At 38.3% G+C, this 72,089-nt stretch overlaps 2 protein-coding genes and 2 pseudogenes across 2 annotated transcripts; all 4 read right to left on the bottom strand.

The window, feature by feature from the left end:
- Positions 1–36,340: 36,340 nt before the first annotated feature.
- On the bottom strand, positions 36,341–36,990 carry LOC149158883 (anthocyanidin 5,3-O-glucosyltransferase pseudogene; annotated as a pseudogene).
- LOC149158882 (UDP-glycosyltransferase 72B1-like) lies at positions 36,982–38,308 on the bottom strand. Its single transcript, XM_089434123.1, has 3 exons — positions 38,221–38,308; positions 37,087–37,963; positions 36,982–37,018 (listed from the first exon to the last, which is right to left on the bottom strand). Exons 1-3 carry the CDS (start codon positions 38,306–38,308, stop codon positions 36,982–36,984), a joined length of 1,002 nt encoding a protein of 333 aa, XP_089290249.1.
- Positions 38,309–39,111: 803 nt separating this feature from the next.
- LOC149158881 (UDP-glycosyltransferase 88A1 pseudogene) lies at positions 39,112–39,645 on the bottom strand (annotated as a pseudogene).
- Positions 39,646–39,735: 90 nt separating this feature from the next.
- On the bottom strand, positions 39,736–40,296 carry LOC149158880 (hydroquinone glucosyltransferase-like). The gene has a single exon (XM_089434122.1). It carries the CDS (start codon positions 40,294–40,296, stop codon positions 39,736–39,738), a length of 561 nt encoding a protein of 186 aa, XP_089290248.1.
- Between the last annotated feature and the right edge of the window lie 31,793 nt (positions 40,297–72,089).

Below are 72,089 nucleotides of genomic sequence, written 5' to 3'. Positions count from 1 at the left end.
CTTGAGAGGAAGATTCATTTGCATGGAAAAGAGGAGATTTTAGCTCCTAAGGAAGAACCTCAGGATGATGTGGAGCAACCACATGTGGAGGAGTAGATAGTGGAAGAACCCACTCATGCAGAGATTTCTAGAGATGGAAGGAAGCGCACCAGAGAGGCTGACAGATTGATGCATGATGCTAGAGAGAATGTGGGAGCACCCACATCACGACACAGGCAGAGGAGGTCACTAGATTGGTACATTAGATACACGGCTCTGATGAGCGAGAGTGTAGAGGTTGAGCCATCCTCATTTGAGGAAGCAGTGCAAAAACCACTATGGGTTGATGCCATGGTTGAGAAGTATGACTCCATTATTAGAAACATGGAAGTGGTCCTAAGACCAATAGACAAGTCAGTGGTGAGTTCCATATGGATTTACTAGGTAAAGCATGCAACAGATGGGAGTGTGGAGAAACACAAGGCCGAATTTGTAGCTAGAAGGTTCTCTCAGGTGGAGGGAATTGATTAGAATGAGACATTTGCTCCAGTAGCAAGGTACTCTTCAATCCAATCTATTCTATCACTTTCAGTGCAAATGGGATGGAAGATACATTAGATGGATGTGAAGACAACATTCCTCAATGGTGTGATTGAGGAAGAGTTACTTATTGAGAATCCATAAGGATTTGATACCTTCAACAAAGAGTTGCAAGTGTGCAGACTCAAGCGAGCACTGTATGGACTAAAATAATCACCCCGTGCTTGGTACACCAGGATTGACAACTATTTCACCGGGTTGGGATTCACCAAAAGTGAAGAAAATGCGAACCTTTAACACATTGCAGTTTAAGGTAAATTGTTTATTATAGTATTATATGTTGATGACTTGATTCTAACAGGTGATGAGAAGTTGATAAAATCGTGCAAAGAGTATCTTGCAAGAGAATTCGAGATGAAGGACCTGGGACTCATGCATTATTTCCTTGGTATGGAAGTATGGCAAGGAGATGGGGAACAATTTGTCTCTCAGGGCAAGTATGCCAACGAGATACTGAAGAAGTTCCACTTGGAGAGAAAAAACCCATGGAGACTCCTCTAGCAAGTAATTGGAGGAAGGAAGATGCTACTTCAAGTGAAGTAGTGGAGGCTACTATTTACAGGCAGCTTATGTGTTCAATTATGTATTTGGTGAACACACAACCAAACATTTCTTTTGCAGTTAACCAACTTAGTCAAGCAATGGTTAAGACAATCAAACTCTATTGGAAGGAAGTGTTGGCATTATGGTTCAGGTGTTGTCCTTGATGGCAACCCATTCAGGTGGTAGATCACTGTTCTTCATGTCAGCAGCAAAGGTTGATGATCAACTCTCACTTTATGGAAAATTAATAAGGACGCAGGATATCAGTTCAGAAGGTGCGTACCCGCAGGTACACCATGCAGGGACCGCGTCCCCGGACGCAGGCCAACTGTTCAGGAGGTGCGTCCACCCAGTGCACACATTTCTAGGCAGAGAAAAGCTCACGTGGGGGTTTCTTGTGCTTTACTCTTGGTATCTAGCCGACGGTATTGTGTTATTATGGTGTCGGCTCGTGGTATTGTTCCATGATTTGAGGAAGAGCTTGCCTATATAAAGCAAAGGAGATCATTTGGCTTAGGTATGTCTTTGGTTGAATATCTTATGGGGTGAGATCTGGTCTAGATCTAAAAGGCGAATCTACTGAAAGACTGAGATCTCTTTGGCGCAAGATCAGATCTGTAGATCTAACTGTTTGGGTTACTCTTAAAGTCTTGAAATCATTCATACCCGAAGGGACGCAGGTACAGTGAAAGGAAAGTGCGCTAGGACGCAGTGTGCAGTAGGAGGAGACCTGCGTGGGGACGCAGGGTAGACGAAGTTCAGGTGCATCCGGGACGCAGTTCAGTAACTGGAGATCTGCGTGGGGACGCAGGGCGACCAAGGTTCAGGTGCGTCCCTGAAGCAACAGGACGCGGCGCGATAGTGTCTTTGGGTGCGTCCCTACAGCAACAGGACGCGGCGCGATAGTGTCTTTGGGTGCGTCCCTGAAGCAACAGGACACAGAGCAGTTGAAGGAACAGTTCGTGGGCACGCAGCGCAGCAGAAGGATATCTGCGGGTGGTCTCAGGAAAGCAGAAGGTGAACTGCGTCTATACGCAGGCCACAGAAGGGAAAACTGCGTCTCTGTCTTAAGATGTTCTGTTGATTGTATTTCTCTGTTGATAAGGTGTTTTGGGTTAATACTGTTATTGCTGATCTGATAACTGTAGTAGACAGTAACTGTTATGTACTTGATGATCATTTGATGCTTTATGAAAAGAAGTAGGGGGTTGTAGCTCCCTTCCAGGAGAGACTGGAAAACGAGAGAGAGAGAGAGTTGTAGCTCTCTGCAGGTTGCAGCCTGCGTACTGGTAAAGGACTGCACCAGTACAAAATCATTAGGAGTTTCTAATTTGAAAGAAGATAGAGACATATTACAGCAGGTGGTTTTCACCCACATTGGGTTTCCACCTTACATCTTGTGTTCTTTGGTGTGACTATCTGTTTTCCTTGTTCATGCTCATTATTTTATGGTACTGACATGCAAAAATAATTCAAAGATCAAATAAGGAAGATTTATTTAATTGCTAGATAATACTGATTCACCCCCCCCTCTCAGTATTATTTCCAACAATTGGTATCAGAGCAGGTCCTTCAGAGAAGCTTGATCGCTTGAAGGTAGATCGTTCATCATGAGCAACTACGAGAGAGAAGCATCAATCAGGCCACCGATTTTTGATGGGACAAACTTCAATTATTGGAAGGTAAGAGTTACTGCATATCTTCAATCTCTTGGTACAGAAGTTTGGGACATTGTAGAAACAGGCTACGCTTTTCCTTCAGCTACTCCTACAGATGCAGCTGAGAAGAAGAAGTATGAAACAAATGCAAAAGCAGTCAGTACTCTATTAGGAAGTATATCCCAAACAGAATTCATGAAGGTAATGCACTTCAAATCCGCAAAAGAGATATGGGACAAAATGGTCATGAGCTATGAAGGAGATGAACAGGTAAAGCGTGCTAAACTTCAAACTCTTAGGATCCAGTATGAGACTCTCAAGATGTATAATGATGAAAGTGTGGCTAATTATTTTCTTCGGGTAGATGAGATTGTTAATTGTATGAAAAATTTGGGTGAAGAAATAAAAGAGGCTATAGTAGTTGAAAAGGTTCTAAGATCATTGTCCCCCAAGTTTGAATCTAAAGTATCTGCAATAGAAGAAAAGGAAAATCTCCGAATTCTCACTATGTCTCAGCTACATGGAATTCTAACTGCTTATGAAATGAGAAAGGGAGGTCCATCAGACAGAAGGGAAGCTGCTTTCAAGGCATCAGGCAAAGAAGATTATTATGAAGCAAGCCATGTTCTAGAAGAAGAGGAAGAAGAATCAAATTTTGTCAGAAATCTTCAAAGGGGTTCTGGAAGGTTCAGAGGTAAGCTACCTTTCAAATGCTTTGCTTGTGGAAGAGTAGGTCATTATGCTGCAAAATGTCCTTATAAGGATAAAGGAAAGGAACCTGCTAGATGGAACAAGAAGCAAAGTGCAAATAAGAAAAGCTACTACACCCATGAAGATAGTGATGGTTTATCAAACAATGATGAAGATGAACAAGGTAATAAATATAAGTTGTTAATGGCATTTGAAGATGATGATTATATGGATGCTGTAGATGTGGATAACCTTTATGATGAAATTACTAGACTCAAGAGATGTATAGAAGAAAAGAATGTGATCATTGATACTCTACAATTTCAAATTGATGAAAAGGAAAAACATCTTGAAAAACTAGAAGGTGAAATTGTTGGTCTTAGAAAAGAGATTGAGAAAACAAAAGCTATTAATCTTAAGTTTGTCAAAGGATCTGAAACTTTGGATGAGATTATCAATGTGCAACGGTCTCCTCTAAACAAGACAGGTCTGGGTTATAATGGAGAAACCTCTCAAGCATCCACCTCAAAAAATTATCTTGATGCGGCAAGAAGAAATGAGCAAAAGAACAATGAAGATTATCAGGTAAAGCAGGGACGTATTACCAACAGAAACTATCAGGGGCAATCCATCTTAAGGGTGAACAAAAGCTACAACCAGCCACAGGTAAAATCTTCTCAGTTTGGTTCAAGAATAGATGAAAACAGAAATTACAATCAGTTGGCTGGTAGATTCAATAACCGCAGAAGCTTCTTCAATGGACAATGCTTTTCTTGCCATAACTTTGGTCACAAAGCAGCTCAATGTGTTGCATATAAAACAATCATGACTAGGGAAGCTCAAAAACAAAGAAGTATGACAGGGATTACAAAAAGGACCTATAACAACTTTTCGGTTCTTGAAAATGAAGTTGAATGTTCTATTTGCAATAATTTTGGTCATAAAGACTCTGAATGCAGGAGCAGGTTTCAGCAGAAAAAGGAACAAGAGCAGAAAAAGGAACAAGCCTCAAGCACCAAAACATGGAGAATAAAGGAACCTCAAACAGAAAGATGTGGGATAGCATTTTATGCAGAGGGACAGGAAAATCTATGGTACATTGACAGTGGATGTTCGAAGCATATGACAGGTGATAAAGAAAAACTTGAGTCTTATTCTACTTTAGAAAAGGGAAAGAAAGTCTCTTTTGGAAATGATACTCCTGCAACTATAAAAGGAAAAGGCATTGCTCAGTTAAAAGAAAAGGTCAAGGCTGGAAATGTTTTGTATGTTGATGGATTAAAGCATAATCTTCTAAGTGTCAGCCAGATGTGTGATCAAAGAACCGAGGTTATATTCAGATCAAATGGATGTCTTGTTCGTGATCTTGATACAGGTAAAACAGTGCTCAAAGGCAAAAGAACTCCAAATAATCTATACATATTTGAAGAAGGACAACAACAATGCTATCTGAGCAAGGATGAAGAGCACTGGTTATGGCATCGAAGGTTGGGACATCTAAGCTTCTCACAAATAAGGAAAGCATGCAAATATCAGGCAGTTCGCGATCTTCCAGATATCAAAATTCCTGACAACACCATATGCAAATCATGTCAGTTTGGAAAACAAACCAGAACTAACTTTCCAGAGAAAGAAGAATCAGCTAGCATGCCTCTTGAGCTAGTACATACAGATACATGTGGTCCCTTCAGAAAAAGGACACCTCGAGGAGAAGAATACTTGATATTATTCATTGACGATTTCTCTAGGTTTGTCTGGTTAGGACTTATGAAGCACAAAGATGAAGCTTTCGAAAAATTCAAATCTTTCAAAGCCTTGGTTGAAAATGAATCAGGTCACAAAATTAAGTGCCTCAGATCCGACAGAGGTGGGGAATTTACTTCGAATGAATTTTTCGATTTCTGTGAAGAACATGGGATAAGAAGAGAATTTTCTACAGCAAGAACTCCCCAGCAAAATGGAGTTGTGGAAAGAATGAACAGAACTATCTAACAAATGGCTCGTGCTATGCTTGATGAATCAGGAACTCCCGCAACTTTCTGGGGTGAAGCTGCACATGCTGCGGTTATTATTCTCAACAAAACAAATGTCCGGGTGAACAACGCTCAAACTCCTCATGAGCTCTGGAGTGGTAAAACTCCTTCGGTAAAGCACTTCAAAATCTTTGGGAGCAAATGCTATATCAAGAATACTGATGAGCAGCTTGGCAAACTTGAACCTAGAGCAGATGAAGGCATTCTTCTTGGTTACTCTCCATATAGCAAAGCATACAAATGCTACAATAAAAGACTTGGCAGAATTGTTGACAGCATTGATGTAGTCGTTGATGAGAAGGGATACATTCCTAGGCAAGTACATCGTGAAGACATCGAAGAAGATGAAGGCTACCCTCAAAGACAGAATGATGAAGAAGAAGAACTTCAAGAAGAACCTCAAGAAGAATCTCAAGAAGAACCAGAGGAGCAAACAAGAATAGAAGAAAAGACTCCATCCAGATATGTTCAGAAGAACCATCCAGAATCTCAGATTATGGGGCAGAAAGAAGCAGGTGTACAAACTCGAAGAACAGTTACAGAAGCTTCAAGCTATTTGGCATTACTCTCCTCAACTGAACCACAAAATGTGAAAGAGGCATGCAAAGATGAATGTTGGGTGAAAGCAATGGATGAAGAACTTGAGCAGATCGAAAAGAACAACACTTGGGAGCTGGTTCCTAGACCAAAAGATAAGAATGTTATCGGGACAAAATGGGTCTTCAAAAACAAGTTAAATGAAAATGGAGAAGTAATTAGAAACAAAGCCAGACTTGTTTGTAAAGGGTATGCGTAGCAAGAAGGAATAGACTTTGAAGAAACCTTTGCTCCTGTTGCAAGACTTGAGGCCATCCGAATGTTTCTTGCTCTCTCAAGTTTTCAAAACTTCAAAGTATTTCAAATGGACGTGAAATCAGCCTTTCTAAATGGAGACTTGGAAGAAGAAGTATACATTGAACAGCCAGATGGGTTCATTCTTGGAAATGATCCAAACCTTGTATGCAGATTGAAAAAGGCTCTCTATGGTCTGAAACAAGCTCCAAGGGCTTGGTACTACCGCTTGGACAAATATATTCATCAAAAAGGCTTTTCAAAAGGATCAGCAAATAGCAATCTTTATATAAAAGTTGAAAATGACAAATTGCTAATTCTTGTTGTGTATGTAGATGACATTATTTTTGGCAGCAATGAAGAAGCTATGAGTCAAAACTTTGCCTTGATCATGCAGGAAGAATTTGAAATGTCCTTGCTAGGAGAACTAACATATTTCCTTGGTTTGCAAATCCAACAAAAGGAAGGAGGAATCTTTTTATCTCAAACCAAGTATCTCAAACAGATTTTGAAGAAATATGGCATGGAAGATGCAAAACTAGTATGTACACCCATGGTCACAGGATGTAGTCTCAGTGCAAATGATGAATCTGCAGCAGTACAGCAACCAACTTACAGATCTATGATTGGAAGTTTACTTTATTTGACAGGTACCCGACCGGACATCATGCATGCAGTTGGAATAGTTGGAAGATTTCAGGAAAATCCAAAGGAGACTCATCTTCAGGCAGTGAAGAGAATCTTCAAATATCTTCAAGGGACTCAAAATTATGGCTTATGGTATCCTAGAGATACAGATCTTACACTTCATGCTTATACAGATGCAGATTGGGCCGGAAGCGTGGATGACAGGAAAAGCACAAGTGGTGGTGCGTTCTTTATGGGTTCCAGACTGGTATCTTGGTTCAGCAAGAAACATAGTTCGATTGCCTTGTCTACAGCTGAAGCAGAATATGTTGCTGCTGCATCTTGTTGCACCCAACTCCTTTGGATGATGCAGACTTTGCAGGATTTTTAAATCACTTGTACACCACCTATCCCCATCTTATGTGATAACACAAGTGCAATCAGCATCTCAAAGAATCCTGTTATGCATTCAAAAACCAAGCACATACCAATCAAGTATCATTTTCTCTGGGAACAAGTGCTTGAACAGAAGATCAAGTTGGAGTATGTTCCCTCTAAGGAACAAGTTGCTGATATTCTCACCAAACCATTGCCCAGGGACACCTTTGAATACCTCAGGCAAAAGCTGGGGGTTGTTGATGCATCATCTTATTGTTGAACCTTTTCTGATTGATGAGGTTCAGGGGGAGCATATAATGCATTGTTGGCATTATGGAGGATGTTCAAAAGGAGATCTTGGAAATAGCTGCAATATGTCTCTATCTCTTTCATGGTGGATTTTTGGTTATTTGTTGTAGATCTGGAGGAGCATGAGCTTAGGGGGAGCATACCCCTTTGCCCTTGATGTCAAAGGGGGAGAATGAAGCTGAAGATTATGAGGTTGCCATCAAGTCCAAAGGGGGAGATTGTTGGCATTATGGTTCAAGTGTTGTCCTTGATGGCAACCCATTCAGGTGGTAGATCACTGTTCTTCATGTCAGCAGCAAAGGTTGATGATCAGCTCTCACTTTATGGAAAATTAAGAAGGACGCAGGATATCAGTTCAGAAGGTGCGTACCCGCAGGTACACCATGCAGGGACCGCGTCCCCGGACGCAGGCCAGCTGTTCAGGAGGTGCGTCCACCCAGTGCACACATTTCTAGGCAGAGAAAAGCTCACGTGGGGGTTTCTTGTGCTTTACTCTTGGTATCTAGCCGACGGTATTGTGTTATTATGGTGTCGGCTCGTGGTATTGTTCCATGATTTGAGGAAGAGCTTGCCTATATAAAGCAAAGGAGATCATTTGGCTTAGGTATGTCTTTGGTTGAATATCTTATGAGGTGAGATCTGGTCTAGATCTAAAAGGCGAATCTACTGAAGGACTGAGATCTCTTTGGCGCAAGATCATATCTGTAGATCTAACTGTTTGGGTTACACTTAAAGTCTTGAAATCATTCATACCCGAAGGGACGCAGGTACAGTGAAAGGAAAGTGTGCCGGGACGCAGTGCAGTAGGAGGAGACCTGCGTGGGGACGCAGGGTAGACGAAGTTCAGGTGCGTCCGGGACGCAGTTCAGTAACTGGAGATCTGCGTGGGGACGCAGGGCGACCAGGGTTCAGGTGCGTCCCTGAAGCAACAGGACTCGGCGCGATAGTGTCTTTGGGTGCGTCCCTGCAGCAACAGGACGCGGCGCGATAGTGTTTTTGGGTGCGTCCCTGAAGCAACAGGACGCAAAGCAGTTGAAGGAACAGTGCATGGGCACGCAGCGTAGCAGAAGGATATCTGCGGGTGGTCTCAGGAAAGCAGAAGGTGAACTGCGTCTATACGCAGGCCACAGAAGGGAAAACTGCGTCTCTGTCTTAAGATGTTCTGTTGATTGTATTTCTCTGTTGATAAGGTGTTCTGGGTTAATACTGTTATTGCTAATCTGATAACTGTAGTAGACAGTAACTGTTATGTACTTGATGATCATTTGATGCTTTATGAAAAGAAGTAGGGGGTTGTAGCTCCCTTCCAGGAGAGACTGGAAAACGAGAGAGAGAGAGAGTTGTAGCTCTCTGCAGGTTGCAGCCTGCGTACTGGTAAAGGACTGCACCAGTACAAAATCATTAGGAGTTTCTAATTTGAAAGAAGATAGAGACATATTGCAGCAGGTGGTTTTCACCCACATTGGGTTTCCACCTTACATCTTGTGTTCTTTGGTGTGACTATCTGTTTTCCTTGTTCATGCTCATTATTTTATGGTACTGACATGCAAAAATAATTCAAAGATCAAATAAGGAAGATTTATTTAATTGCTAGATAATACTGATTCACCCCCCCCTCTCAGTATTATTTCCAACAGGTTGCTAAATATGTGTTGAGATACATCAGAGGCACCACTCAGTTTGGTCTTTGGTACAGACAGATAGAGGGAGTGAAGCTTCAAGGCTTCACAGATGTAGATTGGGTAGGGAGTTTATCCAATTAGAAGAGCACATCAGGGGGAATCTTTAGTATTGGGTCAACAAAAATTTATTGGTCCAACAGGAAGCATAGATCAGCTGCACTCAATTCAATAGAAGCAAAGTACATGGCTATTAGTCAAGAAAATTGTGAGACTATTTGGATGAGGAAGATCCTTGTTGGGTTATTTGGTCAGCAAAGGGACCCTAAAATGATTTATTGTGACAATCAGAGTTGTATAAAACTCTCTGAGAATCCATTTTTTCATGATCAGTCTAATCATATCGACATCCGATATCACCATCTATGAGATTGTGTGCAGAGGAGAATCATGTTGTTGAAATACATTCCTACAGAGGAACAAGATGCATATATTTTGACTAAGGCATTGTGAAAATGCAAATTCAAGTTTCACGGAGGTAGGATCAAGGTTGCAGATAATCCATTTCTTGTTGAGAGGGAGTATTGAAAATGAAACAAGAAAATCCTAATTTAATTTTGTCCTTGAATTAAATTGGGAATAAAATTGTAATTCCACATCTCATGACAACTTGTTTTAGTTAACTAAGTTAATTTGACTTAGTTGGCTCAGCTAATCCGAGTTGAGGGTTTAACCAGATTCATGTAGAGTGTCTCCAACAATTGGGAGCACTATTTGAGTTTATTTTGAGTTGTGATTAATTAATTTAGTCTAATTGATTTAAAGTAAATTAAACTAGTTCCAACTGATGGAGAAATTAATGTGAGGTATAGTAGTGTGGTGCTGCCTGCAGTTGAGTGTGGTGCTACTTGAAATATAGTGTGGTGTTGCCTAAAGTGCTGTGTGGTACTGATTAAAGTGCAATGTGGTGCTGCTTGTAGTGATAAACCAGTAAACTGAAGATTCACTCAGAGCAGAAAAAGGCCAAATCGATATTGGAGTTCAGGGACAATGTACTCTCAATTGTATAATCATCCGAATTGTAAAGATGGTGCATGCAGTGAGAGGAAGGCCTATGAGAATTACACAATTCATAATTGAGGAGTTTCCCAATTAAATAGGGGCTAATTCCTTGAGGAAAAATTCAAGAAAATAGGGACTTGGGTAAGCAAGAAATTGGTTAAGTAGTGGCCAAGGCTTGTCTAGGAAGTAGTGAGATAGATAGAGATAATGCAGAGGTTGCTCGGGCTTAGGAAAATCATTGTAATCTTCTCATATTTTCTGACTAATGCAATATACAGATAGCAAGGGTTTTTCGTTGTGGCTTTCCCCAAGAAATCATTGTGTTATGTGTTGATTGAATTCTTTCTCTTGCATGCTTTGTGATTTCACGATAGTTTAATTTTTTCTGCCGATGAGTAGAGTAGATTCAAGTAATTTTTTTTAGCATATTAAACTTAGCAGTTTGAATCTACAAGGAATTTCTACACCGTTGTGATGTGAGCTCAGTTAAAAAGAAGTTCTAACTCATGATTTGATCACCAGAGGTTGTTGGATGACATCTGGGTGACCTGGTATTCCTGAGAGGTATCAATAAGTTTATGGTTAGTATAGCCCACTTCGATAACTAGAACTTGGATGTTGGGTCATGTCATAGTAACTCTCAACTCATATTTGCTTGGAGAGCTTGTAAAAGCGTGTAATTGTGGGATGGGGCAGTTACAATAGGAAAATTTGTGCTCGACAGGGGTGGTGGTGGGGTTGGATGGGGTAGGGGTTGGCATAGAGTTATAGGAGAACAAATTAACGTGATTAAGGTTGGGGGTAAGGGAAGTTTTTCAAGTGGAGATCTGGTTATGCTGAGTTGGTATCTAAAACCAAATGATTGGTTTGAGTCTGGTTCATACGACAATTCACCATAATAAGGATGGGGATAAGGGTTAACGAAGTTTATCCAAATTGAGGCTGACACCTAGGAGGAAAAAGGGAGATGACATGAATAAGAAGAGAAATGAGAGGGCAAAGAGGCAAAGGTAGTGATTGGGATGGAGTTGGCTAAGCTCGAGTTTGAACACTAAGGGTAGGAAGAATCGAGGGCACAGGGCTTGACCAGGGAGGTTGAAGAAATTAAAAGGGATGAGGGTTTGACGATTCTTTGTGGAGGAATAATGTAAGAATATTGGGGAGGATAAAAATATCAACATTTAAAGTTAGAGGGGGGGAAAGGAGGTTGAGAGGAAATGGACTTGGAGGAATAGAAACAAGGAGCATGGTGAAGGTTAGAAGTAAGATTCATTTTTTTTTTCTTTTTCTTTTTTTTTTGGAGATGGAAGCATTGAATAAGATTTCTGCAAAAATAAATGATCTTCTATCGATCAGATTCCAAATATCAAAAGAAATACAAGAATAAAGTTTTAGATAAAGAGAGTAACTATTTAGGGAGAGATGAGATAACTCAAACCTCATGAAATTGAGCTCAACTTGTAGAATGGATTTGATGGTGTTTGTCAAAATTCGATTGAGAATGGGCATGCGATGATGATGATTGAACTGAGTAAAATGGGGAAGAACAAATGAATCTTGGCATTGCTTGAGGAAGGTTAGATCAACAACCCTTTTAGTAATCATGGCATGAAGCATCTCAAAATTCCTATTCTTTTAGCTTCTCAAAATTCCTTTTATTTTTTAAGACATACATTTGCATAAAAGTTTAGAATTTGCGAGTGTAAGCTTTCTAGTTTAAATTTACGTTGTATGTTGTTCTCTATAGAAATGCGTGAAACATATGATGTTTCGAGTACACATTCCAATCATCACGAGAAAAAAATAATTTTTTTTAAATGAATGTAAAGGGAACCGAACTATGTTAAAAATAAAATAAAAAATAAGAACTAAAAAAATGAAAAATGAAAAATTATTTTTATTACTAATAAACCATGAAAAAGGAGCAAAAGAATTAAAAAAAAGTTAAAAAAAACTTATTGTTCTGTAATAATTAAAAATTCTATGTAGTATTTCATGGGCCACTCTATTACTATGTTTTCTCCTACATTTCGGTTTTAATCCTATGTAGTGTTTCATGGGCCACCCTATTACTATGTTTTCTCCTGCATTTCAACATGTTTCTCCATGGCTGAAATGGAAGCTTGTCAAAAACTCCATATTCATTTGTTTTATATTTATGTATAAATATACATGAAAAACATCATTGATCATGGAAAGAAGAGAGGGGAGATATATCGAGCATCGGCAGGCCCTTCGCTGAATCGAACTCATCAACACAATTCAAGTGGGTGTGATATTGAACTGGAAGACACACCCTGTGTTTCCAAGAATTGTAGTCTGGTGTTTGCCAACAGAATAGCATCTAAACATATAGAACCACTGCTATAGCATAGAATACATAGGTTTTTTTGGATTGTATTATTTAATTTAAAAAGAAATGTTAAATTTTTACATTTCTAATTGAAGCATATAATACAATTTCTAGGAGTTTGGAGAATTTAATAAGTAAAATTAACACAACTAACAAAGTTAATTTAAAATGCACAAAATTTAATGAGTAAACATAATGAAAATGAAATTAATAATATTTTATAATATTTTTAATTAAAAGTAATCAAGTATATATATTTATTTAGTAAATATATATTTTTTTGAAAATATAAGAATTAACTGCATAGTGGAAAAATAAAAAATTACAGATTTTCTTTAAATGTAAAATATGATTCTCAACAAATGTATATATATAAAGAGTAAAAAATAATATGATACTATTCAAATTATAAATCAATTATTATAATAATTATACTTCAACAATGATTTTTTTAGATGATATAATAATTTTCTTTACCAAAAAAATATAAAATTCATGAAATCTCTGTGTAATCGTGTAGTGAATGCAAATTGAAAATCAACTTTGAAGGACTATTCATTTTTCACTATCATGCCATCCACCAAATTTGATTATATATTATGAATTCCATGACATATCTATTATTGAACATTATACACCATATTGTCAAATCATAACATGAAATGTAATCTATATCTACCAAATAGAGGTGGATACTTATGGAAATGAAATACTAAATCAAAGCTCAATGACAATGAAAAAATTAACATAATTTAAAACTCAATATAATTTTTTTAATCTCAAAAACTTAATATAATTTTTTTTAATCTCAAAAGAAAATTGAGGTCTTAAGATAATGTTTTAAAATAAATATATAAACGACAAAGTTCCCTCATTGTCTTAAATTAAACCTGTGGAAAAGCAATTTTGTTTATCACTTCACTACACCATTGTTTCTTACTATACTAATAAATTTTCATCTCAATCATATTTATAGATTTGGAATTCAAATAAATTTATGTTAATTTATATATTCAAGCCACGAAAATTGAAAATATTGTTTTTTTCTCATATATCACTATATAACATTGATTGATAATACTAAAGTACATTGAAATTTTAATAATATAATCCAAAATCAATCTAAATCTAATTAATTTTTGAACTCACTATAATACATATATAGCAACATGAAAATTTAAGCAAAAATATTATTATATACAATTAATCTTTTTAATAGCATGTGTTTTTATTATATTATCATTTTTTTTTACTAATATGTAATTGAAAAAAATAAAAAGAAAAACTACCCCATGGGACTTTGGATTGACTATGAATGGGTGCACTGTTAAGGCTCTCCTTGCGATAGGTCACTGGTTCAAATCCCCCGTGGGTGCTTACCTACCAAAAAAAAAAAAAATTAAAAAAAACTAAGTTACAAATTCAAATTCAAGTATACAAAAATATTATTATATATAATGAATCTTTTTATTAGCATGTGTTTTTATTTTTTTCCCGTGGAAAAAAGTCGTAATTTCCATTAATATGTTGAAAATTACATTTTGTAGATGTCGTAGCATATGCATATGTGAGGCGATAGCCTATTAGTATATATATGAAAAAAAATAAAAAACATTTGTTCCACGTAGGGAGCACTATTATATCAACCATAATATAAAAACCGTCTCTACGTAGAGAGAGCGATCATAGCACTGTTTGTGTGAAAATCCATAAAAAAAACTTAAATATTTACATATAATAAAAAATTTATACTGGGCTCGTGAGCCCATTATATAGCATGTAAATCTATGAACGGTGTAAATCTATGAAAGCACCATCCTTCTCCTCTTGTATTAACCAATTGTCATCCTGCCTGTGCGCTGCCTCCTTAGATAGGAAGTCTGCCCCTGTGTTGCGCTCCTTGAAAATGTGATGACATACAAAGGTGTCAAATAATGATATAAGCCTGTGAGCCTCAGCCAATATGTGCCTCAATGAGTATGCAGTGCAATTTGATGTTTTATTTAACCAGTTGCACACAATTTTTGAGTCCCTAAAGCGTTGTAGATGTCTGCAGTGTTTTTCTAGGGTGAATTGTATGAGATATTTGGTTGTGCAGAGTTTAGCAAAATTGTTTGTTCCCCTTCCCAAGCCCATTTCAATTTTAAAATAGTGAACACCAGATAAATGTAGAATAGCCCCTCCCCCACATCCCACATCCTAGGCTGATCCATCGAAATGGGCCCAAGGGATGGATTTATTGATGACTTCAGGTTGTATGACTCTAGGGGTAGGGATAGAGTCTCCTTCAGGTAGCAAGTCATAATCAACAATGATCCTAGGTAATATTGAGTTCCAGTGAGGGGCCTTATGATGAAAAATAGCATGATTCCTAGCAATCCAAATAGCCCAGCACATGATTAAGGGCATGCTCATTTCTTTTCCACTATGAGCAGTCCACCAAGAGCTCCAAGCCTCTGTGATATTCCTTCCCTGCCAAGATTTTAAAGAGGGATAGTATGATGTTATATGTCTCCATTTCTCTTTAGATACAGGACAATCCAGAAATAAATGTCCAATTTCCTCAGAATTCTCTTTGCATAAATGACACCAAAACGGTCCATGGAAAGCTCGCTTCATCAGGTTTGAGCCTATCAGAATCTTGTTGAAGAGGATTGTCCACATGAGAACCCGAGTTTTGGGTGCAAATTTAAGTTTCCATAAAGCTTTCCACCAAGGCTCAATAAGTTGTGGCTTGACTGATTCCATCAAGATCAAGTACCCCTCCTTAGGTGTGCATCTGCCATGCTTGGCATGAGCCCAAATAATCTCGTCTTCTCCTTCTGTGATCCGAATATGAGATTCAGTCAATGCATCAGTATAAAGCAGCTAGTTCTGTTGCCATTGTGTAGGTATGTTGAGGTCAAGTACAAATTTCCAGGCTTGTTGAAATATGGAGGAGTGCACCTCATCCACGATGTGACTGATATGGGTAATTCCTTGGCCTGAAAGATAATGCTTCAAATCCTCTAGCAGTCTATGTGCATTGCCACATCCTATCCAGGGGTCAGCCCTAATACGAACAAAAGTTCCATATTGTATTCTCCATGTAAGTCCATCTCGAATGAGGTTGATGGAATTTATGAAAACCTTCCATATGATCGATATATTAGTGCTAACTCTATGTTCTTGCCGAATCCAGTCCATGATATAGGAGGGGCAAATATATTTGGCAGTAGCAACTTTAGTCCATAGACTGTTTACATTAATAAGATGCCAACCCAGTTTTGCCGCCAGTGCTTTGGAGAAAATGTCCAGCCACTTAATTCCCCATCCTCCCCATATTTTAGTTCTAGCAATGGTATCCCATTTAACCCAAGCAAATATTCTTACTTGTTGGTTCCCTTTCCATAAAAGCGGCAGAAAATGTTTTACAATCTGGGTAAAATACCTCTGGGTATCCAAGCTAGCGTCATCCAATATACAGGTGTAGCTTCCAGGATTGCTTTGATGAGGACCAGTCTGCCAGCCCTTGAAAGGTACTTGTGATACCAAATGTTGAGGCGCTTTTCAATCTTGATGATGAGCCATATCCAATCAGAAATTTTTGTATCCTTGTGGCTTTAGTCTATAACCAAGGTATCTTAACCCCTCTACAATGGATAGAAAGGTAAAATGAAAGCGTTTGAGTACAAAATGAGTCGCATGTTGTGTACATCTCGTGGTTGTCAGAGTGAATTTGCTGACATTAATGGCCATACCAGTAGCTTTCTGAAAAAGTCCAAAGGCATTCTATAGTTCTGTAATATCCCCAATGCTCCCATTCAAAAAAATAAGCACATCATCCACAAATAAGAGGTGTTTAAGGATGCATGTGTCAATGATTTTAATGCCTTCTATCCTACCCCTTATGTGCTCAGCTCCAATAATCCTGCTCAAACCTTCCATGATGAGAAGAAATAGTAATGGGGAGAGTGGACAGCCTTGTCTGAGCCCACGCTTAGCATGAAAAAAGGGGGTAGTTGCTCCATTGATTAGTACACTAAAAGATACATTGGTAATACAACACATTATCCATTTAATATAAGCATAGGGAAAGCCCAAATGAGTTAATAACATCCTGATATAAAGCCAGTTGACTCTGTCAAAGGCTTTTGATAAATCAACTTTTAAAATCATGCCTTTCAATTTTCTCAGATGGACAGAATGAAGTAATTCCTGAGCTGTTCCAACGGCTTCATGAATTTGTCGGTTTTGGAGGAAGGCAAATTGCTCAGGGGATATGTGGGAAGATAGGATGGGTTTGAGTCAGTTAGCAATGATCTTGGCGATAATCTTATAGATGCAATTACAGAGAGATATAGGACGGAAGTCATTGAAAGTGGTGGGGTTATCCGATTTGGGGATAAGAGCAATGAATGTAGAATTGATGGCTGCAGACATTTTTCCATTCCTATGGCAATCCTCAATAACCTTTAGTAGATCTGTGCCAAGAATGTCAAAAAAAGCAATGTAGAACTCAATAGACCAACCATCCGGGCCTGGGTTCTTATCTTTCTTGAACCATTTTGATGTGGCCTCAAGTTCTCCCATAGTGACCTCCCTTGTAAGTTCTAGTGCCTCATCCTGGTCCACAAACCTAGGGAAAAGCTTAGCTGTGAGCTTAACTTCCACCAAGTTAGCAATATGAGGAACCTTGTAAATGTCTTTAAAGTGTGAGGTGGCTAGGTTAGCCAGATCGCTAGATGATTGAACTGTGTGCCCCTGTTCATTCTGTAGTTCCCATATAGTATTAATGGCCTTTAGCCAAATCACCCTACTTCTAAGTCTCCAACTTTCTTCCCTGTCCTTCAGTATTTGAGTCCTCTGCTAGATAAGGGAGGTGATCATATCTTTGTGGTCCTGAGAGTAAAATGTGCCTTTAGTGTTTTCCTCATATGTGGAGATTTCCTATTCAGCATTCCGAAGCGTGAGATCATCCTGTTTCCTTTTCTTGTGTGCACAATCTTTGGATAAGCACTTCAACTCCTTAAGGTTGCAAACAAACCCATCAGCAATATCCCCTCCTTCCCCAATCGGGTGATTAATCCAGTAATCTGATACAAGTTTCAAATATGTGGGGTCTCGTAACTAGGAAGAGTTAAACTTGAAGGGTGCCTTAATTCTGGGATCACCACCATCCAGTTCAAGAAAGATAGGTCTGTGATCAGATATGCCTCCTGATCCCACCCATTGTCTAATCTGTGGGACTTCATTGTATAAGGCCTCCTTGATGAGAAATCGATCCAGTCTCCTGGCTAGACTGTGTTCCCCAATTCTATTGTTCCTCCAAGTGTATTGAATCTTTGCAGAGGGGATGTCAATCTAGTTGTGATCCTCCAAGAGGTTTGAAAAAAAATCAGACAACCCATCTACCTGAGCCTGTTGACCCCAAGATTCCATGAAACCAATAGAGAAATTTAGGTCCCCTCCCAGGATGATATTGTCTTTCTGGATAATTGAGGAGCTAAGTAATTTCCTCCAGAAATCAGCCCTGTCATGACAAGGGCCATATACATTGATAATTCTGTATTCTGCCTCTAAGGTGGCAGAGTATATGTCAGCCCCCAAGTGTCCGATTCCCCCCCAAACCCTCTTCAATTCAATGGTGCGATTCTTAATTCCTAGAGCAATGCCTCCAGAATGACCTGAAACGTCCAGTGCATGGAATGACCAACTAGGCAACCATGATTCCAATAGAGGGATAATAGTGTTGGACATGCCTAGGGTTTCTTGTAGAAATATGATATCAACTGTAACCGATGAAAAAAGTCTTCTCAAAGCTAGTTTTTTACCAGGGCTAGCTAACCCTCAACAATTGAAGGATAGGATCTTCATGGGGTGGGGGGGGACTAGGGTATTCCTTACTCTAAGAACCTTGTCAATTATTTGCTGTTTACCTTGCGCCACCTCTTCACCTGCCAGGTGCTTGGCTTTGGAGAGGGATGATGGCCGTCCCCTGGGAGGTTTAAGAGGTATGGGGGTGACCTCCAGATCAAAACCCACAGCATCCAGATCTTGAAGTCTGCCCTTTGAACGCAGAGGATATCGGGTGATGGAGGCTACCGAATGGGATGGTGGGGGATGGAAGGGTGCCGAAGTAATGGATGGCTGGGTAAGTGAAAAGATCGGATGGGGGGCTTGAAAGGTGCATGCCACATTGATGGGATGAGTCGGCCTGATACCATGATTAATAAAATGACCCACAGAGGGGGAAATACAGTAAGATGTATGCGGATTAAGTGTAGATGAGATCAATGTGGGATTTGAAGTAATTGAACAATTTGTTACAACTAAAGATGAGGTGGGAGAGAAAGAAGAAGTAGACATACACGTGGGGAAGACATCTCCCTGAACCGCCCGAGATCTCGTCAGTGGAGGGGAGGGTGGCTAGTAAGGTGCCTTCCCACACTTCTTCATTGATCCTTTAGCAGTGTCCACCTCCGCATCTTCATTTGCCGTCTGCTGCTCCTCTATATCCTCCACCTCGGTCGGCTGCTGTGGATGAGGTTCTAGATTTTCAAAGGCCTTGTTCTGTGCCTCTTTCTTATCCTTGCAATTCAGCAGGAAATCCCTGAAAATGTGTCCAACCTTATGACATCTCCGGCATCGATAAGGTACTCCTTCATAATCCAGTATCTGCTTTCACAAGGAGGATCTCCATTGAATGGTGATGTGTTCCTGAGGATCTCCATTGAAAGGGGAAAACAACTTCTCCAAACCCCTTCCTATCTATATTGCATTAGTCAGAAAATAGAGAAAAAAATACAATGCTTGCTCAAGCCCAAGCAACCTCTGCACTAGTATAACCCATCTCACTGCTTCCTAGACAAGCTCTGTCAATACTTAACCAAATCCAAGCCTGCCCAAGTCCATATTTCCTTGTGTTGTTCCTCAAGGAATTAGCCAACTATTAATTAGGGAAATTCGATTGTGCAATCCATGTAGGCCCCTTGTTTGACTGAATGTGCCATCTGTATAATTTGGAATTGTCTACAATTGATAGTACACTTCCCTTGAACTCGAATCTCAACTGGGTAACTCGAATTCTTTGCATGCATGAGTTAATTAAGGTTGATTGATCAGTTAATTGGTTGAATACTAAAGCTGCACCCCACTGCTAGACCTCCTACTAATTCCTCCAACAGTTGGAACTAGTTTAACTTAACTTAACTCAATTTAACTGAATTAAACTGTTACAACTGAAATTAACTCAACCTAGGCTCCTAAAAATTAAGAATCATTGTAAACAACTCAAGTTAAGTCCTCAACTCGAATTAACTAAGTTAATTGAGTGATAACAACTCAGTTAACTCATTCAAGTTGTCTTGTGCTGTAGAATTTCGATTTTCTCCTAATTTAATTCAACGGAAAATTAAATTAGGAATTTCTTGTTGCATTTTCAACACTCCCTCTCAGCAAGAAAGAGATTATTTTCTACCCTGATCCTGCCGCTATGGAACTCAAATTTGCATTTTGACAATGCTTTTGTCAAGATACCTACATCTTGTTCCTCTGTAGGAATGTATTCCAAAAACATGATTCTCCTTTACACACAATCTCGTAGATGGTGATATCGAATGTCGATATGTTTGGACCGATCATGAAAAACTGAATTCTTAGAGAGTTTGATACAACTCTAGTTGTCACAGTAAATCACTGTAGGGTCCATCATCTGACCAAATAACCCAACAAGGATCTTTCTCATCCAGATAGCTTCACATGTTTCTTGGCTAACAACCATGTACTATGCCTATGCTGAGATGAGTGCAACAAATCGCTGCTTCTTACTGTACCAAGAAATCGCTGATGACCCAACACTAAAAATTCCTCCTGATGTGCTCTTCCTTTTTGATGGACTACCCACCCAATCTACATCCGTGAACCCTTACAACTTCACTCCCTTTATCCGCATGTACCAAAGACCAAACTGAGTGGTGCCTCTGACATATCTCAACACATGCTTTGCTGCCTTCCAATACAGTTTGGTTGGCTTAACCATAGGTTGACTAAGTTGGTTAATTGCATAACACATGCCTGGTCATGTGTTCACCAAATACATAAGTGAACCCACAAGCTTCTTTTAAATGGTATCCTCCACTACTTCACTTGAATTAGCATCTTCCTTCCTCCAATTCCCTACTAGAGGAGTTTCCATGGGTTTGTTGCTCTCCATGTGGAACTTCTTCAGTATCTTGTTGGCATACTTTCCCTGAGAGACAAACAATTCGCCATCTCCTTGCCATACTTCCATATTGAGGAAATAATGCATGAGCCCCAGGTCCTTCATCTCAAATTCTATTGAAAAATACTCTTTGCAAGACTTGATCAACTTCTCATCGCCAGTTAAAATTAAATCATTGACATATAATACTATAATCAATAATTTACCTTTAACAACAATATGGTAAAGTTTTGCATCTGCTTCACTTTTGGTGAAGCCCAACCCAGTGAGATAGTTGTCGATCCCGGTGTACCAAGCACAGGGTGCTTGTTTCAATCCATACAATGCTCGCTTGAGTCTACACACATGCAACTCTCTGTTGAAGGTATCAAATCTTTCTGCCTGTTCAATGCACACCTCCTCCTCAATCACCATTGAGGATTGATGTCTTCACATCCATATGATGTATCTTCCATCCCATCTGCACTGCAAGAGCTAGAATTGATTTGATTGAAGAGTACCTTGCAACTGGAGCAAAGGTCTCCTCATAGTCCATTCCCTCCACCTGAAAGAACCCCTTGACGACAAATCTGGTCTTGTGTTTCTCGATGCTTCCATCTGCTACTTGCTTCATCTCGTAGATCCACCTGGAACCCACTACTTACTTGTCTTTTGGTCTTGGGACCACTTCCCAAACACTATTTCTGATAATGGATTCATACTCCTCTACCATGGTATCAACCCATATTGGTTTCTGCACTATTTCCTCAAATGAGGATGGCTTAGTCTCTATAAGTTCACTCATCAGAGCCATGTAGTCAGTGTACCGATCTGGTGACCTCCTCTGCTTGCGTTGTGATGTGGGTTCTCCCACATTATCTCTAGCATCATGCAATAATTTTTCACCTTCTCTGGTGCACTTCCTTCCATCTCTGGATGTCTGTGCTTGAGTGGAAGTCTCCACTCTCTCTACCTCTACTTGTGGCTGCTCCACAAATTCCCGAGGTTCCTCCTTCAGAGCCAAAATATCCTACTATGAATGCAACTAAAGCTCCCTATCAAGGGAATACCTCATTTCCTTCTCCTCATCAAACTTCACATCGCTTCTGACAACTATCATCTTGAGATATGGAAAGTACACATGATAGTTGTGAGGTGTATCAGTGTACCCCACAAATATGCCCAACTCAGCTGTAGGCTCTAGCTTTTTCCTTGCATCCTTGGAAACATGATAGTAAACTAATGATCCAAAGATCCTGAAGTGTGACACATCTAGTTTCTTCCTTGAAAAATCTTCCTTTGGTGTACTCATGCCAAGAATCCTGTGAGGACTCTTGTTCTGCAAATAAACAGTTGTGTTGCATGCTTCAACCCACAAGTGCAATGGTAGGATCTGATCATGCAACATGGCTCGTGAAACTCCCACAATACTTCTGTTCTTCCTCTTAACCACCCCATTCTACTGTGGGTTATGAAATGTTGTCAACTCCCATCGAATGCCTTCTTTTGCACAAAAGTTCTTCAATTCATTCGACACATGTTATCCACTATTGTTGCTCTTGAGAGCCTTCACTTTCCTGCCAGTCTCTTTCTCAAAAAGTGCTTTAAATTCAACAAATTTGGATAATTTATGGTCTTTCTTTTTTAGGAAGAATATCCAACACTTATGTGAGAAATCATCTACAAATATCACATAATACATGTGCTTGGTCATGGAGGTTGTCAAGAAAGGTCCACACACATCCCGGTGAAATATTTCAGGGACTACTTGTGCTTTATTGTCCCACTCATTGAAGGTGTCTTTCATGTACTTCCCCATTGTACATCCTTTGCATGTATCTCTCTTCTCCAGTGCACCCTTGGGAAGTAATGTAGAAATATGTTGCATGATCTTCAAGGCTCGATGGTGCAAATGGCATAATTCACCGATGTCTTAGCTCTGCACCTTCTCTGCTTTTATGATCAATGTTGCACAATCTTCTACATCCAATTTGTAGAAGTTTTTTGGCGCAAAAATAGTAACAAGGTTGAGACCCTGGGTTCGAGCACAAGGGCCAACAAACCTCTATTGTAGTCTAGCACACTGCCGAAATTTTCACCTTACCCAAAATGGGTAAGGAGTCTCACCCAAGGAGTTCCACGACCTTAGTTAGGTGGGGATCAGAATCCAGTATCCGGAGAAATCATATTAAAGAGACAAGAATCAAGTAACGCTAAATCATGCCACACAGAAGCCGTATTGCAACAAATCATGCATACTTGTAAATAAAATACTACTTAGATACACACATATACAATTTTAAAGAATCATATTTTCATTTGACTAACACAAAGTTGTCCCAATAAGTATTCTTCATCATTAATCTATGCAACAACATCAATACGTCAGGCTCGAGAGCCTCTTTTCCATGGTACAGACTCATAAGACAGATCAATACATAATCATACAAAATAACAGACACAGAGCGACTCTACTAGCTCTGCAACAACATTATAGTATTATCCTCTTCTGCTTCTCACTCGTCCTTCCTTATATTTACATGCCAACCTAGACTGCGAGTTCTTTCTTGGGGCCTCTACCTTCTTCCTTGCTCAGTTATTCATATTGCTTGGATGTCATTGTTCTTTTCCCACTTGGTTATGGCTTCTTCTTTCCACCATTCCTCAATGAGTTAATTCCTCTTTCCTAGCTATCTCTCCCTCAACTTTCCGACTGCTATCTTCGCCTTCTAGCTTATCGCCAAAAATCCTTAGTTCCTAAAAAACGAAGGCCCCAATAGGCCCCGACCATAGTCCATTCACTTGTCACAGAGTCAATCCTTCACCGATGTTGTTTGTGTTGCTGACGCTCTTGATGCTTGTGCTTGTGCTCCTACTTCCTTCATTGCTTCCTCTTGTTTTGTTTCAAATGAAGGCCCCAACTTAGGGACAAAGGTGGTGGCCGCCTATCTAAACTGATTGTACGCATTATGTGTTTCCTTCTGTGTTACTGTGAGTGCAGTTGTTTGGCTGAGGAACTGAGTTGTAGTATTAGATGTAGGTTGGGTCAATCATGACATCAACAGAGAATTCCATTGCACGTTTGTGTCATCATTGAGCTACTACAGCGTTTCTAAATGTGCTTGCACTGGCGGACGGAGGTCCCAAAGTATTTTCTTGGTTTTGGCCGACTCATCTTCAATTTGCTGAATTTGGGCCTTGAGAGTGTTTACCTCTGCTAGGATCTCCTTCCGCAGGTTCTTGTCCTTGGTGCTCCTGGCCTCGTTGAATAGTTGGTTCACCCGACTGCAGAGGGGGTAGACAGGTTGGTTCTTTTTTGCTAGGCAACCCAACCATTTGTGAACCTATTACAGGAGGGTGTGGGCTTCCTCCTTAACATTGATGATGGAGTATTTGAGGGAAGATACGTCTGCCATTTTCTATTCAATATCAACTACATACACTGTGGTAGGGTATGGAAACACACTTTGTGTGGTAGTGAGGGTCTAATTGAGCTTGTGGTTGGAAAAAATTAAATCATGACATGTTTCCTGGATGTGGTCACATCATTCGACAAGTGTGTAAGCTGAGAAGTCCTCTAGGGGATTAGGCACGACATCAGAGACTGAAGGCCATAGTACCTAGAATTTTTCTGTGATCTGTTCTAGCTGACTTTGAAGATGTTGCTTTTCTTGGTGTAGTTGATCACATTCTACAGTAAGTGCAAGAATCTGTTGTTGCTTCTTTTCGTGCTCGACTGTCAAATCATTGTGCAATGCCTTTGCTCGGCATGTGACTAGCTAAATAAAACTAAACAATTGGGTTGAAGACCAGCCATGGAGATCATCTTGGCCCATGGTGGCGAGTTCCAGAAACCAACTTTGCAATGACTTCCAACTGGCGACGAACTTCTCTGAATGTTCGTGGGGTGATGTATCCTATTGTGAAGGTTTAACCGATGGTGGACTAGTGTGGATGAAAACATGGAGGGGTGGACTTGAAGGAGAAGGGTGAAGGGGACTTGATACTAGATGGATGGTAGTGGTGAGGTGATCCGAATAAAAAATGGCATCAATGCATGGTATTCATCCAGCCATGGAATTTACCCATGGTATTGTAAGTGGCATCCACCCATGGTATTTATCCACCCATGGTATTGTAAGTGACATCCACCCATGGTATTGTGACATCCACCCATGGTATTCATTCACCCATGGAATTGACCCGTGGTATTGTAACTGAAAAAAATATAAGTAACAAGTTGCATTTTGTAAAAGGACAGTTTGTCTGCCACAAGGTAGCTTTTACAGTTATTCTCCTTTTTAATAAAAAGTTTCTTTGTGGTTTTGTTTTCTGTGTGTTCTCTCATTTTCTTTCTGGCATTGCAATTTTTCAGATCTTGGCGGCCTCCCCCTAAGATCCATTTCAAATTTTTAGATCTTGGGGGCCTCCCCCCAAGATCCGGATCAGTGGTATCAGAGGAGATTATGATTCAATGAGAATGAGGGTTTGATGCATATTTAATTTTCAAATTTTGTAGAAATATTCAACAAAATTCAGGCATGTGCTACGTCCTCCATGGAGCATTTTATTGCACCAAGCGGGAAGGATTTTTTTTTTTTTTTTTTGCATGAATGTTTTTGGGAGGCTAGTTTGCAGATCAGATCTGAAAGTTTTGGTGTAAAATTTACAAAAACCAATAAAAGATCTGGATTCCTTGTGAAAAAATACCCAAATTCAAAAAAAAAAATCGACCAAATCGGAGTCCGGATGAGGGAGATATCGCTGATTTAAAATAAGCTATGTTGCAGAAAAATGTTTATGATGACAATTCATGGACTGCGGCTCTCCTATATTTTTTTTGCAATTTTGGTGCATAATTTTAGAAAAGTGGTTGACCACGATTGATTTTCATACTGAGACAATCCTTGTCGCAATGCGATGTTGGACCATGGTTGACCTTGGTTGAGCATGGTTGATTACAGTTAGTCATTGTTGACCATTGTTGATCATGTTTGACCATCATTGACCCTAGATGACCATCGATGAACGTGGTTGATCATGGATGGACATCAACGACCATGGTGGATTCTGGTTAACCATGGTTAATCATGGTTGACCATAGTCGACCATGGTCACTAATAGTCAATGCTTAATGCTTAAAAATATTTAATAATATTAATATTAATATGGTTTATAACATTACAGTTTATACCAACTATAAGTGAATAAGGTTAACTATTGGTAAACATAAGTTTAACCAAATTTATATTATAATATTATAAACTCAATATTTTAAACATTAATATTATAAACCACATATATTAAACCCTAATATGCTAAACCTTAATATAGATAAATATTAATATTATAAATACATATATTAAACAAAACTCTATATTAAAAACCCAATATTTAACTATAATATTAAACCTTATATTATAAATCTCAATATTAAAAATCTGTAATATTTTAAACCCAATATTATAAATTCTAATATTATAAACCACATTTTAAAATAGAACAATGTAAGATATAATCTCCGTTCAATGCATATTTACTTGATATTTTTCTTATTTATAACTGTTCAGAATTTATTATTGGAAATGAAGTTTTAGTGTTAAATTAATGTTAATAATTACATTAACATTATTATTCATAAAATTATTAAACCCTAATAGTTACCCTAATAAACTTATTAATTATAATAATAAAATAATAAAAATCTAATATTATTATAATAAACTTAATAATAAAAAATAATATTGTTAATAAGTTTAAAATAAAATCTAATATTTAACCCTAAAATTAATTATTATTATAAAACCTAATATTAAATTCTAAAAAAATTATATTATAAATTAATATCAAAAAAGTTATATTGGTTTAAAGCAATATTATATATCAATATAAAAAAAATTATATTATAAACCAATATAAAAATTTGTTATAGATCATGAGATTACCTATGCCTCTCAGAGGTTCCCCTTTGTCTCCTTGGAATTAAAAGATGGAATTAAGTATCTTGGTTTTCGTCTGAAACCATCTGGCTACAAAATTGCAGACTGGCTATGGCTTATATCCAAAGTCGAGAAAAGACTCCAAGTCTGGTACCACAAATACCTCTCGAGAGCGGGCAGACTTATTCTTATTAAAGCAGTCATTGAGGCCACACCGGTGTACTGGATGGCCCTTGCTTGGATTCCAAGGGGCATCCTGAATAGGTTGCAAAGCATATGCTGCAGATTCCTTTGGAAAGGACACCAGCCAGGGCGGCTCTTTGCATGGGTCAAATGGGAAACCATAACCAAGCCAAAAAGTTGGGGAGGATGGGGCATAAAGAGGTTGGCTATATTCTCCAAAGCACTGGCGGCAAAACTGGGATGGAGTCTACTCACCGCAGACAGTCTCTGGACCCGGGTGGCATACTCCAAATACATCAAGCCTCTATCCATTTTGGATTGGGTTTGTACTAGACATGGTCACAATCACCATTTCTCCAACATATGGAAGGCTGTCATTGACTCAATTCCCCTGCTTAGAGATGGCATCACATGGAGGATAAAAGAAGGTAATGCGGTACGTATTGGTGTCGACCCTTGGGTTGGATGTGGGAACACTCACAGACTACCAGCTGAATTAATACATCATCTCCATAACAGAGGTATCACGCATATCAAACATATTGGTGATCAAGCAAATTCTTCTTTCCTTCAGCAGGCTTGGCTATCCGCCAGAGCCCTTGGTCTGCCCAACCAATGGACAGATGTTTGGAAGGAATATACTTCTGCACTCATTCAAGCACAGATCAGACTTACGGAGGGACCAGATGAGATTATCTGGGCATATGCAAAACATGGTATATACACACCGAAGCTGGGTTATATCAGACTTATGGATCCGCATAAACCACCCGTCATTCAACCCACCTGGAAGTCGATATGGAAATTCAAAGCTGCACCCAGGACGAGACTTCTTATGTGGAACATTATCTTTGATAAAATTCCCACTGGTTCTAATCTTATGAAACGATCTTTCTACGGACCCTTCCGCTGTCATCTATGTCTTAATGCTGATGAAAGCACTGAGCATCTTTTCTTATCCTGTAGCTCGACCATAACCTTCTGGCAATCCATTTCAACACATATTCCGAATCTGAAGGACTGGCATGGTAGTACCTTACAGGAGGCTTGGTCTAACTGGTGCACAGAACATACGGGCAAAGCCAAGAACCTACCTCTGCTGATTTGTTGGGCCATTTGGATTGCCCGCAATCAATCGATCTTCCAACTTAAAATGCCTCACTGGCCATCGATCATTCTTCATACTATTGCTGATTATAATCTATTACCTGATGAGGACCTCTCTGCCCCACCGAGAACACTCTGTCCCATCCCCATAGATAAATCAAAGCCTTGGGCTTTTTTTGATGGCTCCGCCCAAGATGATGGATGCGGAGGGGGTGCTATACTTCACATCAATGACAGTCACTGTTATAAGATTCAAATTAATTTTGGCAGAGGAACTAACAATTTAGCAGAACTCAGCTCAGCAAAGCACATCATACATTTTGCTATCCTAAAACAATGCAGACATTTACAGATTTTTGGTGATTCCAAAGTTGTTTGCAATTGGCTCAATAATGTTTCTCATTGTCATGCATTTGCTTTGAGACACATTCTTGACGAAGCAAAGAGATTGATAACTACTTTTGAATCTTTTGTCTGTCATCATATTTACAGGGAACAGAACACCATTGCAGACCAACTCTCAAAAGAGGCAGCGCACAGAATAGGGGAGGAATGGTGGATACAAGAGGAAATCGACGGCACATATTATCAGTATTATCACCGTCCCTTTGATGATCAACTGGAATGATGGGCTATAAGCCTGTTTTCACATGCAGTTTTTTGCTCATTACAGTATGCAGTACCGCTCTCTTTTTGTTTATTACAGCAGTATATATTGCTCTCTGCGAAGAGCCAGTAAAAAACTTTGAACATAATTTCTGACTAATTTTTGATTGCTCCCTGCGAGGAGACTTTTTTGTATATAGCAGTCACAAACAAACTTGACAGGCTTAAGCCTGATTTCGAATATGCTATGGCATCTACAGAATGTAATTTTCCTATCTTAATGAAAATTACGACTTTTTCCCAGGGGAAAAAAAATAAAAAATTGTTATAGATCTTTAAAAACTAATATATTATAGTATCTTATATTAAACCTAAAAACATTAAACCTATATTATAAATTAATATCAAAAAGTTATATTGGTTTAATGTTATATTATAAATCAATATAAAAATGTTATATTATAAACCAATATAAAAATTTGATATATATATATATATATATATATTTGTTATAAATCTTTCAGAAAAATATATTATAGCATCTTATTTTAAACTTAAAAACATTAAACCTATATTATAAATTAATATCAAAAAGTTATATTGGTGTAAAGTTATATTATAGATCAATATAAAAAATTTATATTATAAATCAATATAAAAAATTGTTATAGATCTTTAAAAAACAATATATTATAGTATCTTATATTAAACCTAAAACATTAAAGCTTTAGAAAACACTGTATTATATATAAACTTAATTATATAAACTTAAAAATGTATAAAACCTAATATTAAATCTAAAAATATAATATTCTATAATTAATTTAAAAATATATTATATTATAATTTACTTATTTTTTTTTATTGTGGTTCATGGTCACTGAGTAGTTGCTACATCCACGAGTAAAAATATGGGTAGATCCGCTCGACGGTATCTACCTGCTGGCTTATCTGGTCAGGCCTAACCCCAAAAGTGTCTCATCTAGTCGGGCCTAAAGTGTTTTATCTGGTTGGGCCTAACCCCAAAAGTGTCTGCTGGCTTATCTGGTCAGGCCTAACCCCAAAAGTGTCTTATCTGGTCGGGCCTAAAGTGTTTTATCTGGTTGGGCCTAACCCCAAAAGTGTCTTATCTGGTCGGGCCTAAGCCCAAAAGTGTTGAAGAGCTTCAACCCCGTGACCTCCCAATTGGCAAGATACTTAGCAACAGAAACTCAACCAATTGAATTGTCCCTTGGAACTTATATTATATTATAATTATTAAACATAAATATAATATTAAACCTAAATCTAAAATGTTAAATTATAATTATTAATATTAGTATGTTAATTTTTTATTTTAGCACATTAAATTCAATACATTTTATTTATAGTATAAAACATTATATTATATTGTATATAAACCTAATATTCTAAACTTAAACTTTATACATATTATAAAACATAATATTAAACCTAAAATATTATATTAGTTATAAACCAAAACCTAATATTTAACCTAAACTTAAAAAGTCAGATTATAATTATTAATATCAATGTCTAGTTTCTAATTTTAGAAACTTATATTAAATTTGTGCTTATTACATTTAATATTTAAAGTTTAATGCAATTTGTCACATTACATTTAGTTCTAACTTATTACTTTTTGGCATGTGATATTTGAGTTTTAAGGTTTAATATAGTTACATTTTAGCTTACATTATGTTTAGATAACTTATTATATTTTGGTGTATGTTTAGTTATATATATTTTACATTTATTTAAATAAAATTATATTTAGTTTAAATTTAGATTGCTTATTACATTTCAACTTACATGATTAATTATATGCATTCGATTCATCCCTTATTACATTTGTGCGCACATAGACTTAGGTCAGTTTGTGCTCTCATGCAAGCCTTTATTTTCATTGTGACTTATATGCCAAATTTACTTTATTGTTCTTCCTTCATTTACTTACGCCAGTTTGTGCTCTCATGCAAGCCTTGATTTTCACTGTGACTTATATCCCAAATTTACTTTATTGTTCTTCCTTCAGTTTGTGCTCTCATGCAAGCCTTGATTTTCACTGTGACTTATATCCCAAATTTACTTTATTGTTCTTCCTTCACTTTATACAAAAGATAAATTATACACAACAATTTCAAAATAATAAACCATGCTCTAGAAAAAGTAACATTTTATGCAACTCTTTCAAATAATAAACAATTTTCATTAATGTAAGGCACCTAAATTTAATAATTATAATTATTATATTCTTTTAATTGAATATAAATGTAATATAATATTAAAAAAAAACCTGAACCACCACCTTATTAACCATAATTATAATTCTCAAAATCCTTCATTAACTATATTTATAATTCTTAAAATTTTTCAAAATCCGTACTCAAATAATGAATAAGCTTCTTAAAAAAACATAACTAAAAATTTTAAAAAATTAAATGTCAAGAAGCATCGATACCACTGTAATTGTGCTTTAACTATAATGTATATTCCATTCTTCATTTTGTACCGTAACCTTCCTTACATTACCTAGCTTATATATTAAATAAAAAACATAATATTAACATTTTAACAACATCGTATTAAGAACAATGTATTACTAGTCCCTGCCTTTGGTAGTGCAGGGACTATATCGATCGTTTCGTTTTGAATGAAAATTAAATCACTTTGAACCACCATCGCATTCGCTTGTTTCGGTTTTGACCTCTTATTGCAAGCAAACGAGTATGAGTATGATTTTCAGGGTTCTTACAAAAACTTAGGGTAAAGTACTTTGAATTTCAATTTCATGCTACTTTAATGCTCTTCTGGAGTTAAGATTAAGTCAGAAACATTTAATGTTTGTCTCAAATTCCCTTGGTTAAGTTTCATAATAGACTTATAACACAGTGCCTACACTTTTTACATGTATTTTTCCATTTTGCCACGACTCATTCTAGGCCTTGGTCTTATTTCTTTGGCAGTTTGCTCCTCCTTTGGTCCTCCTGTTTACTTGTTCTTAAATACGATAGAAATTCCACTGAAGCAACTGTGACAAATAAGATTTTTTTATTTTTCTACCTACCACAACAACTCATCCCTGAGGAAAATACAGAGGTCATGAACTCATCCTTGAGGAAAATACAAAAGTCACTGTTGAGGAAAACACAGGTTCTGTTCTTTCGACCATAGGAACTCATCTTGCATCCAACATAATAGACATATCTTGCATCCTGCAAAAAGGTTTTTGCAAGCAACATATTACGTATCTTACATCCTTCAAAAAGGCAACATATTGACATATCTTGCATCCTACAAAAAGGACATGCATAATGAGTGAACATAGCTACAAGGTAATTTTAGTCGTTAATACTGAGTTAGTCCCATGTTTTTTCTATTTATTAGAACGCCAATATTTTTTATTTTTCTATTGGCACTTTTAACATTTCAGTGAAATGTATGCTATTCAATAATGAGTTAATGAGTTCAGGCGTAATTTGTACAACTAGGTAATATCCTAGAAACTTTCAAAACTCTACTACAAAAATCTACTAAAGAAAATTACAGATAGGTTTGTGTACCCTTTTGCTTAGGGTGAAACAACTAGCGTAGGTAGAATCCATGGTTGTAGTACAATATTCTGTGGTCAGCCAACAATATGTTGGCTCTAGCCGAGTCTTTTGGGGTAAGCGCTTCCCCTTAGTCTGGTTGAATTGGATTGTCCGGAAGGCTAATAGTCGTTCATCGACAGACAACAAATGTAACCTAATTTGAAGGTTTACCGTTGCATTGGACACTGAAATACAATATACCAGCCATGATATATATATATATATATATATATATATATATATATATATATATATATATATATATATATATATATATTGCGCTGCCAAATAAAGTAATCAACATTCTGGATCATGATCCAATATGAATTCTGTCCATCAACATATAATAGCGTCTCATCCACCATAGACTAAGAGAGATCCATTTCTTTGAACAAAGCTATCTCTAAAGAAACTATACAGATATAAACTATACAGAAATATAACGCAGGGAGAAACATTGAATAGAAAATAGAAAATAGAGTCCTATAAGCCCCAGATTTTGAAAGAAAGGGCAAGCAGTCTAGCACCCTGCCTTCCTTGCCATGGCCTCAAACTGTGTTCTTTGTTTATAGTTTTAAATTCCCACAAAAATAAATGCAAACAATTGTTTTGATTATTGAATACGTGAGTTGTCCATCCTCTACTCTCTTTGATGGGAATTCATAGTTTTAAATCATAAAATCATTTATTACTTTACAATAATATCTGCTTTGCTTTTCTATAGCATATGCTTGTCTTCTTAATAGTATCTAGCATCTGTTTGTCTTTTGAATGAAAGTGAGAAGGGAGCCCACGGTGATACTTTTTTAGAAGAAAACACTCTACTGTTCTATTTTTTTTTGCCGTATATGTATTTCTCCAAATTTTTCTCTATCATGATCTGCAAAATTAGAAGTTTTTTGTAAGACTAGCAAGAAATCTCTTACCTTGAGTTTCTCCTTGAGCTTATCCATACCGACAAAATCAATCAAGCTTTGCCTATCTTTGAAATGCCTCTGAAATGTTTTTATGCTTGTGACATGAAATTTTTTGTGGGGATGTTGTTTGCAAGTAAATCAATACATTTATATAATTTTCTTAAGAAAGAAGCTTTGATTTATATAAACAGGGAAGTTAGACGTTGATCAAGGTTACCATGCCAATCTGGCTGAGAAAGTTGGGCCTTGTTGTACAAACATTTTGCCTCCCAGGCTCTTAACTTGGTAGCATGGAAATGTTACCCAAAATCCTTGGTATATTGATGAAAACCTTCCATATCAAAGTCATCTCAGGCTACTGTAAATAAAATTTTAAAAATTTTAATCACGTTCTCGACCTCAAATTAAATTAAAATAAGTAGCAGGAAACCAATTGTGTTGACCCAGTAAACCTAGAGCTCAAAGTGGACTTACCCCAGTTTAAAGCTTTAACCGTTTGCATAGAGGAAGATTAAGATAAAATAAGATAACGTCAATGACAATGGAAGGATTGCCTTAAGCATTGCATAGCTATTTCTTTCTCTGGTGTCTTCCAAGAGTTTCCTTGAGACAGAAAAGATGTGTCAACAATGTGGTTGATTATTATTAAAACTGTATTATTTAACAACAACGTGGTTATGATTAACAATGTAGTTGTTTATTAGAAACAATGTATTATTCAACAATGTGGTTGTCTATGCTTTTTAACAACAATGTATTATTTTTTCATTAATAAAGTATAAAATTTTTAAAATGTGATTATGTATTTTTTATCTCGTTGATATAAAAGTATATTTGGACTAACTACCTCACCAAGAGTAGCAGAATAATAGAAATCAGTGAAAATAGAAAATGCGATATTGTGAATATTTTGCTTATCCATCAAATAAATAACCAAGGGAGTAGTGAGAATAATCTTGTGAGCATTGATATTATTGTTTTTCCACTGCCGGGAGAGAGGTTTGTGAATTCACTGGTCATTGTATGCCTGCAAACAAGGACACCAAGGTGTATAAATTCATCAACCCCAAGATCCCCGCTTCACCGCTCAAACCCTAGTCATAATGTATCCCAAACTACTTTAATGTGTTTAGTGTTTTCTTATATATATATATTTTTAAGTAAATAATTTAAGCATAATAATATTATATTCTAATTTTAAAATTAATTAAATGAAACTACATTTAATTTTTTTTTTTTTTTTTTTTTTTTAAATTTATAAATATGTTAATTTGAAAATATTAACATTTTCTGAGTTTAGATTTATGTGATCCATAATGCTTAGAAGAGAATTTTTCGGAGAGATCACATCTAATATTTTCTTGGAGTCAACCTGCCAACGCCACTGTAGTTCATCATCAGGGCAAAGGTGAAGTATTTGATCTAACATTAACAATATATATGGAGGTGGAGATGCTTCAGAGGAAACAAGGAAAAACAAATTGATCCGTTAGAAAGTCAAAAAATCAAAATAAAATTAAAACTAAATTTTTTTGTAATATTATAAAGTCAAAGTAAAATGAAAATGAAATCAACAACTATAAACTTTCGAAAACATCTTCATAAATTTAAATAAAATTGGAAAGTAAGGAATATATAAAAAAATATATATATAAAAAAATAAATAATGTCAAAAACATAATTAATGAGTAATACAAATATAACCATCTTTAATAGTTCTATAAAAAAGAAAAAATTAAGAATTAAGAAATATACAATTTCCAGCAACATCTACCAATATATATATATATATATATATATATATATATAACCAAATAAAGGAACTTCAATGATCTAAAAAACTAATAAAAAATAAAAAAAAAACTAATTATAATAATATTTCAAGGAATCTTAATATAAAAACAAAAAATCAAAATACAAATAAAAATAGAAGATCATAACATAAATCAAAACTAGGAATGGAGAGCAAGGATCCAGTTGTTGCTAATTTTCGAACCTTTATCCCTCTTTAGATTGTTACCATGCTTCTCAATTTCTAAAGCCACTCTAAACTTCCTATGATGGAAGTGATCAATTTTGGCTAAAACCCAGGAATCTTCAATACATATGTGGTGTTTAGTATTAGACGCATTCTCAACTAAAGCAGAAGAGAAGAGCGAGATCTATTATGCCTAATATCTACAACATGCTCTTGGATCCTTTGCTTGATGAAATGACCAGTTTCTCCAATATAGGATTAGGGTGTTCCACATGAGCAACGGACTAAGTAAACACCTTTAATATCTTTGGGGTCAACATGATCCTTGAAATATTTTTATACTTAGTTTCTTTTAATTTTCTATGAATTTTTTAAATCTATATAATAGTTTATCAAATAGTTTATTTTATATATGTATATATACTAGTTATATATATATCTATATATATATATATATATGAGTGTTTTTTTTGTTTAAATCTATATACTAGTTTATCAAATAGTTTATTATATATATATATATTATTTTTATATTAAATATAAAAAAAATATACATCTTTCTCTTATTAAAATATATAATATATTTTTCCAAATGCAACATGATAAATCAAATGATTTTTTTTTTAATATATAATAGTTTATTTTTTATTATATATATATATATATATTTTTTTTTATATTAAATAGAAAAATAAATAGACATCTTTCTCGTATTAAAATATACGATATCTTTTCCAAATGAAACACAGCCAACCAAATAAAAACAGTATAATTAATTTTTTTTGTTTAAATCTATAGACTAGTTTATTAAATAATTTATTTTTTATTATATATATAGATATATATAATTTTTATATTAAATATAAAAATAAATATATATCTTTCTCTTACTAAGATATACAAAATACTTTTCAGCACAATTAATCTTTTCATTATATTAACAAATACGATAAATAAAATAACATAAATACGATAAATAAAATAAAATCAGTGTTAAAGTAAATAAAATTAGAGTTAAAAGTAATTTTTTTATGCTCATTCATATGTCAAATCCAAACTCGAACAACAGAAACTTAAAACTTCCCACGTAGATGATATACCGTTGACCCTTAACAAAATAATGGAACGTAAACCCACACTGATGGGATTGTAACTCCACTCCCAAATATGATCAGGTTATGAAAGCTTTCCACTCACAGTGATGCAATGCAAATAAACCTCAAAAACCGTCGTTCCGGAGCAAGCGAGACCTTTTAATTTTCAAGTAGCAGGTGGTGTTTTAGTGGCATGCATTTCCTTCCAAATAGAAGCCACGTTGGCCAGCGCGTTGTATGAACTCCCTCCCTCCGCCATTGCAAACCGGGCCTTCCCCATCAATTCTGCCATCCCCTTCTTCATTTCCATTCTCCCCTCTCCTTCCATTAATTCCCTCGCCGCTCTTTCCACTTCCTCTCTCTTCACCAATCCATCTGCCCCCTTCTTCGCTTCAATGGCCACCTTCATCTCCTTCACGAGAAGGAAGGCATTCGTTCTCTGTTCAGCAAAGAGAGGCCAAGCGATCATGGGCACTCCATGTAAAATGCTTTCGATCGTTGAATTCCAACCGCAATGAGAAAGGAAACGCAATGAGAAAGGAAACCTCCGGTGGATGGATGAGAGAGGACACCAATCTGAGGCGCCCATGAATCCACCACAAATCCACGGTCCTGGGTTCGAGTCGCAAAACCTTCAGGTAGAACTTCCCTCATGTCTGCTTCGGACGTCATCGTGGATTCAGTTGGAGGGGGAGGCCCCTTACGCAACACCCAAAGGAACCGCTGCCCGCTTGCTTCTAGCCCCAAAGCAAGTTCCCGAATCTGATTTTCCGACAGGGTGCCGCGGCTCCCGAAAGAAACGAACAGAACTGACGAGGCGGGCTGGCTGTCCAGCCATTTGAGGCAGCCCTCCTTCTCAAACTTCTCTTCAGATTCCGACTGAGACGAAGCTATTAGCGGCCCAACGGGATAAATGGAAGGGGTCATTTCAACAGCGCTCAGAACCTTTCCTTCCTTGAGAGCTTTTATTTGTTCTGGTTCCATTTCTTGGCATGTATTTATCAGAATTCCACGAGCTTCCTGAAGCCGAAGGAAATGTTGAATGAACCACTTGAATGAAATATCAGATCTGTCTAGAAGAGGGTCGGGCAAATCCATTCCGGGAATCGGCGGAAGTCCCGGCACTTCGATCGGGAAACCCACATCTTTGAAGGAAATTTCAATGTTGTGGACAAGTGTTGGAACGTAAAGCGTGATGCAGAGGATAGAAGCCGCAGCAGGGAAGAATATGTAGGAAGGTATTTTTAGTTTGGAGGCAACATCCAACATGGTGGTGCAGATCATATCAGTGATGAAAGCGCAGACAGGTAACGGAAAGGATGTGAGAGCATCTTCCACTAATATTTTTGCTTTCTCCAATAGTAAGGGTATGCGTACCAAAACCTTCATCCCGGCATGATCCCCTTTGATCTGAACATCAGGGAGCTCTATGAAGCGGATCATGTCCCCTGACGAAGACGGCAGGGTGTGGTGAGGAGAGGCTTCCATCCATTTGGCGGTGAAGAAAGTGACAGAAAAGCCATGGTCGACAGTCAGCCGCTTTGCAAATTCGAGCATTGGGATGTGATGGCCCGACCCAAACCCGGGGAATATTGCGACATGAGGCTTTTGGCTCTGCTCTTGCGACTCCATGAATGTCCCTGTATTCCAACCAGCAAATGCCAAGATTTGAAAGGTGGGTTCTGTAACCATGAAGCAGAATTTATACTTATAAAATAAATGTATGAGCGCGCTTGCGTCGCAATTTATAGTTATAAAATGAATGTATGAGCGCGCTTGCGTCGTAATCAATAATTTGGGAAGGCAGCCAAAACTAAAGTTTAAGCGGACTTAGCCAAAACTAAAGTTTAAACCCCTGAATTTGTTGTTCCGCGGACTTAGTAAAAGCTTACAGACAGTTTAGGGTGGATTTTTCATTCATTTGTTGAATTTGCAGTACCATGTTGGTAATTCAGGAGAGACGTCTGGAAAATGGCAGGACCCAGGGCTATATTAAACAGTTTAATTTGCAACGTCACTGCAGACATATGGACGATGCCACCACTATATTAAACAATTTAGTTTTGCTATAAGGTGGGTGGGGGAATGATTTTTAAAACAGTTTAATTTTGCTTGCAATGTCACCGTAGACATATGGACGATGCCACCACTATATTAAACAATTTAGTTTTGCTTGCAAGAGATTCGTAAGTGATTAATATATACAAGGTGGGTGGGGGAATGATTTTTAAAACAGTTTAATTTTGCTTGCAACGTCACTCCAGACATACGGACGATGCCACCACTATATTAAACAATTTAGTTTTGCTTGCAAGAGATTCGTAAGTGATTAATATATATAAGGTGGGTGGGGGAATGATTTTTAAAACAGTTTAATTTTGCTTGCAACGTCACTGCAGACATGGACGATGCCACCACTATATTAAACGTCACTGCAGACATGGACGATGCCACCACCTGGATATTAAGCTCGCCTTGTCCCTGGGATTCTGGAAAATTGCATGAATCCGACTTAATCTCAGGGCAGCGATGCACTTCAATTCAAAAACTGTCGGTCCCAAGCGAGCGAGACATTGCAATTCAAGTAGCGGAGGGTGTGTTAGTGGCATCCGTTTCCTTCCAAGCAGAAACCACGGCAGCCATGGCGTTGTATGAACTTCCTCCCTCCGCCATTGCATATCTGGCCTTCCCCATCAATTTTTCCATCCTCTCCTTCATTTCCATCCCCCATCTCCTTCCATTACTTCCCTCGCCGCTCTTTCCACTTCCTCTCTCTTCACCAATCCATCTGCCCCCTTCCTCGCTTCAATGCCCACCTTCATCTCCTTCACTAGAGAGCAGAGAAGAGAGGCCAAGCGATCATCGGCACTCCATGTAACATGCTTTCTATCATTGAATTCCAGCCGCAATGAGAAAGGAAACCGCCGGTGGATGGATGCGAGAGGACACCAATCTGAGGCGCCCATGAATCCACCATAAGTCCGCGGTCATCGGTTCGAGTCTCGAAACCCTCAGGTAGAACCTCCCTCATGTCTGCTTCGGCCGTCATCGTGGATTCAGTTGGTGGAGGAGGCTCCCTACGCAACACCCAAAGGAAGCGCTGCCCGCTGGCTTCTAGCTCCAAAGCAAGTTCCTGAATCTGATTCTCCGACAGGGTGCCGCGGCTCCCGAAAGAAACGAACAGAACTGACGAGGCGGGCTGGCGGTCTAGCCATTTCAAGCAGCCCTCCTCCTCAAACTTATCTTCAGATTCCGACAGAGACGAAGAAGATATGAGAGGCCCAACGGGATAAATGAAAGGGCACATTTCGGCAGCGCTCAGAACCTTTCCTTCCTTTAGAGCTTTTACTTGTTCCGGTTCCATTTCCTGGCATGTATTTATCAGAATTCCACGCGCTTCGTGAAGCCGAAGGGAATGCTGAACGAACCAGTTGAACGAAATATCAGATCTGTCTTAAAGATGGCTTGGCAAATCTATTCCCGGAATCGGCGGAAGGCCCGGCACTTCGATCGGGAAATCCACATCTTTGAAGGAGATTTCAATGTTGTGGACAAGTGTTGGAAGGTAGAGCATGATGCAGAAGAGAGAAGCCGGAGAAGTGAAAAATATGTAGGAAGGTATTGCTAATTTGGAGGCGACATCCAACATGGGTGTGCAGAAAAAGTCGATTATGAAAGCGCAGATGGGAATCGAAGAGGATCTGAGAGCTTCTTCCACTAATAGTTTAGCTTTCTCCAATAATAGGGGCATGCGTACCAAAAATTGCATCTCCGCATCATCCCCCTCGATCTGAACATCAGGGAGCTCTATGTAGCGGATCATGCCTGCAGACAAAGACGGCAAGTTTTGGTGAGGAGAGGCTCCCATCCATTTGGCGGTGAAGAAGATGACAGAAAAGCCATGGTCGACAGTCAGCCGCTTTGCAAACTCGAGCAGTAGTGGGATGTGATGGCCCGACCCAAATCCTGGGAATATTGCGACATAAGGCTTTTGGCTCTGCTCTTGCCACTCCATCAATGTCTCTGTAATTCAACTGGCAAATGCCCAGATTTGAAGGGCGGGTTCTGTTAAGAAAAAGCAGAAATTATAGTTATAAAATAAATTTACATGCTTGCGTTGTACACTAACTCGGGAAACGAGCCAAAACTAAACAATCCTAAACCAGCCAAGCCAAAAGAGCTACAGCCAATTAATGGTGATTTTTTTATTCATTTGTTGACTTTGCATTAGAAGATGCAGCTGCGAGGCCCCTCTTAAACAACTTAGTTTTTCTCGGAAAGATTCGTATGCGATATATATATATATATACACGTGGGGTTTGGTCGGGGGTGGTGCTTTGAAAAGGGCTATTTTTTAAAAATGTTTTGTTGTTGTTGTTTTTTTAGATCAATTTTTGGAGCTTTTGAGTAAGACGCAGAGTGTTATAAGATTGGTATTAGGTTTGAAGTATGGATTCAAATTAAATGGTTTTTTTTTTTAATTGAAACTTTTTATTTATGGAAAAGGATCCATATGGATTCAGATTAAATGTTTCTTTTTAACTGAAATTTTTCATTTATGGAAAATAAAAAATAGTTAAAATTTTATTGGTTTCATTTTTCCCTTAATAGATAGTTATGAAAAATGAGTATACATTGTCAAAAGTTTTAATTATTTAGAAATGGAAAGAGAATGATAACCAAAATACTAATAAATTAACAAATATTAAAGAGTCATTATGCATCTTATGAAGTTATTAGAGCAAGATTTTCTGCTTGTGAACCATGTAACTATGGAGGCTTGAACTTGCATTGACATGATTCTCCATACGAGCTATATGGCCCTCAAAACGGTCCAACTTTTTCTGTAGCCTCTATTGTCCCTTTTGCAAGTTTCCCAGTCTATCTTATATGTACCACTAGTAGTGTTGAAAATCATTTAGAAAGGAAATAATTGCATTTATGTCATCATGTCTATCCTTGGTGAGCTGAGTCACAATCACTTTGATTTTTCGGATTAGGTCTCCAATATTCTCCTGGCTAAGGTCATGTTTTGGACAAATAGGTAGCCTAGTTGGATGAAGGAAAATGTCCTCACTACGAGCATAATCGACCCCACACTACAAGAAAAAAGGTCATTGGTGAGGTTCATGCCTATGACGAAGTTTTAAGGTCCATCACCAATGTCACATATGGTGACGATTTAAAAAAAAACATTGTTATAAGTGTATATAGTGATGGTCCTTTAAAGTTTGTCACCAAAGCCATTTTCAATGACACTTTTGGTGAGGGTCGTTAAAGGTCCGTCACTAATTCTCTCTTTGGTGACACTTTTGGTGAGGGTCATTAAAGGTCCATCACTAATTCTCTTTTTGGTGACACTTTTAGTGATGATATTTTATTGATCCTCACCAATGCTCTTTTAGGTTATTTTTGGTGACGGTCAAAAAATATTCGTCATAATTGATCATTCCAATGAGTTTTTGATGACGCTATGTACTTGTTACTATATTTTTTGTCAAAAGATAACGATTTAAGTCCATTGTTATGGAGTCATTTTCATTATGTGTCCAAGGCCATAGTTGTTAGAGTAAATCAATTTGTTAAGAGGTAAATAGTGTGTATCATTTCCCTCAAGTAATAAGAATATAGTTTTCCTATGAGTCAACACACGATTCATCTCTATTAGGTTTATTATTCAACAATTCCCTTTAGATAAAATTCCACTAGTGTGTGTAGGAACTATATTATTTAATACATAATTAGGCTCTGTCAATTCTATTAATTAGATAGACCTATCACTCCTCAACACTCATGGCACACCTTAACATGCTTTGGCACACACTAACATTCTTTGGCACCTCGCATGTCTTGGAACATCTTTGTACCTAGAACATATTTCCATGATTAGGATGCCCAAGCATATGTTGGCATGCCGTGTAGTCCCTAGCATGCCTTGGAGCACCTTGGCATAATATTGCATTGACGTACATTAGCACTTGGCACACATTGGCACTTGGCATGTATTGGAACCTATTATTAGTGTGCCTAGCATGCCCCTTATGAAAAATATAAAGTCTCAAATTATTAACCCTCTTATGTGTTCATTTCCTTGCATTTTAGCTTGATTATTCCTTTTATTTCCTTGAAAATCCTTGATGCATATTGGCATACTTTGGCACCCTACACATACTAGCATGTCTTAGCACCTAGCATCTCTTGGCACGCCTTGGAACTATTTGGCACATGTTAGCACACCCAGAACTACCTAGCACACTCTAGCACTTCTTGACATGCCCTGATATTCCCTGGCATGCCTTACCAAAGCTTAGCATACCTTGTCACTCCCTCTTTGGCATGATAGTTAGCACTCATTGACACTCCTTAACACACCCTCATATTCATTCAAATCCATGCATTTTGATCTAGTGCTCCCTTGTGTTGTCCTATTACCCCCTAACACTCTTAGCATGCATTGGAACTCTCTAGCACACTTTAGCACTCTTCGACATGCTCTGCCACTTCATAGCATGCATCACACTCCATGAAACACATTGGCACTTGGCAAGTCTTAACATGTTTTGCATGCATTGAGATGACTTGGTATGCTTTGGCATGGTTTAGTATTAAAGCTATTTGAGATCAATTATTGTAAAGTAGATGAGAAGTAACAGAGGAAGATTTGGCACTTAGAATTTACTGACACTTGGCACTTGTCACCTATTGGAACCTAGTGTTTGTGTGCTTAGCATGCCCCTCGTGGAAAAGGTAAATTGATGACTTATTAACCCTATTATGTGTTCATTTCCTTGTAGTTTAACTTGTTTCTCCCTTTTGTTTCTTTGACAGTCCCTGACATGCATTGTCACACCCTTGCACATCTTGGCATGCCTTAGCACTTGGCACATCTTAGCATGTTTGACATGCCTTCACACTATTTGGCACATGTTAGCATGCCCTATCATTCCCTAACACACCTTGGCAGTCATGCCCTCACAATTAGCATTACATTTTTCCACAAATTGGGAACCTTACATTCCCTTGGCACTCCCTAGTTGTCATGCCCTCATAAATAGCCTTACTTTTTTTGCGACTTCGGAACCCAACCAATTCATTAGCAAAACAATATTGTGCCCAACCTAAAGTCTCCCTTTTTCTGAAATTGCTTTGTCCACACCTTATCACAACCATGAGCTTGCCTCCTGCAAGTCCTATTATGAAATTCTCTTGAAACACTTTATCCTTGGGACACTTGGAATTCACTGACACTCCTTGGCACACACTCTTATTCATTCATTTCCAAGCATTTTGATCTAGTTCTCCCTTGTGTTCCCCTGACACTCCCTAACACTCCTCAACATCCATTGACACTGTCTGCCATGTGTTAGCACGCCTTTTCATTCCTTGTCATGCCTCGACACTCCTTAGCCATCATGCCCTCACAACTACCCTTAATTTTTTTTAGGCTTGGTAACCCAACCAAGTCTTGCTTTGGCTACAACAACTTAACCAAGTTATAGTTACTACAAATAGACTATGCCTTGTTCACCTAAGAATTGCTTGTAACAAATCTTAGGCTACTCATGTCCAATTTCAACTCATCCCACTTAACAAGTTACCAAGTCAAGGCTCACGTCAAACCATGGGCATAAAACAACTAAGCAACACAATTTACATCTTGACATGCCACAACACCTGGCATGCTTAATAATCCCTTAGCACTATGTGGCGCGTGTTAGCATCCCCTGCATTTCTTGGCATTCTTTGCACACCCTATCACTCCCTGGCATGGCTTGGCACTCTAACATGCCTTGGCACTGCCTAACATATAACCTTGTCACTCCCTCCTTAGAACACTTGGAACTCACTGACATTCGCTATCACACACTCTTATCAGTTCATTTCCATGCATGTTGAACTAGTTCTCTCGTGTGTTTCTGTGGCACTCCCTAACATTCGATGGCACACATTGGCACACCCTTGCACCTAGCACATCTTGGCATGTTTCCTTGGCACTCTAGCATTCCTTGGCACTACCTAACATATCTTGTCACTCCCTCCTTACCACACTTAGAACTCACTAACACTCCATGTCACACACTCTTATTCATTCATTTCCATGTATTTGAAACTAGTGATCCCTTTTGTTTCTTTGGCACTCCATAACACTCCCTGGCATGCATTGGCACACCCTAGCACCTGGCACATCTTGGCATGTTGCCCTGGCCTCTAGCATGCCTTAGCACTACCTACCATACCTTGTTACTCCCTCAACACATCTGTAACTCACTGACACTTCCCATCACAAACTCTTATTTGTTCATTTTCATGCATTAATTTTACCTAGTGCTCCCTTGTGTTTCCCTGGCACTCCCTAACACTTCCTAGCACATGTTGATACACCCTGGCACCTGGCACATCTTGGCTGCATGTCACCCTAGCAATCTAGCATGACTTAGCGCAACCTAACATACCATGTCACTCTCTCCTTAGCACACTTGGAACTCGCTAACACTCCCTGTCACACACTCTTATTCATTCATTTCCATGCATTTTGACCTAGTGCTCCCTTATGTTTCCCTGGCACTCCCTAACACTCCTTAGCACACATTGGCACACCTTGGTGCTTGGCACATCTTGGTATACTTCCCTAACACTCTAGCATGCCTTGGCACTGCATAACATACCTTGTCACTCCCTCCTTAGCACACTTGGAACTCGATGACACTTCATTTCCATTCATTTGAAACTAGTGTTCCCTTATGTTTCCTTGGCACTTGGCCCTAACACTCTGTAGCACACATTCACACCACACCCTGGCACCTAGAACATCTTGTCATGCCTTAGCAGTTGGCTTGCCTTAGCATGCTTAACATGCCTTGGAATTGTCTAGCATGTGTTAGTACTTCCTGACATTCCCTGGCACACCTTGGCACTCCCTAATTGTCATGCCCTCATATATAACTTTACTATTTTTGTGACTTGGGAACCCAACCAAGTCATTGGAAAAACAATGTTGTGCCCAACCCAAAGTCTCCCTTTGTCTGAAACTGCTTTGACCAACCCCTTATAATTATAACCATAGGCTTGCCTCCTATAATTCCTATTCTGACCTTCTCCTAACACACATTGTCCTCGACACACTTGGAACTCATTGACACTCCTTGACACACACTCCCTAGCATGCATTCATGCCACACCTTGGCACCTGACACATCCTGGCATGCCTTGGAACTATCTAGCATGTGTTAGTACTTCCTGGAATTCCCTGACACAGCTTGGTACTCCCTAATTGTCATGCCCTTGTAGATAACCTTACTTGTTTTGTGACTTGGAAACCCAACCAAGTCATTGGAAAAACAATGTTGTGCCCAACCCAATGTCTCCCTTTGTCGAATGAATTTAAAAATTTCGGTGCGAAAGAAGGCATTCGATGAGAGTTAACATCACACTCCACAACCCACAACAAAATGGGGTGGCTGAGAGAAAGAACCATAGCATTGTGGGAGAAACGAGGATGATGTTGCATGACTAAGGCCTACCTCGAAATTTGTGGGTTGAGGCATGCAACACATCAGTCTATTTGAAGAACTAGAGTCCTCATCGGATTCTTGGCATGATTACACCAGAGGAGGCTTTCTCGAGGAGAAATCTGGATGTGTCGCACTTCAGGATTTTTGGAGCCTCTATTTACTACCATGTCTCCAAAGAATCAAGGAATAATCTTGAGTCAACCGCAGAATTGGGGGTATTTGTGGGTTACACAGAAACTCCCCACAACTACTGTGTGTACTTGCCATCTCTCAGAATGACAGTTGTGCGAAGGGATGTAAAGTTTGATGAGGAGAAAGTGATGTGGTGCTCTCTTGAGAGGGAGCTTTAGATCCCACTAGAAGAGGAGCTTTAGATCCCACATAATATTAAGTAATATAATAATAATAAAATAATATATAAACAAATTTCAAAGTAGAATAGAAAGGAAATAAAAAATGATGATGATGATGATGACGACGATGACGACTTATGTAATAAGAGAGAAAACATTAATAGTAATGTAGGTTTATGTGAAAGGAAAATGTTAAGACAAAGGAAGAATTATATAATGATAGGTGGAACATAGGGGTTGCGTTCCTTATCATCGATGTATTATTTATAAGGAAGGAGAAGAAGGATAAGATGACATCACTTTTGCTTGTGTAATTGAGGAGAATGTTAATAAGAGACAACATAGTAATGGATTAATGGCTCATGCGTGACTTGCTATTGAAATATTTGGAGCAACAAGGTTTATGGCTAGGTGAAGAGTAGAACTCCAAATATTTTTTGCAATAATCAATATTGAGTGAATAGAATGTCATATCTACATAGACCTTTGTGAGAGTACTCTATTCTAGGTGACGATAGAATAAATTATTTCTTATTGGAAATAATTAAACTTTTACTGTGATATAATTTAAATATAAATATTTAAAATATTAGATGTTTACAATCAATTTTATAAAGGGTTATGGCCTTCTTAATTTTTTTGCTGGAATTTTAAATATTGAGATAGAAATTTGTAACGAGAATATAATGACCTCAATTCCTAGTGAATGCTATAAGTATCTTCTATGTGTATTTTTTTCAAATCTAATAGAAATATGATTAACTTTGTTTTTGCTAACAAAAAACACACAAACATATTCTATTATATAAGATATAATTTTTTTTTGTTATTGTTAACAAAATTATTATCAACCATGGTTTATTTAGAAAATAACATACCTTAAACTATATAATGAATTATTAAATTGATAACTATTTAATATGGGTTGAATTTTAGTGATGTTTCTATGGATCATCTTATGATGTTGCGGACTATTCAAAAGACCCGTCACTAGTAAGTCAAGTTTTTATGTCTCCTTCTCATGTTTATACAAAATAAAGTAGAGAATGGATGGGAATCTTTAATTCATGGTACTAAAGATGGGATCACAAATTATCTTAAGTTTACACACAATATCTTCACAATGTATCCATGTGAGAAGTACTAGAGTAGAGGGATTGGATCAACCAAGCCTTTTCAATATATGAAAATATTAGGCTTCAAGAGTTCATGTGTTGTAGTAATAGATGCATTAACGAGAGACAATCAAATTAACTCAAATTACTAGAATGGGATAATGATGGGTGGAGGTTAAGTTGTACTTATTATGGGAGCCTCATCTTTAGTATCTCCTTGGTCTGTATGTTCTCCTTAGGTGATGGAACTTTTTCACAAAACTATTTGAGCATTAACATCTGTTGATTACATAGTCGTCTTGTTTCATTAATAGAATTATATTTCTTGATAAAACAAGTAGCAAAAATCCTATTGGTGTGTTAGGATTCAAAGTAATTTTTCCTTCCCCTAATATTATTTTTTAATTTGAGGAGGTGGAGGATTTTGAGGATGGCATATTATGTTCTTCTAAGCAATGTGAGTAGGTCTTTTCAACTGTGCGCTTTGCAGGACACACCGGCCTTATGTGCATTGTACAGTGTGGGTCGAACTGTATCTCAGACATGCTAAGATGAGTAGCTGACTTGGTCTGGCTATTGGACAATACGTTAGCCTTATGTGCATTGTACAGTGTGGGTCTTGGGAACTGTATCTCAGACATGCCTAAGATGAGTAGCTGTTTTACTTGGTCTGGCTATTGGACAATACCAAGTTAGTAATTTTATCTTTTTGGTTTTTTTTATACTTCTTAAGGATGGTGTTAATTTTTTCATATCACAATTGTATCTAAATTGATCCCTTTGTGTGTTCTGAATTGAGCATGAAAGAGAGAAGACATGAAAGTACAATTTTGTTGGGTGTTACCCTACTTGTCCCATCATTGATCAACGTTTGTCCCTGAAAAATTGCTTGTCCAGTTCCTGCATTCCTCCATGTCGCTAGATGTTTTCAGTATTTCATCCTATTTGCAGTATTGTTAAAATGTTTGTTAATCAAGATCAACTGACGTATGGTGCTGATATATGACTATAGCAGCTTAAGATATCCCTTGATTCAGTAGAATCTCACGTGTTTTTGACAATTCAAACTTTGTCCAAGAAAGGAGTCTTAAATTCTTTTGGTTTTCCTACTGCCACGAAAAGCATATTTGAGATTATGGTTTTACGCAAAATTAAAAGGTATTTATACTAATAGTTTCCTCAACGGGGATTGTAAATTTCCTATTTCCAAAATTCTGTGACAAAATGATGGATTTGAACATTTGGATCTCAGGAATATCTTATTTGAATGGAACCTGTTTATATAGTGACCAGGCTAGAATTGTTCCCAATTGGACAAAATTGATTGAACTAGCATATTTATTTTTTCATCCGATCTGGTTGCGTAAGGCATGAAATAACATCAAATTATTATTATTATTTGAGATGCTGCTTATATTACTTAATGGAACAAATAATTAATTCATCGGTCAGAGAATTATGTCATATGAACAGCGTTGTCAGTAAAATTCTGCTCTAAAAAGGCCAAAATGACAAGCACATGTTCCTCTATACCAAGATAAAGGGACTTCATTCATTCCATGGGGCTTCGGGGAAGGTTTTGGCATGTTACATATAAACGTTTCAATGAGTACTCTAATTTCTATCGAGGAAACATTGTTGGGCATCCATCCATAACTTCGGCTTAACATCAAAGGATTTCCCAAAATATTGTTATCTAACATGTTTTCACCACATATCCATCTGCAATTTGGGCTTTTGGCACGACAGAAGCAATGCTCCAATACATAGTCATTACTTGTTTCTACAACATTTATGAGGGGCTCATGATCATGACATTATAGGTATTGATGCTCAATTTCTTATTATTTTGCATGTTAATTGTTAGAAGTGAATCATGACAACTGTTGTTTTTATTGTAAAATCTTTATTAATACGAGTGTCAGTACTTGTATAGTTTAGCAATTCCATTTTCAACAATTATATTGTCTCGCTAGTATTTCAAACCAGATGTTAAGTGGATATAAATGGTTCCAAGACACCTTCTCGATCCTTTTGTTTTCTAGGTTCTTCATACCAAAGGTAGACTTGTATTTCTCTAGCCTATGTGAAGTAGGACTAGTCTTTTTGCAACTTATTATCCTGTATGTGTGGTTACATTCTTTTAATGGATAAACACAAAAACATCAAAGGATTATATATTTGGTGATGGGGCATTAAAAGTGTTTCGGATAAATCTTGAAGATCTGTGTAAAATGCTGGTCTCATTATGGATGTTACACACATATACATATAAGATGTCACGTTTCTGAACCCATCCGTAGAGGATATTGGTGTTGAGGATATTGGTGTTGGAGAAAGCACAACAGTTTGTATCCAATTTCTCTCACGAGGTAATGCATTTGGATTTGTGCTTACTCTTTATGCAAATGTCAATTTATAAACATGAAGAAGCTTGTTTTATGCAAATGTCAATTTATAAACATGAAGAAGCTTGTTTTGACCATAGCCAAAATTCCCCGATGAGCTATTTTCAGGGTATGATTAAGGTTTGGATTAGAAGTTCTTTGGAGCCCTATGGTTGGCATATTACATGATAAGCTATTTTCAGGATATGATTAAGGTTTAGATTAGAGGTTCACGGGAGCCCTATGGTTGGCATATTAAGAATATTTGTGATATGACCAAAGGTTTCTTCACGCTCATGATGTAGCACATGGGAGCCCTATGGTTGGCATATTAAGAGTATTTTTGATATGACCAAAGGTTTCTTCATGCCTAGGGTCTTTTGGAATATGCTACTTATCTTTTCTTTTTACATTGAAAAATGTTCAACAAATTTTTTTGTTGAGCTTCGTTCTCTAGTGTTGGTAGAAATACCCAGGTTGCCATTACAATTGTAGTGTTTCATTGAAAGGGCAGCATAACCCAAAGGTGAATTTGTGTGTCTCTTAAAGCTCAGGTTGCTATTACAATTGTAGTGTTTCATTGAAAGGGCAGCATAACCCATAGGTGAATTTGTGTGCCATGAAGAAGAGGTAGTCTTTTACCCAAGATCCAATGGCACATTTGGGTAAAAGTTAATTTGTTGACGTAAAGGAATTCATTGATATTCAGTTCAAAGATATGGTCATTCATCCAAGTGTGCGGTATATCGATTTCTCAAGTACTTGTGTCCATTGCCAAAATCTTGATCACTACATCAAACACTAATTTCTATATCGATTTTTCAAGTACTTGTGTCCATTGCCAAAATCTTGATCACTACATCAAGCACTAATTTCTTATGGCTAAGAGCCCACTATCCACTATCAAAACCCTAGGGCCGTCAAGAGAGTTAAGCTCCATGCCTAGGCGCCAATAAAGAGGATTGGATCTTGGTTGCAAGGAAAGGCTTATGTTCTAATGAACAAACGTAGCACCAGGCCACCCTTGTGTAAGTGTCCCCATTAGGCACCAAAAACTGCACACAATTGATAAAACCAATTGCACCAGAGTGAGTCTTGTTTATAGAGCACCGCAATACAAAGCGGAAGACTTTGAATGAGTTTCACCTTGTGTTTAAACATTTGGACACCATAGATACAAGAGACGGTGGTGATAGTGGGGTCGGCAAAAGGTCAATAGTTGGGCTTTTGTGTACGACTTAATTTTATTTGACTAATTGGCAGTGCTTATACCTGTAAGCATGGGGTATACCTCTAAGCATGGGGTAGGAGTTGTTGTCACCCAAAGCTTGCTACCTATGGTATGAATAGGGGCATATGCATCCAACCAAAGGTTTGTTAGGGTTCCTTTTGGCCTTGGTATACATAGGCAGTTGCTAATATTCACACTTGAAATGATTCTTCTAAACGTGCAACCTTTTGGCATTTGATGGTTTAAGAATTGTTGGTGGCCAACTCGTTGATTTGTAGGGACTTCGACATGGTTGAGTCACATGATGTATTGAGTTTAGCTAGCGTGCACTATTTGTTTAATGCTACCAATAATTAACCAAAATCTTAATGCTTATTTTAGTGTGTCCGTTTCTAGTTGGTGCTAGACATATCATCTCTCCAAGCATAACTGAAGTGGGTGTGTGGATTTGGTTAGCGACAATGTGACAACTGATACATTATGTGATAATTTCACTTTGGATCAATCGACTCGACCATGCACTTGATAGATCTATTGACACGGGAGTTCAAACTCTATCAACTCACCACCATAGATTTGGCCCAATTAGTAAGAGTTAATGCTCATGCATGTTGGGGTTGCTGAACTTGGTGCTCTCATCGAATATTTCTCGGCTTTTGAATTTATGTAACCATGTGAGAGCATACATGATTTGTGGTTATTTATTAATATAATCATTGTTTATTGCTCTCCGAGCACCAAATTTTGTATAAACGCCGAAGTCATGGTGAGAGAAATGAACGAGCTTTTAACTATCACGTGTTTCAATTGAGCTTGCGTGTCGTGCTTGAAATGTTTTATGTATTGTCTTAATTTCAATTAATATTATGTTCTTAATTTTTTTTTTTTGTTTTTTCCACTCAACTAGGTCTTAATTAGGTTTTTTTTTGTTGTTTTTTCCGCCCAACTAGGTCTTAATTAGGTTTTTTTTGGTTGTTTTTTCCACCCAACTAGGTCTTAATTAGGTTTTCTTTTGTTTTTTCCGCGAGCTAGGTCTTAATTAGGTTTTTTTTTGTTTTCTCCACGAAGTCTTAATTAGGTATTTTTTTTTTGTTTTTTCCACCCAACTAGGTTAATTTTAACATTTTTATAATCGTTTTATATTGTACATTAAATGAATCAACAGTGAGGGCCTTAAGAAAGTGAATATTTCATTAGGTTTTTTTGTTGTATTTTCCACCCAACTAGGTTAATTTTAACATTTTTATAATCGTTGTATATTGCACATTAAATGAGTCGACATGAAGGCCTTAAGAAAGTGAAGATTGCCATAGTTATTTTTTTAAGAGGGTTTCTAGATGAACTATGTAAGAGGATTTCTAGATGAACTATGTATAGGATTTTTAATCTTTTAATCTTGCATGATGTTTGGGTGGACATTCCAACTATCATGACTAGAAAGAAGAATGATAACAAATGAGTGCTAATAAGCCTTAAATAAAAGTATAATTGATAATCTTGCATGATGTTTCAGGTGGACATTCCACCCATCATGATCAGAAAGAAGAATGATATCAAATAAATACTAATAAGCCTTAAATAAAGGATAATTGATAATATCTATTAGCTTTTAGGGTTAAAGGAATAAATTAATCAAAATATCTGTTAAAGAAGGGTATGTCAAAAGTTTTGAATTAAAATATGATAATTCATTAATTAAAAAAAGTCAATTAGTAATTAAGGGTTAAAAAATAAAGAATGAGGACGACGGAAAAAAGGGCTAGATTGAATAAATCATTAATTTAAGAAATAAACAATTTAAAAACTTTTTATTGAATTAAGTAAATAAAATGAAGAAAATAAAAGCAAGAGGTGGAATTAGGGTAATTTAGAAAAAGGGAACAGGAGCTGAAATATAATAGATATCTAGATTAATAAATTAGGTAAGAGGTTTAACTGTAAATATATAAATAAGTGTAAATTCAAACAAGAATAAAGATGAGGGCTAGATTGAATAATTCATTAATTAAAGAAATAAATAATTAAATTTTTATTGAATTAAATAAATTAAATGAAGAAAATAAAAGCACGAGGTGGAATTAGGGTAACTAAGAAAAAGTAAACAAGAGATGAAATATAATAGATATCTAGATTAATAAATTAACAATTTAAAAACTTTTTTATTGAATTAAATAAATTAAACGAAGAAATAGATATCTAGATTAATAAATTAGGTAAGAGGTTTAGTTGTAAATATATAAATAAGTGTAAATTCAAACAAGAATAAAGACGAGAATAGATATAGTGAGGAAAAGGGGAATAAGATTAATGAGAAGTTAAAAAGAAATAAAAAGAGAAGAAAATAAGGGAAAATAAGATTCAAGAGAAAGAGGAAAATCAAAAATTGGAAGATTAGAAAATGGTAAAGAGTAAGAGAAGAAAATAAATTGAAAAGATGACAAGAATGAAAAGGCAAGAATGCCTTCCTATTATAGGAATTTGTTGGCTGCCCAATAACCCCCTTTTATTTTCTCTAAATGAATGGCCTCCCATTTGTTTGTATCGGCTTCCTAGGTTATTTGATTGCTTGGTTGATTTTGAACATCAATTTCATATTCTTTCAAAGCGTTAATTTTTTCTATAAATGACAAAGGTCTTCAAATTTTATGGCTATTGGAATGTGCCTTGGAATGTGTTTGCAACAAGTTTCTTTACATAGACTCCATGACTCATTTTAGTATTTTCAAAGTCTTGGATTTTATCGTGATTCGTAACGCTGATTTTTTACTATATGCTACTTGGGGTTTGATTTATGCTTTCTTAAGACTTGGGATACACTTTTTGTTTACATATTTTTTACAAACACCATTATTCATAATCTCAATATCCTCATTAGGGATCTATTTATGTTAGTAACTTGTAATAATTCAAATTAGGTTCAAACTATATGGCATGTGGTATTTCAGGTTTTTGAATTTCATATAATCTCGATTTTTTTAACCAAGGATTGAAACTAGTGATTAATGGCTTATGCAATCTGAATGTGGTTTATTTGATTTTGATGTTTGATTTTCATCAACCTCCTATGCATTTGAACTTAACCACTGATAGCCATATCATATTACGAAACATTCATGTTTGAAAGGGTTGGTAATAAATGCTTAATAGGTCATTGCGATTATGTGGCAACATTGGTTTTAGTGGTGCGTTGTGCGTCCAACATTTGGCCTATAGCTATGAGTGAATAGTTTGGAGGGAATATTTTCTCATTGTTTAGGTCGAACATTACTCCACTCAGTGTTGCCAGTACTCGACCCTCTGTGTCATTTCAAACCTATCAATGCCCGGAACTTAATTTTGTAGGCGACTATTGTTTCACCCTAATTCGAACTATGTTTTGACCATTTTGCATAAGTATTTGATATGTTGGTCTATCGAATTTTGTTTTGTCATAACCTAGCTGAATGCTCTGCCATTTTTCTGTGAATAACCTGTTGGGCAGCGGAGCCCCCATAGCGAGTTTTTGGGGCTTAAAGCCTGAGTTTTGGGTCCATGTAATATAAAGATCCCGCGAAATGCGGGCGCGGAGAGTAAGAGTCTAGGGTTGTTCGCCCTGAAATAAGGTAAATTTAATATAGTGTGTGGGCCTGGATTGTATAAATAGAGTGAGGCTCTAGCGGTAAAAACAAGTTTTTGAGTTTTGAGTCTGGAATCTTTTGGGATGTAATAGTGAGATGCGAAGATCTGAATAGAGAATAGGAGTAGATCTGAAGGTATTGGGTCATAGTAGTAGGGTAGAGGCTCTGCAGCTGAGTGCGCAGAGGCCTAGTAGAGTCCGCAGCGGAGTGCACCCTACAGCTGAGTGCGTAGGAAGGAGTCGAGTCTGTATTGGATCAAGCTAAGAAGACATTATTAATAAAGATCAGATTTGACATATTGTGCCTTTGGTTTATGGATCTGTGACTGCATGTTATTTTTATCTGCTTATTTATCTGCGCGCACTTATATGTATGTTTATGATTGAGAATTCGCCTAATAATTAAACAGGACCTAATTAAGGAAGAACCTATTGAGAAGTGCTAATCGCACTACAACGGAAGCTGTGCGAAGGCAGAAAACCAGACGCTGTTGGGTACGCGTAATCTAATAAGTGCAAAGGCTGGATCGACCACCGATCCTCCACATCCAGACATCCTTAGGGTGTGAAAATCTGATTCCAACACCCTCCCATACTACCTCGGGTGAGACCTCAGTCTGCGCTCCGGCAGACTATTGCCGAAAGGGCCGGTAGTACCGAGATTTGCTTGGCTAAACTCACTGCTGAACCTGGGTCAGGCCCCAAGTAGCCAACAAATGGTTCCGTTGCTGCGACTAGGATCTGCCTAAGGGATGTCTAATGTCGGAACACTGGAACCCAACGAAGAAGGAAATTGAAGAGTGGTTAGATCTCAAGATTCACGAGTTCGTGACACAGGGAAACCGAACTCCGCAGCTGTCTGAGAAAAGGTGGCTGGATCGCTACATATATACGAAAATCCACGAGATTTTCTTCATATCCTTTCCAACAGAACTGTATGATTGGATCGCGAGATTAGCTGACAGTCAGGGAAGATATAAGCTTGACCAACGAATAGTGTGGACTCCAGAGTTGGTGCACAGGTTAGAGGCATCAGAAGATAAGATCGCGAGAGTCGTGGACCACTGGTTCGACCGGATAATAGGGGGATTTATCACTGAGTTCGTGATAGACACCACCGTGAGTTACAGCGAAGCAGAACGACGGTTTCTCAAAGGACCGCGGGGTAAGTACATCAAATCTTTGAACACCCGGATTAAGATGCTGTTATGTGAAAAGCGGGTTATGTGAATTCATTAATGTTTGGAATGACACGGAGCGGAAAGATTTACAAAGGAAGCAAGGAATTAGAAAACAATCCCCTAATTTCACTGTTGCAAGAAAGCGAGGAAGAGCGTGCTCGATTCTCTCCAAGGAGTGCGCTCAGGTTGATAAAGCAGCGAATTCTGCAGCTACCACCTCCACTCACGCCATCACCCACTTCACCTCCCTCACCTCCATCTCCTCCCACTCCACCTTTGTCATTCCCACTGTTGAGCATGGCAAACGCGATTAAGCTACCCGTGTTCAGAGGAGTAGGAAATGAGGACCCATATCAGTTCTGGTTCGTGGTAAGAGCAGTGTGGGAAGCACAAGGGGTAACAGATGATAACATCAAGAAGGCTTCCTTGGTGAGTGCGTTGCAGGATTGCGCGTTGACTTGGTATATCAAGCACTATAACGATCACCCAAACGCGGGGATAGCCGAGATCCAGAATGCGCTGAACAGAAAATTTAGTTGACCAAATTCTGAGACACAGTCAATCATTGGGTTTAAAAAGATTGCGATGCCCCCGGGCGAGGCCCCCTGGGATCTGGATCAGCGACTGAAGAGTACGATCCGCGAGGCTAATATGATGCTCACAGATGCGCAACACCGCACATGGTTTGTGGCATCTTTGACACCGCCCTGAGGACGATGCTGTCATAGCAAAAACTTTCAACCCAGGCTGAAGCATTGGAAATGGCGATGAGGTTGCATGAGACTTCGATACAAGATTCTGGGTTGGGAGTTCAACAAATCCACGCGTAACTACATAATCTATGCTTGGAAATGCAGAGTTTGAAGCATGACAAGGCACCGCGGCCAGAGGCGTTGTTGGGTCCCTATAATACTAGCGATTGCCCCATTACTATTGTAGTTATACCCCTTATTTATATTGTTGTGCCCCTATTACCCCCATGTTGTTATTTTTGTGCCCCATGGAATCCCTCTATTGTTATTTTTGTGGCTTTATATTATTATTGTTAGGTCGGCTGGATTATATTGTGACTCCTTAGACTCCTATATATAGAAAGAAGGTTTTGTCATTTGAATCATCCAAGAATTGTTCATTTATGTAATGTAAAGGAGGTTGCGCCCTCGAAGAGGCTGAATTCTAAGGCATTGATCTATCTTTTCTTGAGCTGGTTTCATAACATTTGGTATCAGAGCTTTGGATTCTAGGGTTTCGCTGCTCCAAACAGGTCATCGTGGCATTTTCGCTATAACTTTTTTTTTGTGACGTTTCAGAAGTCACAAAAAAACACATTTGAGAAGAAATCGCGCTGAACCTTGGGTCCGAATTTCAGAGCTTTTCGTGCGATATTTGCGGAGATATGATCTGAGGAAGTTGGTCTTTTTGCAGACTCCTGAATTACATTCAAAACAGGTGACCTGGAGAAAATCATCATAACTTTCTCTCTGGGGATCGGATTGAAATTTCGAAAGAAGGTACAGAAAGAGGACGGACTGTAGTTTCTTGTATGCATGTTTCAGATCCAAAGGTTGAAACAGTGACTCGTGGCACGTCGTACAAGTTCGCTCTACTGAACTAGTCTAGAAGCAAGTCAATGTGGGAGATTTCACATAACTCTTCCTTGGAGAATCCAATTTGGGTCAGACTTGTGGCATTGGAAAGAGGACGCAGAAGGCTACTATAGGTCGCAATTTCAGAACTGGATGATCCGAAATTACAGAGATACATCAGACTCAATATCAGGCTTCTACAAAGTGAAAAAAGGTGTGTAGTTTTTTTTTAAATTTTTGCGTAAGCTTGGTTTAACGGAATTCAAAGGGCATAGTAAAGCATTATTATCAGAAACTGGTACCCCGAGGAAAGAAAATGCAAACACCTAGTAAGGAACCTGAAAGCTCTAGCATGACTCATGAAGAAGAGGAAGAAATGCTACATGATATATCAAAATTACAAGAACAAGTGCAACAAATGTCACACTCACAAAAGCTAACAGAAGCTAAGATAAATGGCGTGGAATCTAAGATAAATGGTGTGGAATCTAAGATAAAGGGCATGGAAGCTAAGATGGATGATTCGAAGACAGATTTGAAGAGAGACATGGCAGATTTGAAGACAAACATGGCAGATTTGAAGACAGATTTGACAAATTTTCTACAAGAAATACTTACTAATGGTGAAAAGGTTGTAAAGGAAACTCATGATGTGAACAAAAGTAATGTTAATCATGATTCCATAGACTCTAATGTTGGATCAAAGACCCACCATATTCCAAAAATCGATATGAGGAAGTTTGATGGCAAGGATCCCGCCACATGGATATTACAGATGGAGCAGTTCTTCGATCTCAATAATGTGCAAAACACACAAAAGGTACGTATGGAAACTGTATATTTGGAACCAAATCAGTTTGTATGGTATCAATGGCTTTGCTCTCGTAAACAATTTATTACTTGGGCAATTTTTACGGAAGAATTGATAGCACATTATGAAGATACAAAAAGCAACACTTTTTTTAGCCAATTGATAAGTCTCAAACAAAAGGGTTCAGTAATGGAGCACATTGAGGAGTTCCAAAAATTGAACATAAGGGTAAAAGATATTCCAGAGGAGCATAGGATTGATGTGTTCATAGGGTCTTTAAAGGATAATATCCAACATGATGTTCGCCTTTGGGAACCTGATTTATTAGAGAAGGCATTCAGGTTAGCAAGAAAAATGGAAAGCAAAATTATGGCAACCAGGAAGCATACCACTCACAACTATAAAGACGGAAGTGTTGTTGCCCCTAGTCTTCCACAACCTATAAGGTTGACACCACAACAATTGGAAGAAAAAAGAGCAAAAGGGCTTTGTTACAGTTGTGATAGCAAATACACTAAAGGTCATAAGTGTGCTGAGAAGAAATTATTCTACATAAGTTGTGAAGAGGAAGAAGAAAAGGAGCAAGGAAGGTCAAAAGAAGAAGATATACTCCAGGAACAAAGTCTAGATGAAGAACAAATAAATCCGACCATATCTTGTAATGCATTGGCGGGAATTACCACTCCTCAAACCATCAAGATAGAAGGACAAATCAAGAAGAAAAAGGTAATAGTGTTGATTGATTCAGGAAGCACCCACAATTTTATTCATTTTAGGGTAGCAAAAGAATTGAATTGCTTCCTATATCCAGCACCAGAGTGTCAAGTGATGATTGCAAATGGAGGAACAATAAATTGCTCTGGAAGGTGCCATAATATCAAGCTATCCATGGGAGAATATGTATTGACTAGCCCAATGCTTTCCATTCCAATGGGAGGTGCTGATGTTGTACTAGGAGTCCAATGGCTACAATAGCTTTTAATTTTCAAGAACTTTTCATCAAATTTTCTACGGAAGGAAAGGAAGTTGAATTAAGGGGTATTGCAGGGAAACCAGGAAAGATAATCAGCTCTAATGGTATGACAAAGCTTCTAAAAAAGGAGCAAAGAGGTGTAATTGCACAATTATGTTCGCTAGATGTTTCCACATCGGAATCATCTATTTCTCCAGATCTCCAAAAAGTCCTGGACAATCATTCCAAGGTATTTGAGACTCCCAAAGGTCTCCCACCTATGCGTGATCATGATCATGCTATCCATCTGATTCCAGGAAGTGTTCCTCCAAACATCAGGCCGTACAGATATCCCTATGTCCAAAAAAGTGAAATTGAACGTATGGTTGCAGAAATGCTAGAGGCTGGTATAATTCAACCAAGTCAAAGTTCTTTCTCTGCTCCAGTACTATTGGTGCACAAGAAGGATGGATCATGGCGCATGTGTCCGGATTATAGGGAGCTCAACAAGCTCACTATTAAAGATAAGTTCCCCATTCCTGTCATTGATGAATTACTGGATGAATTGCATGGATCAATTTACTTCACCAAGTTGGATCTTCGTTCGGGATATCATCAAATCAGAATGAAGATTGAAGACATTCCGAAAACGGCATTTAGAACTCATGAGGGTCATTATGAATTTTTGGTCATGCCTTTTGGCCTTACCAATGCACCTTCAACATTTCAAGGTTTGATGAATTCAATTTTCAAACCATTCCTTAGAAAATTTGTGTTAGCATTTTTTGATGATATACTAATCTACAGCAAGTCTTGGAAGGATCATGTTGAACATGTTGACAAGGTGCTACAACTATTGGAGGAGAAACAATTATATGCAAGAAGATCCAAATGTTTCTTTGGAGTCCAGGAGGTGGAATATTTGGGTCATATTGTATCTCATGAAGGAGTTAAGGTAGACCCTAGCAAAATTAAAGCCATTAAGGAATGGAAAATCCCCACATCCATAAAGCATCTGCGAGGATTTCTTGGGTTGACAGGGTATTATCGCAAATTTGTTAAGAATTATGGGAGAATAGCAGCACCTCTAACAACATTATTGAAGAAAGATGCATTTTCATGGACTCCGGAAGCAACAAAGGCCTTTGAACATCTTAAAGAGGCAATGTGCCAAGCACCGGTCTTAGCTACACCGGACTTCACAAAAACCTTTATTGTGAAATGTGATGCTTCAGGAAATGGAATTGGTGCTGTTCTAATGCAAGATGAAAGACCCATTGCTTTTGAAAGTCGTCCAATCAAGGGAAAGTTTTTAAGCAAAGCTATTTATGAGAAGGAAATGTTGGCAATACTCCATGCACTTAAGAAATGGCGACCCTACCTAATGGGAAGACACTTCAAGGTAAAAACGGATCATGATAGCCTTAAATACTTTTTAGAACAAAGATTATCCTCTGAAGAGCAACAAAAGTGGGTCACAAAGATGTTGGGTTATGACTTTGAAATCATCTACAAAAAAGGGAAGCAAAATGTGGTGGCAGATGCACTCTCAAGAAAGGATGAGGATGTGGAAGCATTGTTGTGTGCCATTTCTATTATCCAACCAGATTGGATAAACGAAGCAAGGGAGGAATGGAAGAATGATGAAGAAGTGTGGGCACTTATTCGAAAGCTACAACAAGATTCCAGTATGTCTGATACATTTAGCTGGAAAAATGATTCGTTATGGTACAAAGATCGCTTATACCTCTGTAAGAATTCCCAGCTAAAACAAAAGATTCTTATGGAATTGCACACTTCTCCCTTAGGAGGGCACTCAGGATTTTTAAAAACTTACCACAGGGTTAAGAAAGAATTTTTTTGAGATGGCCTTAAATCAGATATTCAAAAGTTTGTGGCGGAATGTTTGGTTTGCCAACAAAATAAAGTTGAAACAATTAAGACACCGGGTCTATTACAACCTTTATCCATTCCAAGCCAACGTTGGGAGGAGGTTTCAATGGATTTTATCACAGGTTTACCCAAGTCTGAGGGAAAGAGTGTAATCATGGTGGTAGTTGACAGACTTACCAAGTATGCACACTTTTGTGCATTATCACATCCATTTAAAGCCAGTACAGTTTCTACTGCATTTATGGAAACAATTCAAAAGCTACATGGAAACCCAAAGATTATTGTAAGTGATAGAGATCCCATTTTCACTGGAAATTTTTGGACAGAATTATTTTCTTGTCTTGGTACTCAGTTAGCTCATAGCTCATCTTATCATCCTCAATCTGATGGGCAAACTGAGATAGTAAACAAATGTTTGGAAGGATATCTTCGTTGCTTTGTATATGATAAATAGACACAATGGGTCAAATGGTTGCCTCTGGCTGAATGGTGGTATAACACTTCCTTCCATATAGCAACAAAAATGACCCCATTTATGGCACTTTATGGGTATCAACCACCATCCATCACATCATATTTAAGAGAAAATTCTAAGGTTCAGGCAGTGGAACATCACATTGAACATCAACAACAAGTCCTCCAACTCTTAAAGGATAACCTCATGTTGGCACAAAATAGAATGAAACAACAGGCAGATCAACATCGCAGTGAAAGAAGTTTTGATGTAGGTGATTGGGTATTCCTACGGCTACAACCATATAAGCAAATGTCCCTAAAGCAAGCTAAGAAGGATAATAAATTATCACCAAAGTATTATGGTCCGTACAAGGTGTTGCAAAAGATTGGTACTATGACATACAAATTGGAGCTTCCTGCAGCTTCTCGATTGCACCCAGTTTTCCATGTTTCATGTTTAAAGAAGGTTATAGGCGACAAGCTCCCAGTTCAAATAATATTGCCAGAACTTGACGAGGAAGGAAAAATTATATTGGAACCGGAAGCGGTCACAGAAACAAGAACTCGACAGCTACGAAATCGATCAATTTCAGAGTATCTTATCAAGTGGAAGAACTTATCCGCTGAAGATTCCACATGGGAGGATGAGAATTTTATGCAGAAGTATCCAGAACTACTCAAGCGTTGAGGACAACACTTTTTTGAAGGAGAGGGGCATGTTGGGTCCCTATAATACTAGCGATTACCCCATTACTATTGTAGTTATACCCCTTATTTATATTGTTGTGCCCCTATTACCCCCATGTTGTTATTTATGTGCCCCATGGAATCCCTCTATTGTTATTTTTGTGGCTTTATATTATTATTGTTAGGTCGGCTGGATTATATTGCGACTCCTTAGACTCCTATATATAGAAAGGAGGTTTTGTCATTTGAATCATTCAAGAATTGTTCATTTATGTAATGTAAAGGAGGTTGCCCCCTCGAAGAGGCTGAATTCTAAGGTGTTGATCTATCTTTTCTATCTTTTCTTGAGCTGGTTTCATAATAGGCGTGCAAAGAAATATGGTGTATAAAATGTAAAGGTTAAGGTCACGACAAGGATCACTGTCTAGTGTTCGTGAACTACTTGGCAAGAGGGGGGCCAATGCCATTGAGACCAGAAGCACAGGCAGGGCCGAGCGCGACATCAACGTTATGGTGCGTGATCTGTCAGATAGGAGGGAAACACACGACAGACAACTGTTACCTATTGCAGAAATATACCCAGACTCCCCAACAACTGTTTTGTAATTTTTGTAGGTCGGTAGGTCACAACGAACGCACCTGTCGCAGCTACGAGCTAATGATGGATTAAACCCCCCCGTATAGGGTGCAGACAGAAGCGTGAGCTCTAGACCCAGCCGCGGAAATGGCTCGTGCTGGATTTCAGGGGCGAGGTCGAGGACGAGGAGGAATGTGACCAGGAAGGGGCCGCGGACAGTTGATTTGCTATAATTGCAGAGGACCAGGGCATAATTCCCGTGATTGTACTAACCTGACGAGAATGTCTTGTTCATATTGCGAATAGTTTGATCATGAAATGATAGATTGTCCTACGCTGATCACACAGATGCGCAAGAAAGGGGTACTCCATTCTCCTCCTACTCAGAATATCCAAATGATGAAATTTGAACCCCGCGAAGAAGACCCCAATGTCAATATGATGCTCAGAAGTGGCGCGACCATAGGGGAAGATAAGGGGAAGCAGCTTGAGGAAGATACATGGGTTTGCAAGGCTCCTGTAAAGAAACCTGAGTTTGACTTGGAACGCGCAAAAGAGACATTTATGGAAACTAAGAAGAGCTTCACGGAAGCCTCCACTTCAGGTAATAAGGACCAACTAGAGCAGGGGGTGGATCCTTCCATGCTTACTACCTTTTTGGAGACCTGCATGAAGTTGTTGCGCGAAAATAAGGCAGTTAAAGGACTTCAAGAACTGATCACTCGGTGCGCGGGATCGGGAGAACAATGCGTAGTTCGAAAAGTGGGGAAGCATACAGTGCGCACTGGGAGGGAGATGAGATTAACGACACAGATTGGCGAATACAAAATGGATTAGGTAATCCTAGACTTGGGCTCGGACGCGAATGTGTTACCTAAGCAAACCTAGGAATGCATGGGCCAACCCGCGTTGTAGTGGTCCCCTATTCAATTACAAATGGCAAACCAACAGAGGATCGTGCCTATGGGTAGGTTGTAAGGAGTAATAGTTGATATCGAAGGCACGAGCACTCGGACAAACTTTGAGGTAATAGAGATTATCGATGACAGTAATCCTTATCCCGCGTTGTTAGGAATAGACTGGGCAACTGACATGAATGGTGTCATCAACCTGAAGAAGATGAAGATGATATTCGAGAACAAGTCACTACGCGTGGTAGTCCCGCTAGACCCATCCGAAGGAGCGCGCTACACCGAACCCGTGCGCGACAGTGAAAGCGATGATGAACTGGATTGTATTTACAAGATAACTGCGTGAGATCAGGATTGTGTAAACCCCACTACAGATGGGAGGATCTCGTGGGAGCGTGCTAGCCCCTGCATCAAGGATTCAGTTGAAGAAGACGAGTGCTGGCACAATCGATTGAGTGAAGTAACAACGCTGAATTGCAACACGATGATGAGATCACTACGTTGCGTAACAACACAGGGCCGCGACCTACCAACATATGATGGATTGAAAACGATGGATGAATTCTTGAGTAAGTTTGAAAGTGTAGTACTGGAACAACAACGTTTCGATGCATTGAAATGGGCACTGCGTGCAACACCTGCACGCTGGTGGGGAGCACATCAAAAAACTTTTGAAAACTGGCGTGGATGCAGACGGATGATGCGCCTACGATTTGGGAAACCGAAACTCTGGTTAGAAGACAAATACGATGGTCGAGACAACTCGTGTGCGCACCTCGCGAAATGGACTAAAGCCTATGTGGAAGAACCACAACCGGAATGGGTACACTTATTCTACCATACCCTGGATGTTATACCCATGAACTAGTATACTGAGATGAAACTCCGACATGGTACGAGCGAGTGGGATATCTTGCGCGAAGGATTTTTGTTAACATTCACATTTGAAGACCGGTGGTCGGATATTGTTGACAACGCGCTGCACGCAGTAAAGGCCGCCATTTTTAGAATACCACAGGAGCCACTGGAAGTGCTTCAACCAGCGTGGGAAACCCAGCTCAGCAGTACCTTAGAATGTTATAATCTGCAAATGGAGGAGGATGACGATGACCCCTGAAATATTAATATTCCAGAAACTGAAGGATGTCGCGAGTTCGAGGACCATCAATTCAGGATCCTGACGTCACTGCACCGCTCAAAACAAAGCAAGTCAACATTGGTACTGACGCAGAGCCAAAGTATGCGACACTTGGAGACTATTGGAATGATGCTACGGTATATAAGGTCGTCGAGTTACTCTGGGAGTATCAAGACTTGTTCCCAACCAAAATCACAGACTTAAAGGGGACAATTGGCGACCTAGGGATGATGAGGATCAACCTTAAACCGGACGCGAAGCTGGTTAAGCAATGGCCTTACCGATTGAATCCAAATTATAAAGAAAAGGTCAGCGAAGAATTAGACAAAATTCTTGCAGCCGAAATTATTGAACCAGTGGAAGAATCAAACTGGGTGAGTCCTATGGTAGTGCAAGAGAAAAAACAGAAGGGTGAAATTAGAATACGCGTGGACCTCAAGAAGTTTAACGATGCCTGTGTTCACGATCCATTCCTAACACCCTTCACAGATGAAGTATTAGAGAATGTGGGCAGTCAGGAAGCGTACTCATTCACAGATGGCTTCTTTGGGTACCATCAGATCAAGATCGCGCCGAAAGATAGGAGCAAGATGACCTTCGCCACAGAATGGGGCTGCTTTCAATACATTATTATGTCCTTTGGACTGAAGAACGCACTAGCCATATTTTCGCGCGTAGTGGTGGCCGCATTCAAGGAATATATCCACAAGTTCTTGGAGGTCTATCTGGATGACTGGAATGTCTTTGGGTTAGTTAAACACCATGTAGAAAGCTTATTATTGATGCTCGATACTTGCCACCAGCACCATATTGCGTTGAACCTTAAAAAGTGCACCTTCCTCATTCCCTTTGGAAACCTGCTGGGCCATGTGGTCTGCAAGAAAGGTCTGATGGTGGACCCTGTGAAGATTGATGTTATTTTGAATCTGGAAGTGCCGCGCAGTGTCAAACAACTCCACGCTACGTTGCGGCACGCGGGTTACTATAGGAAGTTTATTAAGAGCTATGCCCAAATAACCGCACCCACGGAAAAACTCTTGAAGAAGGACACTACATATTGTTGGAATGATGATTGTATGAAAAACTTGGATGTTCTCAAGGAGAAACTGGCATCCGCTCCCATCCTGGTCTTCCCAAAATGGGATGTTGAATTTCATGTACATATGAATGCGTCGTGCATCGCGCTGGGAGCTGTACTCACGCAGGGAGGTGCGGAAGGCGTGGATCACCCAATTGCGTTCGCAAGTCGGTGGTTATCCAAAAGAACTACTCTACTACTGAGCGCGAAGGATTGGCAATGGTGTATGCGCTCTAGAAATACGGACACTATTTACTTGGCGGACACTTCAAGATGTATATCGATCATTCCGCGTTGAAATGCCTGGTGAACGAGCCTGTGTTGGGGGGGTGCATATGCAGATGGTTGTTACTATTTCAAGAATATGACTTTGAGTCATCATTAAGCCAGGACGCTTAAATGCAGGACTAGACCACTTATCACGAGTTGAGACAGGCGAGGAGTCCACAAATTTGGAGGAGGGGCTACCTGATGCACAACTGTTTGCAGTACGCGTCGCGGACGACCATTTCGAAGATTTAATCCATTTTTTAACCACAGGACTGCACCGAAGGGGTATTCAGTCCAGCGAAAGAAAGAGCCAGTAGTACGCGCGACAGAATTTTCTGTTATTGCGGGGAATCTCTACAAAATGGGAAACGATGAGATATTGCGACGATACGTACCTGAATTTGAACAAGGCCAGATCCTCGCGGAAGCACATGGGGGTGCTGTAGGAGGGCACTATGTGGGGTGCACCACTGCACAGAAGATTCTTCGCGCTGGGTTATGGTGGCCAACCTTGCACCAAGATTCGAAAGCATACAGTCGGGCCTGCGACATATGTTAAAGAACGGGGAAACTATCACGATGGGATGAGATGCCACTTCATCCACAGATGACGCTGCAACCATTCGAAAAATGGGCAATCGACTTTGTCAGGTCGATCAAACCTCAGGGGAAGACGGGTGCGCGTTACATCATCACTGTGACAAAATACTTGACTCGATGGGCAGAAGCACAACCGGTTAAGGACTGCACATCCGCTAGGGTTGCAACATTTCTGTTCGACAACGTGCTGACACGGTTTGGGTGCCCGAAAATCTTAATGAGTGACCGCGGGACGAATTTCTTGAATGAAACCATCAATGCACTCATTGAGGAGTTCCAGGTGTATCACCAACAACTTACATTGTACCATCTGTAGGCTAATGGGACAGTAGAAGCATTCAACAAGATACTGGAGATTGCGCTGACCAAAGTATGTAACACGCAGCGAAATGATTGGGACATGTGCATACCTGCAGTATTATGGGCATATAGAACTACGTGAAAAAAATTGACGGGTTAGACGCCCTTTAGGTTAGTTTATGGCACGGAAGCAATCATGCCAATGGAATACATCGTTCCCAGTTTGCGAATCGCGACACTTACAGGCATGTCAGACCGCGAAGCTTTGGAAGAAAGGCTCGCGCAGTTAGGAGAAGTCGAGGAAGAACGGTTTCTGGCAGGATTCCATAAGTAGGTCCGGAAATAGTGTGAGAAAGCCTGGCACGATTGACATATCAAGTTGCACACATTCAAAGCAAACGATTTAGTTTTTCTATATGACAACAAGTTCGATAAGTTTCCCGGAAAGTTCCAAATGCATTGGTTGGGACCATATGTGGTAAAAGAAGTCACCGAAGGAGGCGTGGTCCAGCGAGTCAAACTTAAAGGAGAACCCTTTCCAGGAAAAGTAGACGACATTCGCCTGAAGCCCTACATGGGTGGGCCAGTTGTCTGACTAACCGCCCAAAGTACAGTCTTCGCGACCCAAACAGCCGGACAAAGGTGCGGGGCTATAAACACAGGTGCGACAAGCCGACACCAGAGAGGTGAATCCCGTCAAATAAAGATGATTCAAAAGCAGACATGGGGCATATACAATAGACATCGGAAGAATGGGCTTCAGAAGACTTCTGCGCGAAGATCACTGCACCAGCCGAGTGACTCGGGACGAGTCATGTTGATTGTGTTGGGGGCCTATTGGGCAGCGGAGCCCCCATAGGAGTTTTTGTGGCTTAAAGACTGAGTTTTGGGTCCATGTAATATAAAGATCTCGCGAAATGCGAGGGCGGAGAGTAAGAGTCTAGGGTTGTCCGCCCTGAAATAAGGTAAATTTAATATAGAGTGTGTCGGCCTGGATTGTATAAATAAAGCGAGGCTCTAAGGGTAAAAACAAGCTTTTGTGTCTTGAGTTTGGAATCTTTTGGGATGTAATAACGAGATGCGAAGATCTGAATAGAGAATAGGAGTAGATCTGAAGGTATTGGGTCGTAGTAGTAGGGTAGAGGCTTTGCAGCTAAGTGCGCAGACGCCTAGTAGAGTCCGCAACTGAGTGCGCGGACCCCTGCAGCTGAGTGTGCGGACCCCTGCAGCTGAGTGCACAGGAAGGAGTCGAATCTGTATTGGATCAAGCTAAGAAGACATTATTAATAAAGATCAGATTTAACATATTGTGCCTTTGGTTTATGGATCTGTGACTGCATGTTATTTTTATCTGCTTATTTATTTGCACGCACTTATATGTATGTTTATGATTGAGAATTCGCCTAATAATTAAACAGTACCTAATTAAGGAAGAACTGACTAAGTAGTACTAATCACACTACGATGGAAGCTTCATGAACGCAGAACACCAGACGCTATTGGGTACACATAATCTAATAAGCGCGAAGGCTGGATCAGCCACCGATCCTCCACATCCAAACATCCCTAGGGTGTGGAAACCTGGTTCCAACACCCTCCCATACTACCTTGGGTGAGACCTCAGTCCGTGCTCCGCAGACTATTGCGAAAAGGGCCGGTAGTACCGGGATTTGCTTGGCTAAACTCACTGCTGAACCTGGGTCAGGCCCCAAGTAGCCAACATAACCTCTAACACATTCTTACCCTGTTTAATGGCCCTGGTTGTGAGAATTGAACCTCTTGGCGGTTAGACGGTAAAAGCCCACGAGGAGTATCTGGCCCTGTTCAAAGAGCGTGCTGTTGGGACTTTATTTGGGCCTTTTGAGGGCACAATATCAAAGTCGCCAAGGCCCTTGCACAAACTTGCAACGACAAGGTTGCAAAAGTCGGAGATGTAGAAATTCCTGTAAATGAAGCTTTGATAGCCAAAGCTACTTGTTTTCATACTAAAGGAGAAAGATGGTCCAAGAATTGCCTGGTCAAGAACATTTCGTGGGACAAGTTCATCATCTCCAAGGAAGTGTTCTAAAATGTCAAAGTTATGTCTATAAACTTGTTAAAAAGCAAATGGTGAGACCTGGTTTTTATTATCAGATGCTATATTACTTGTGAAAATTGATATGGTTTTGTTTTCTACTATCATTTTCGGTTGCTTATGGTTTTTCTGAGTTACAAGTTAAATCTCCCTTATTATTTAAACATAAGTCTCATTAAAATGTCGAAGTTCTACCAAAGAGGTTTCAAGAATCATGATAGGAGTTTTTTTCAAGAATCATGATAGGATTTTGGTTAGGTTTCGACTGCCCCAAATAGGGGATTTCCAGGAAGCATTTCTTGGTAGGAATAATTTTGTGAAACCTTTGGTAGATGATGGCGAAAAAATCTCATTGAAGATTGAAGAAGCTGACTTGGAGGGTTTTCACAAAAATCATTAGAAACCCTCTCTTCTTTGGTTCGTCAAAGTTCTATGCTTGAAAACCTTAGCCGTCCTTCTCAATTGAGCATGCCAAATAGTATATATGAAGAGCTTGTAGACTTGGTCTTCACTCGTATTATTTGTAATATGGCTAAAATGATTAAAATTGGTTTTGTTGAACAAAACCCTGATCCCACTGTTTGGAAACTCTGAATTTGAGCCAAACTTCTTTGTGTATTGTGACCAACATGAACTTGCAGAGAAAACAATCAAAAGTGAGAAAAATGCAACCACATTGTCACAAGTTAGAAGTAAACAATTATCTTGTTATATTTCTCGAGCCAAAAGGAGCAGGTCTAAAAAGGGTTCAACTACGACTGTCCTTGTCTAGATAGATATTCCTGAGGAACCTACACCTAAAAAGAAAAAGAGAGAAACTGAGCCTGTTGAAGGTGTTGAGGATAATACTGCTTCAACAAATTCAATGAAGCTACATTTCGTTCTGACAATGATTGTAAAAATCAAAAGGACTCTCATAAATGCTTGTAGGGTTGGTTATTGCAGGAGAAATATACAACCGTAGTTCTTTATCTTAAACACAAAGTTCATGAGTTGCAAGAAGAGAACAAACAACTTAGGCTTGAGAGCAAATCCATGACAAGACAACACGAAAAACATGTTATCGAGCTTAAAGAAAAATTACAGTTGGATGAGAAACAATAGTAATTAAGTCTTCTGTTATTACCATTATTATTACTTTTGATTTGCAAAATCTTACTGCTTCCAAATGATTGATGTTCAGGTCAATGGTTTTCTATTTTTATATTTTTCAAAGGTACAAATCACTGTTTGTTAACTTTATTAATTTTATTAATAACAGTTAAAAATTATAGATTTTGTAGGCACTATTTCCAAATAGTTATTCTTTGTTGTTTGTATCTATGTGTTATCCTAAAGGTAACCTATGCAGGGGTGCGATCGAGTATGAGTTTTAACGTTTTCAATTACTTTTCCTTGCTGACATGACATTTTAGTTGTTGCACTTATTTATTTTTTAAGTATTGTCGATATGACTTATAAGGTCAAAACATGTGTGATAAATATTGTTATCATGATTGTGGTGACTCTAATCTCTATTTTTTATATGTGATAATTTTGTATGGGAATTTTTTTGTATAAATATATCATCAAACATTGAGTGAAAGGAGGGTGGAATAGATGAAGTTTTCATCTGGTGACATTGAAATTTTGTTTAATCTGCTATAGGTTTTGATATCAAATGTTTTTAATATAGAGACACAATTGCTTTAATTTTATTATTTCATTAATACCTGCTTAAATTTCAATGGTTTCTTTCATTGTGACTCAGGAAGTCCTGAAATTTAGATAATGTCACTGGCGTGATTATGTTTCAGAGAGTCGATGGTAATAATAATAATAATTCGCCTATTCATTTTCATGATTCTGTTTGTTTGGATTCCAAATCAAGTTATTTTCTCACGATTGTCATCTACAAGATTTAATTTGGTTTCGTATTATGTACGTTTAATTTTTTATGGAATGTTTTTCATGAATTCATATTGTTACATATACATTTATTAATGCTAATAGAACTAGTAACAAAACTGTTTTACTTTCTTGGCTTGTTATTTTATTTTTCATTTTTTATAAACAAATGTCTCTAGTTTATATTAAATGAACGATTATTTTTATTTAACAAGAAAATAAACAAGTCCTTTAATTAATTATATGTTCTTGGCTAAAATATATTAATAGATAGTATTTCTATATTTTATTTCTTTTATGATTTTTAATGTAAAATTCAATAAAGTGAGTTAACATTTATTTCAGTTTGTTTAAAATAATTAATGAGTAAGCTATGATCTTCCTCATTTGTTCAATTCATAAAGCTGAATTTATTTTATAAGTTATTCTTTATGTATAAAAATTTAAATCATTCTTTAAATTTTTGTAACTTACTATTTTACACTAGTTAGAGATTTCTTCTGGTGATTCTACTAACTATATATTTGTACATAGTTGTTAACCCTAACTAGTTGAAAATATTCACATAGGATTCCTAGAAGACTTTTAATGATTTCTTTCTCGCAAGGGAAGGAAATATCTAGCAAATGGAGCACTAAACTCGCCAGGAACAACCACGTCAAATAACTTGGGTTATTTAAAGAACCTTGGTCTGGGCTCTCTCCTCTTGTTGACGAGTGGTTATCTCTGTCCATCAACATAACCCCAAGAGCGGGATGCCTAACTTAGTTTGTGGTCTAGTTTAAGTCTATGATTTTGATATGTATAGAAGAAATGACTTTTTTATCTCATGATTCATAGGGTGTAGTATTAGAAAGGGGAATGCGTGAGTGTTACAATTAATTGATTGAAACCACTCTCTCTGATTAGAGTGTTGTCACATTCCATTGATAGGCATCTAGGCATGTGCAAGTGAAGGCTAAAGATACCTTTTTTGACCACTAACTCTTTTTTTTTTTTTGACATTATTTGGTATGATGTAAATAATGCATGTCAACGTCTCACTACTTCCTCAATATGTCTCACATAAAAAATCATAGCTACATGTCCAATGGGCTTGAAATTAATTCTTCATCCCAAAGGAGACAAGCGGTGGATTGAATTGGAAACCATCAATAAACATGTGTAGATCAATGCCTTTGATGGGGCTTTAT

This window comes from Pinus tabuliformis, chromosome 5_2 (assembly GCF_031772625.1).
Source record: "Pinus tabuliformis cultivar Carrire ecotype Pingquan chromosome 5_2, CPIR1, whole genome shotgun sequence".
NCBI lineage: Eukaryota > Viridiplantae > Streptophyta > Pinopsida > Pinales > Pinaceae > Pinus > Pinus tabuliformis.
Note: the sequence above shows the minus strand (reverse complement) of the source record. Positions and strands in the feature narration are given on the sequence as shown.

Excerpts from the sequence above, each read along its gene's own strand:
- LOC149158882 (XM_089434123.1), bottom strand. The coding sequence starts at position 38,308 with ATGTCTGCAGTGACGTTGCAAATTAAACTGTTTAATATAGCCCTGGGT. Across the intron at positions 37,964-38,220 it reads TCTCCTGAATTACCAACATG|AACCCACCTTTCAAATCTTG; the intron begins GTACTGCAAATT and ends TCATGGTTACAG. Across the intron at positions 37,019-37,086 it reads CAGCCCGCCTCGTCAGTTCT|AAGCAAGCGGGCAGCGGTTC; the intron begins GTTCGTTTCTTT and ends CTTTGGGGCTAG.
- LOC149158880 (XM_089434122.1), bottom strand. The coding sequence starts at position 40,296 with ATGGAGTGGCAAGAGCAGAGCCAAAAGCCTTATGTCGCAATATTCCCA.